Consider the following 72,089-nt stretch of genomic DNA (forward strand, 5'->3'; position numbering starts at 1 on the left):
GACAGAAAATACCATAATGCCAGTATATAAATCCATGATGCAACCACACCTTGAATACTGCATGCAGTTCTGGTCAACGCATCTCAGAAAAGATACATTAGAATTGGGAAAAATCTAGAGAAGGGCAACAAATATGATTAATGTTATGGAACAACTTTCATACGAGGAGAGATTAAAAACACTGGAATTGTTCATCTTAGAAAAGAGACGATTAAGGTGAGATTTGATAAAGGTCTATAAAATTTTGAATGGTTGGGAGAAAGTGAATAGGGAAGTGTTATTTGCCCCCTCACACAACAAAAGAACTAGGGGTCAGCTGATGAAATTAATAGGTAGCAGGTTTAAAAGAAACACAAGGAAGTACTTAATGACAGGTTTCAGAGTAGCAGCCATGTTAGTCTGTATTCGCAAAAAGAAAAGGAGTACTTGTGGCACCATAGAGAATATCAAATTTATTAAAGCATAAGCTTTCGTGAGTTACAGCTCACTTCATCGGATGCATTTGGTGGAAAATACCGAGGGGAGATTGATATACACACACAGAGAACATGAAACAATGGGTTTATCATACACACTGTAAGGAGAGTGATCACTTAAGATAAGCCATCACCAGCAGCAGGGGGGGGGGGGAAGGAGGAAAACCTTTCATGGTGACAAGCAAGGTAGGCTATTTCCAGCAGTTAACAAGAATATCTGAGGAACAGTGGGGGGTGGGGTGGGGGGGAGAAATAACATGGGGAAATAGTTTTACTTTGTGTAATGACTCATCCATTCCCAGTCTCTATTCAAGCCTAAGTTAATTGTATCCAGTTTGCAAATTAATTCCAATTCAGCAGTCTCTCCTTGGAGTCTGTTTTTGAAGCTTTTTTGTTGAAGGATAGCCACTCTTAGGTCTGTAATCGAGTGACCAGAGAGGTTGAAGTGTTCTCCAACTGGTTTTTGAATGTTATAATTCTTGACGTCTGATTTGTGTCCATTCATTCTTTTACGTAGAGACTGTCCAGTTTGACCAATGTACATGGCAGAGGGGCATTGTTGGCACATGATGGCATCTATCACATTGGTAGATGCGCAGGTGAACGAGCCTCTGATAGTGTGGCTGATGTGATTAGGCCCAATGATGGTGTCCCCTGGAGAACACTTCAATCTCTCTGGTCACTCGATTACAGACCTGAGAGTGGCTATCCTTCAACAAAAAAGCTTCAAAAACAGACTCCAAGGAGAGACTGCTGAATTGGAATTAATTTGCAAACTGGATACAATTAACTTAGGCTTGAATAGAGACTGGGAATGGATGAGTCATTACACAAAGTAAAACTATTTCCCCATGTTATTTCTCCCCCCCCCCACCCCACACTGTTCCTCAGATATTCTTGTTAACTGCTGGAAATAGCCTACCTTGCTTGTCATCATGAAAGGTTTTCCTCCTCCCCCCCCCCGCTGCTGGTGATGGCTTATCTTAAGTGATCACTCTCCTTACAGTGTGTATGATAAACCCAATCCTGATTTGTACCAGACGCACATTCATACAGAGTTGCTTCTGAAATCAGTTATAATCAACATAGCTTTAAAATGAAAATGTTGCCCAGAGGAGTGGGTACTGCAGTCAGTGTCAAGAGACCTGGGATTATTCCTAGCTCCCCTACTCAGCTACTAACAGAGAGCAAAACAGCAAGCCATATTTGCTAACAAATGGGGAAAGCATTATGTACCAAGCTGGAAATTTAAGTACCAAGGCAGACAGAACCATGGGTAGTTAAAAATGCTGCTGATACAAATAATTCCAATATTTATTCCAATACATGCCCTTAATTGATATTTCAGAGATCCTGGCCACTGAATTACTACATAAACTTCACATGCCTTCAAAAACCAGTATCATAGGAGATTAGGGTTGGAAGAGACCTCTGGAGGTCATCTAGTCCAACCCCCTGCTCAAAGCAGGACCAACCCCAACTAAATCATCCCAGCCAGGGTTTTGTCAAGTTGGGCCTTAAAAACGTCTAAGGATGGAGATTCCACCATCTCCCTAGGGAACCCATTTCAGTGCTTCACCACCCTTCTAGTGAAATAGTGTTTCCTAATATCCAACCTAGACCTCCCCCACTGCAACTTGAGACCATTGCTCCTTGTTCTGTCATTTGCCACCACTGAGAACATTCCTCTTTGGAATTCCCCTTCAGGTATTTGAAGGCTGCTATCAAATCCCCACTCATATCTTCTGCAGACTAAATAAGATCAGTTCCCTCAGCCTCTCCTCATAATTCATGTGCCCCAGCCTCCTAATAATTTCCGTTGCCCTCCACTGGACGCTCTCCAATTTGTGCATATCTTTTCTGTAGTGTGGGCTCAAAACTGGACGCAATACTCCAGATGTCGCCTCACCGGTGCCAAATACAAGGGAATAATTACTTCCCTCAATCTGCTGGCAATGCTCCTACTAATACATCCCAATATGCCATTAGCCTTCTTGGCAACTAGGACACACTGTTGACTCATATACAGCTTCTTGTCCACTGTAATCCCCAGGTCCTTTTCTAAAGAACTGATGCTTAGCCAGCTGGTCTCCAGCTTGTAGTGGTGCATGGGATTCTTCCATCCTAAGTGCAGGACTCTGCACTTGTCCTTGTTGGACCTCATCAGATATCTTTAGGCCCAATCCTCCAATTTGTCTAGGTCACTCTGGACCCTATCCCTACCCTCCAGCATATCTACCTCTCCCCATAGAGTAGTGTCATCTGCAAACATGCTGAGGGTGCAATCCAACCTATCCTTCAGATCATTAATAAAGATGTTGAACAAAACCAGCCCCAGAACTGATCCCTGGGGCACTCTACTGGATACCAGCTGCCAACTGGACATCGAGCTGTTCATCACTGCCCATTGAGCCTGACAATCTAGCCAGCTTTCTATCCACCTTATAGTCCATCTGTCCAAACCATACTTTTTTAACTTGCTGGCAAGAATACTGTTGGAGACTATATCAAAAGCTTTGCTAAAGTCAAGGCATATCAATTCCACCACTTTCCCCATATCCACAAAGCAAGTTATCTCATCATAGAAGGCAATTAGGTTGGTCAGGCATGACTTGCCCTTGGTGAATCCATGTTGACTGTTCCTGATCACCTTCCCTTCCTCAAAGTGCTTCAAATGGATTCCTTGAGGATCTGCTCCATGATTTTTCCGGGGACTGAGGTGAAGCTGACCTGTCTGTAGTCCCCCAGATTCTCCTTCTTCTTTTTTTTTAAAGATCAACACTATATTTGCCTTTTTCTAATAATCCAGGACTACCCAGATCACCATGAGTTTTCAAAGACAATGGCTAATGTCTCTTTAATCACATCAGCCAACTTCCTCAGCACCCTTGGATGCCTGTTCTTTCACTACTGAGGGCTGCTCACCTCTTCCCCATACTGTGCTGCCCAGTGCAGCAGTCTGGGAGCTGATGTTGTCCATGAAGATTGAGGCAAAAAAAGTATTGAGTATTACAGCTTTTTCCACATAATCTTTCACTATTCAGTTCCCTCCCACATTCAGTAAGGGTCCCACACCACTCTCACTCCCTAGTCTCTACCAGCCTTGCTTAACAGCTTGGCAAGATGATTCCGACACACTGCCACTCCTCAACTTACCCAACACTGTATGCTTTTCAGTGTCCAGCCATCTCCAAGAGTGGAGTGGGAACTAAAAGAGGGGGGATGTCTGAATCTTGATAGTGCCCCATGTTTTCCAGGCTTTAGAATGCTTGATAATGCTTCAGTCTGTCCTTGCTGCTCCCTGTTCTGCTATTCTTTCCAGGAACTGGGTTTGCTGCTTCATTAGCTGAAGCCTGTCCTTCTCACATGTCTGCCCTGTATCTCCACTGAATCTGTGCCAGATTAATTTCCTATTCTACGTTTTTTTTAAAACAAAATGTTGAGTGGTACCAAGCCAAGCACCTGTCAGATGTGTGTTACAAAATTTGTAATCTCATTAAAAAAAAAAGATATATCAAGTTAGTTTGACAGGATCTATTATCTGTAAACGCATGTTGATTTGTATCAGTTATATTACCCTCCTTTAATTCTTTATTAATCAAGTCCTGTATCAGTCTCTCCAGTATTCTGAGTTGTGTGCATGTCTCCTGTGTGCATGTGATATGAGTATTTATGCATTTGTTTACTTGTGGTTATCTAAAGTACATGCAATGGCTTCCTTAGAGTGTAGTGCTGTTATGCTACCTCAGGGAGATGAACATTATCTCAAAGCATAAAAGCACCATAGCTGTGTGTATCTGTGACTCATGCTGCCTTACCAGACTGCATGTTGGTATTATGCTGCCTCAGATGGATGCAGGACCTGTGTGTACATGTATCCTGGAAAGTATCTTTGTATGTGCTGAAATCATTATACCATGAAATCAACACCATGGAAGCATTTGTTGTTAGTGTTGCCTCATTTACTTTGCAATGGGTTTTGCATAGTGCTGACATTGGTGTGGTTAAAACATTTTGAAAGCATCTCTGAAAGGAGACTTTTTTTCTACACACAATTTGGCATCCCTTTTAAAGATCAGAGAAGGGAGCCTAGACATGTGACTACAATTAAATGGGCAGGTACAAGTGCTTTGAACGGTGTGCTGTCTTCACATTGTAAGTGGGTGAATGGTGGGTGAGGGTGGGATGGCTAAGATTATGAATCTGGGAAGGGGCGGCGTGGGGGCACAGGATAGCACGGGGGCTGGGGCCACAGTTCAGGCATGTTTCTCTTGCGCTACAGCCTCTGGGAACTGATGACCTCCCTCTTGGACCACATGACAGGCGGCCACATTGTAGCTGGTCTCTCAGTGCTTGGGAACAGGTGTCAGGGAATAGAATGGACATAGTCACAAAGAACAAAGAACTATACCTGTCACTGTGGGATTGCCACCTGCTGGGTAGAAAATGGTTAACATGCTGCTCCTGGGGCAGAGCCAGAGACATGAGGTGTGTGTGTCATGTAACTGTCTGGGGTTATATGAACGGTTCACCGAGGACTGCCTGAAATCGACCCGTATCAATGGAGGGTTCAGAAAGAGAATGGGAACCCCAACCACTGAACAATTGATACCCTTCCATTGACCTCTCTGCAGTATTTCCACATCTTTCCTGAAGTATGGATGCCAGAACTGGACACTGAATTCTAGTAGTGGTATTATCAAGGCTGTGAACCAAGGCAAAATCCTCTCTTCTGCTTGATATTCCTCTTTATATACATCAAAGGGTTGCATTTCTGTCTCCGCATTGGACTAAAAACTCACATTCAGGGGGATACCTATGGCAGTTCTACACCAGTTATGCCTGTTGAAAAAAACAAGCCTACAGTTCAGCCACAAACAGTGGCTGGTGATAGCAGCTGTGAGCCTCCTCGCCCTTTTCTACAAGTGCCTCTCAGGCTACAGAGCAAGGATGCAGCTACTCCAGAAATTACAGATGATGTCCCAGATCCTGCTGTGATGGCTATGAGATGCTGTCCGGATAGAAGTCACAAACCACCTTGCAGACTGAATTATCAGCCTGTTGTGTATTATTGATCATAGTTTAGATAGAAGTACATTTGTAATTTTTGTATGCCTGTCATGCTGAAGGTGCAGGAGGATGTACTGTATAGGAATTGCGTAATATCCTTTTAAATGGCCTACTAGTTGAGTTCCCTGTTTTTTATTGCTATAGCCACCAGAATCCTGCCAGGGCAACAGCGGATATAGGTAGTTAGGTGTGTACATCTGTACACAATTAATAAACATGGTTATAAGGAAATGAGCAGAGTCCCTGTGATTTCTGCATATGATTAATGTCGTGTAGACAGCAAAGACACAGCGCTAACTCATTTTAAAAGTCTAATCTAGACAAAGCTGCATGCCTTTAAAACATGTTAAACCCATCAAGATAAAGCCTGGCATGCCCCTAGGGTCCACCCCTGCCAGCTAATATGTGTTAAAATACAAATTGCCCTGTCTACACTGCGGTTTTAATGCAGGTTAGCTAACAGAAGTTTGAAAACATGCCTTTTTTCTTGGTGAAGTCATGAAGGGGTTTTGATGGTGGTGGTGAGTTTTAATTTAATTTTCAGTTGAAATATACAGATTTTGTACACCAGATTCAGTTAAAAATAACATGAAAATATAACCAGACCATATTGATTATATTTTCATTACAACAAGGAATATAAAAAAGGAAAAGTTTGTAAACCAAACGCATATTCTTCATATTTGCTGTAGAAATTATAAAACTATCACATTAAACATTACTCCTTTGATTACAATAGCACAGTACAGTAAAGGCAACAGAATCCCTCCTTTTCCCCTTCCCCACTTTTTGTCTTTCATAGAATCATAGAATATCAGGGTTGGAAGGGACCTCAGGAGGTCATCTAGTCCAAACCCCTTCTCAAAGCAGGACCAATCCCTAACTAAATCATCCCAGCCAGAGCTTTGTCAAGCCTGACCTTAAAAACCTCTAAGGAAGGAGATTCCACCACCTCCCTAGGTAACACATTCCAGTGTTTCACCACCCTCCTAATGAAAACATTTTTCCTAATATCCAACCTAAACCTCCCCCACTGCAACTTGAGACCATTACTTCTTTGTTCTGTCATCCGCTACCACTCAGAATAGTCTAGATCCATCCTCTTTGGAACCCCCTTTCAGGTAGTTGAGAGCAGCTATCAAGTCCCCCCCTCATTCTTCTCTTCCACAGATTAAACAAGCCCAGTTCCCTCAGCCTTTCCTCATAAATCAAGTGTTCCAGCCCCTTAATCATATTTGTTGCCCTCCGCTGGACTCTTTCCAATTTCTCCACATCCTTCTTGTAGTGTGGGGCCCAAAACTGGACATGGTACTCCAGATGAGGCCTCACCAATGTTGAATAGAGGGGAACGATCACGTCCCTCGATCTGCTGTCAATGCCCTTACTTATACATCCCAAAATGCCATTGGCCTTCTTGGCAACAACAGCACTCTGTTGACTCATGTACAGCTTCTCGTCCACTGTAACCCCTAGGTCTTTTTCTGCAGAACTGCTGCCTAGCCATTCAGTCCCTAGTCTGTAATGGTGCACGGGATTCTTCCATCCTAAGTGCAGGACTCTGCACTTGTCCTTGTTGAACCTCATCAGATTTCTTTTGGCCCAATCCTCTAATTTGTCTAGGTCCCTCTGCATCCTATCCCTATCCTCCAGCGTATCTACCTCTCCTCCCAATTTAGTGTCATCTGCAAACTTGCTGAGGGTGCAATCCACGCCATCTTCCAGATCATTAATGAAGATAAAAAATTGTTTTTGGAACACTTTGATAATATTTTCATGAAAATACTGTCCAAACCTATGAATGTATATTTCATATATTGCCTCTTCTTCATTAACCTGCAAACTATATATTTCCACAAAGTTCTTTTTGTCATTTGTTTCTATTTTGGATACTGTTTCACGGCTTCCTCATTTTCTCTAAGCTCCTCCTTGTGCTTTACATTACCATCCTCATTGCCTGAATTTGTATGTTTCCATGCACAAAAAACAACACAAACACCTCTAGGGTATTTTGGATTAAGGAAAACAACAGGAAGAGAGAACAAAAGTAATATCTCTGTGAGAACACAGTGTGTATGTGCACAGGTGCATGCGCACATCTCCTTCATTTTTAGCTGCCACGACCCTCTACAAAACAGCTACTCGACTCTGTATGTAAAGGTGTGTTCTTAAACATTTAAAAGTATAATGAAATTTTTTTCAAAAGGGTCAGATTTTTATTCAAATGGAAACTAGGCACCTAAATACTTTTTAAAATCTGATCCTAGGTGATTTAGTAGCCTAAAACAGACTTTTAGGTGCCTAAGAGTATCTCTACACTTGATTTAATGTGAGTTAAATGCATAAATACCTTTGATGATCAGTTCAAGTGCCTAAGTCACTTCTGAAACAGGAAATAGGATCCTAACTCACCTAGGTGCATTTGAAAATTTACCCCCTGTACACAGAGAACCAAAGGCTTTCCAGTTTCATAGCTGCATGCAGCCTAGCACTGACGTTTTCTTTCTTTTTGTTTCACGTGTAATAAATAGGGAAATTAAACACAAAATACAAGTTTAAAGGTTATAGGCAAATTTCCTAAAGGTAGATGCTCACTTTCCCTGTAAAATGTGCATTTGTGCATTAGCATTTGCACCTGCAATTATCACAGTTGCAAGTGTAAATTATCTATTTGCATGCACATACCTATTTAGGTTTCAAAGTCACCAAATGTGCATTGACTCACCCCAACAGCATGTGCAGCTGTGGTCCCTGCACCTTCTCTCCCTTTTTGGAAAATGTTGGTCCTATTTACTGGGTATGTAAATGGACAAAAGTCAGGAAGTGCAAAAGGTGAAGGTGGCCACACTGTTTCCGACTGGCCTGAGTCTGGTGTCTATTCATGCTGCATAGTACCTTACTCAAGGAGTAGTCTCACTGAAGTAATAGGACTGATGTTGGAATAAGGTGCTATTGCACATATCAGACTCTGGTCCTACAGAGTGAGGGCTTCATTTTACTACCCACTCACTCTGAGTATCAAACTGAATAAGGGTAGCAGCAGCAGAGTTAGTGTTACTGTAAGAACCTTCCCTCCTGCATTTCCTGAGTTCTGTGTATTTAAATTCCTTACCTTAACAGTAGCATTAGCATAGTGCCCTCCAGTTAACACCATCCTATTTAACTAGTGTGAGTTTAAAATCATTATCACTAATTGCTGCAGGTATCCTTTGAGTTCAAGCGGAAGGAAATATCTGAAGTGTCACCATTTCCAGACTCGATTTGAGGCAAGGTTCTTTCCAGCGTGTTAGAGTTTGGATCTGATTCCCCTGTCATAGTTCCTGACTCTGAAATCTGTGGAAGAAGAGTGTCATCTCCAGAGATCTGCCCTGGATTCAAGTTCTGAGTCTTTTTCTCTTTCTGACTCACTTTGCTCTGCTGGAGGGCTTTTGAGATCTTGGAGTTTGGTTTTTCTTTCCCCCTTTTTGCTGACAGATGCTCCTGCTCTGTTTTATTCCCCTTTCCAATTTTCTGGATGGAGAAGTACTTTGCAAAATTTTTGAGCTTAGATGACCCAGTGCTTTTTCCTTCCACATCCTGGTCTTCAGGAGCAGGGTGGTGTCCAGTGGCTGGGGCTGTTTTTCCTGTTGCAGGTGCCCCCGTGTTGTTTCCTGCCCCGTCCCCATTGTCAGAGGCAGGGGGCTGTGTTGTGCTTGTGGGAGCTCCCTGACTAACAGACCCAGTGACTGCTAATTTCTGGCAGAAATCCCAGTCGCTGAGGGGGCAGATGCTGAGGGGTTTCCCCTTGTCCCTCCCCACAGCGTGACCAGGGCTGAGGAATGGGAACAATCTCTCAGAATCTTCCACAGGAATCGCCAGAATAAGGGTCATTTCACTGACACTATAAAATGAAAGAGTCATCCCTTTTAGATCCAGATACACCCCTACCACTGTCGGCTTCCTATCCCACTTCTGGATCACAGTGTCGGCCTCCCTGGGGTGATACCTCCCCTCTGATCTCCCCAAAGCCCAGCACCTCCCCTCAGGGGTTCTCTCCAACCTTTTCTGTCTCACTCTGTTCCTCACAGTCTCACTCAGCACCCCCAGCTCCCAGTCCGGGCTGTCCCCCACCTCCACCTCCCAGTACCACCTGCAAACCCTATCCTCCCCACTATGATCCTTCCTCCTGGCCACAAACCCCTCCTTCCCCACAACAATCAGGGCCCTGGAGGGAGCAGCCAGCTCTAGAGAAGAAGGGTTGTGTTGGACTGTTCTGCCATCTGCAGACATGATGAGTTCAGGGTGTTCACAACTCGGATCCAGGGTGATGGGAACTGGAAAGAGAGACCAGAATAACCCAATTAGCCATGGGTCAGTCACAAAATTGCTTCTCTTACAGGAGAGGGATCAGAACAACCCCATTAACCACATGTCAGTCAGGGACTCCCCGATCCCACAAGAGGGGACCAGAATGACACGTTTAGCTATGGGTCAATCAGGGATCCCACGATCTCTTAGGAGAGGGACTAGAACAACCCCTTTATCCATGGGTCAATTAGTGACCACATGATCCTGCAGCAGTAGGACTAGAATAATCCCATTAGCCCAAGTGAATCAGATCTCAAAATCAAAGAAAGTCCCGAGAAGAAAAGGAATAGCTTCTAATGTTAAAGCAAATATTTTAAATAATAATTTCCCCTGTTTTACTTGTGGTAGGAAACTAGATTCCAGCCTTTACTTCCTAAATCAAAATAGTGGCATCCCCACATTAGGGATATACTTGAAACTTATTTTCTTTATTTTAGTTAATGAAAAGCACTGGGTCTGGGCTGTAGAAGCTGCACAATTATCAATAGACCCCACTCATTTGATTAAAAAGAACATAAATATACAACTCATACTTGATTGATGTACAAATACCAGCTTTTTGTCTACGAGTCAAATATATAAGACTCCCTCCAAATGTTAGTATCTACCATTAGCATACATCCTGCCTTCATATCAAAACTTTTTGTCCCTCAATCCTTCATATCATTGCCATCTCCTGCTGCCTCAGGGTCTGGAAAAATAGCCCTTATAATTAGAGAGTTAAACTCACCCATGTAGCTCCGAACCCTCCTGAAATCTGCAAAAGAAGAATCACCAAGTAAATGGAACTCAAGACAGTGAGAATTCATATTTGGCCAATTTCTCCAGTCATTACTCAGGAAAAGTCCCATTAACTCCAGTGAGAATATTTGCAATGGATAAGGCTTTCAGAACCAGCCTATGATTATAATACTACTTTAACTCTCATGTTATGTTTTTCATCTGTATATCTCAAAGTACTGTATAAAGAAAAGTGAAGAAGGTGCTGACAGTCTGCCATTGGGGTCTTGGAGGCAAGACAGCCATAGAGCTTGTTAAAATAACTGGGACGGGAGGAACAGGCTAAAACATTTGTGTGCAACAGTAGGAACACCTCTTCAGTAGTGCAAAACAGCCAATCACAAAGGAGGGGACTAACGTCCAAAAGCACTGACAAGCCATGTGGTCAGAGTGGAGCGCTAAGGGATCTCCTCAGCTGGAAACACAGAGGCTATGTGTTTAAGCACTTGCAGTGCTAGTGAGGAGGGCTTTAAACTGGGTTCACCAGGGGACGGTGACCTAAGCCCAGAGGTAAGTGGGGAAGTGGGATACCAGGAGGAAAAACAAGGAGGAGGGTACAAGATAAGAAGCCCCTGATTCATACTGAGAAAGTAGGGCAATCGGCTAGTTATCTTAGGTACATGTACACGAACACAAGAAGCCTGGGAAAAAAGCAGGAAGAATTGTAAGTCCTGGAACAATCAAGGATGTGATTGGAATAACAGAAACTTGGTGGGGGAGTTCATATGACTGGAGCACTGTCATGGATAGGTATAGATTGTTCAGAAAGAACAGGTATGGGAGGAAAGGTGGAGGAGTTGCATTGTATGTAAGAGAGCAGTATGATTGCTCAGAGCTCCAGTATGAAACTGGGGAAAAGCCTGTTGAAAGTCTTTGGGTTAAGTTTAGAGGGGAGAGCAACAAGGGTGATGTCGTGTTGAGCATGTGCTATAGACCACCAGATCAGAAGGATGAGATAGACGAGGCTTTCTTCGGACAACTAATTGAAGTTTCCAGATCACAGGCCCTGGTTCTAATGGGGGACTTCAATCACCCTGACAACTCCTGGGAGAGCAATACAGAAGTGCATAGACAATACAGGAAGTTTTTAGAGAGTGTTGGGGACAACTTCCTGGTACAAGTGCTGCAGGAACCAACTAGGGGCCATGCTCCTCTTGACCTGCTGCTTACAAACAGGGAAGAATTGGTAGGGGAAGTAGAAGTGGGTGGCAACCTGGGCAGCAGTGACCACGAGATGGATAAGTTCAGGATCTTGACAAAAGGAAGAGAGCAGCAAAATATGGACCCTAGACTTCAGAAAAGCAGACTTTGACTCCCTTAAGGAACTGATGGGGAGGATCCCCTAGGAGGATAATATGAGGGGGAAAGGAGTCCAGGAAAGCTATCTGTATTTTAAAGACGCCTTAATGAGGGCACAGGAACAAACCATCCCAATGTGCAGAAAGAATAGCAAATATGGCAGGTGGCCAGCTTGGCTTAACAGTGAAATCTTCGGTGAGATTAAACTCAGAAAGGAAGCTTACAAGAAGTGGAAACTTGGACAGATGACTAGGGAGGAGTATATAAATATTGCTCGAGCATGCAGGGATGTAATCAGGAAGGCCAACACACAGCTGGAGTTGCAGCTAGCAAGGGATGTAAAGGGTAACAAGAAGGGTTTCTGTAGGTATGTTAGCAACGAGAAGAAGGTCAGGGAAAGTGTGGGACCCTTATTGAATGGGGGAGGCAACCTAGTGACAGATGATGTGGAAAAAGCTGAAGTACTCAGTGCTTTTTTTTGCCTCGGTCTTCACAGACAAGGTCAGCTCCCAGACATCTGCACTGGGCAGCACAGTATGGGGAGGAGATGAGCAGTCCTCAGAGGTGAAAGAACAGGTTAAGGACTATTTAGAAAAGCTGAGCATGCGCAAGTCCATGGGTCCAGATCGAATGCATCCAAGGGTGCTGAGGGAGTTGGCGGATGTGATTGCAGAGCCATTGGCCATTATCTTTGAAAACTCATGGTGATCGGGGGAGGTGCCGTACAATTGGAAAAAGGCAAATATAGTGCCCATCTTTAAAAAAGGGAACAAGGAGAACGTGGGGAACTACAGACTGGTCAGCCTCACTTCAATCCCTGGCAAAATCATGAAGTAGGTCCTCAATGAATCCATTTTGAAGCACTTGGAGGAAAGGAAGGTGATCAGGAACAGTCAACATGGATTCACCAAGGGCAAGTCATGCCTGACGAACCTGATTGCCTTCTATGATGAGATAACTGGCTCTGTGGATATGGGGAAAGCGGTGGATGTGATATATCTTGATTTTAGCAAAGCTTTTGATACAGTCTCCCACAGTATTCTTGCCAGCAAATTAAAGAAGTATGGGCTGGATGAATGGACTGTAAGGTGGATAGAAAGCTGGCTAGATTGTCAGGCTCAACAGGTAGTGATCAATGGCTTGATGTCTAATTGGCAGCTGGTATCAAGTGGAGTGCCCCGGGGGTCAGTTCTGGGGCTGGTTTTGTTCAACATCTTTATTAATTATCTGGATGATGAGATGAATTTCATCCTCAGTAAATTCGCAGATGACACTAAGCTGGAGGGAGAGGTAGATACACTGGAGGGTAGGGATAGGGTCCAGAGTGACCTAGATAAATTGGAGGATTGGGCCAAAAGAAATCTGATGAGGCTCAACATGGAAAAGTGCAGAGTCCTGCACTTAGGACAGAAGAATCCCATGCACCGCTACAGGCTGTGGACTGACTGGCTAAGTGGCAGCTCTGCAAAAAAGGACCTGGGGATTACAATGGATATGAATCAACAGTTTGCCCTTGTTGCCAACAAGGCCAACAGCATATTGGACTGTATAAGTAGGAGCATTGCCAGCAGAAGAAAACAAAGAAAGAAGAAGTGGGACCGCTAAACACTGAAGATGGAGTGGAGGTTAAGGATAATCTAGGCATGGCCCAATATCTAAACAAATACTTTGCCTCAGTCTTTAATAAGGCTAAAGAGGATCTTAGGGATAATGGTAGCATGACAAATGGGAATGAGGATATGGAGGTAGATATTACCATATCTGAGGTAGAAGCGAAACTCAAACAGCTTAATGGGACTAAATTGGGGGGCCAGATAATCTTCATCCAAGAATATTAAAGGAATTGGCAGATGAAATTGCAAGCCCAATAGCAAGAATTTTTAATGAATCTGTAAGCTCAGGAGTTGTACCATATGATTGGAGAATTGCTAACGTAGTTCCTATTTTTAAGAAAGGGAAAAAACGTGATCCGGATAACTACAGGCCTGTTAGTTTGACATCTGTAGTATTCAAGGTCTTGAAAAAAAATTTGAAGGAGAAAGTAGTTAAGGACATTGAAGTCAATGGTAAATGGGACAAAATACAACATGGTTTTACAAAAGGTAGATCGTGCCAAACCAACCTGATCTCCTTCTTTGAGAAAGTAACAGATTTTTGTAGACAAAGGAAATGCAGTGGATATAATTTACCTAGATTTCAGTAAGGCGTTTGATACGGTGCCACATGGGGAATTATTAGTTAAATTGGAAAAGATGGGGATCAACATTGAAAGGTGGATAAGGAATTGGTTAAAGGGGAGACTACAACGGGTCCTACTGAAAGGTGAACTGTCAGGCTGGAGGGAGGTTACCAGTGGAGTTCCTTAAGGATCAGTTTTGGGACCAATCTTATTTAATCTTTTTAATACTGACCTTGGCACAAAAAGTGGGAGTGTGCTAATAAAGTTTGCAGATGATACAAAGCTGGGAGGTATTGCCAATTTAGAGAAGGACCGGGATATCATACAGGAGGATCTGGATTACCTTGTAAACTGGAGTAATAGTAATAGGATGAAATTTAACAGTGAGAAGTGTAAGATTATGCATTTAGGGATTAATAATAAGAATTTTAGTTATAAGCTGGGGATGCATCAATTAGAAGTAACGGAAGAGGAGAAGGACCTTGGAGTATTGGTTGATCATAGGATGACTATGAGCTGCCAATGTGATATGGCCGTGAAAAAAGCTAATGCGGTCTTGGGATGCATCAGGAGAGGTATTTCCAGTAGGGATAAGGAGGTTTTAGAACTGGATTTATTTAGTCTGCAGAAGAAAAAAGTGAGGGGGAATTTTATAGCAGCCTTCAGCTACCTGAAGGGGGTTCCAAAGAGGATGGAGCTCGGCTGTTCTCAGTGGTGGCCAATGACAGAAAAAGGAGCAATGGTCTCAAGTTGCAGTGGGGGAAGTCTCAGTTGGATATTAGGAAACACTATTTCACTAGGAGGGTGGTGAAGCACTGGAATGGGTTACTGAATGGGTTACCGAGGGTGGTGGTAGAATCTCCATCCTTAGAGGTTTTTAAGGTCTGGCTTGACAAAGCCCTGGCTGGGATGATTTAGTTGGGGATTGGTCCTGTTTTGAGCAGGGGGTTGGACTAGATGACCTCCTGAGGTCTCATCTAACCCTAATATTCTATGATTCTATGCAGTGAGTAAGCAGCAGCAGTTGTATGTGACCCAGATGAGGAAGCAGAGGTTTAGGGATAGCAGTGTCTGAAGTGGGATTTTGGCAAAGGCCAGTGTGCTCTATGTTCACATTGCTGTTCAGAAAAGAATAGGAGTACTTGTGGCACCTTAGAGACTAACAAATTTATTTGAGCATAAGCTTTCGTGAGCTACAGCTCATGGATGCATCCGATGAAGTGCCACAAGTACTCCTTGAAGTGCCACAAGTACTCTAAGGTGCCACAAGTACTCCTTTTCTTTTTTGTGAATACAGACAAACACGGCTGCTACTCTGAAACCTTGATTGCTGTTCAGAGAAACAGTAGGACTTGTTATATTTCTGTAATTAAATAGATTACAGCTGGCATTACCTAGACTCTGAGTCACTTCTCTCTTTTGTAAGTAGAACCACCCCACAAGGCCCTGAATTTCCACTGAGCCAATATCACATTCTACATTTCCCATTGGGGAATCTGAACCCCAGAAACCAGGAGTGGCTTCCCCAAAGTCCCCCAAGAAGCTAGGGGCAGACTCTTGACTCTCTAGAGCCCTGTTCACTGGGGCACTCTGTTGCTAGCATTGCAGGACTGAGAGAACAGCTAAGCCACCTAGAACTTGATTAGCCTGTAAGAGGCTTGGTTAAGGAACTAGGTCTTTTAGCTTTGGCATGAAACTCCAGTTTTAAACTAGGATGGCCAAGTGTGCAGTTTTCAGCCGAACACCGGATTGAAAAGGGACCCTCCCCAGCTCGGTGAAAATGGGTGAGAGTGAGTGAGGGTGAGGGAGAACAAGTGATGGATGGAGGGGGGATGGAGTGAGAAGGGTGGGGCCTCAGAGAAGGGCCAGGGAAAGGGTGTTAGATTTTGTTTGGTCAGAAAGTTGGCAACCCTACTTCAAACCCTGCTGCTGCTGACTGCCATGTTATATATAAAAAGACCTGAAGCAAAAAATTTCCTGACTTACCTAGTTCTGTGACTGTTCTTCCTGAAATGGAAAGATCTGGTATTATTTACTTTTATTAGAGTAAAGGGCTCAGTTTACTGGACGATTCCATAAGTGTAGGAAAATAAGATTTTATTAATTTAGTTTTCATACAACACATATGTAGATTTTCGAACTGAAGTTTAGATTGTCCCTGCCCATTGAAAATCTCATGGGAGTGAGCAAGAGACAAAGGCTGCTTTAAACACATGACAGGGGAAAACAAAAGGAAAATCTATGATAGCTTTATTATAAACAGTTAAAGTTTCAGTCCTTGCTGTAGCTCATCTCCATTGATTGCTCAGAGTCTTGGTATAGTAGTTGTAGTCCAAGGAGAGACAGTAAGAGCACAGGTGAGGGAACTAGAGATCCAGAATAAATGCATTTTTAAAATTGTTTCTACAGCTTTAGCCATTATACACAAATCATCCATTTGCCCCAAGTGACTGAAGCTCTGAAGAGTACCACTGCTTTTTGTTTTCCCATTTCCACCCCGTAGTTTGACAGTGTCCTCTAAATTCTGCTCCTCTCCAAGAAGAGGGGAAAAGTCATATTTTTTCCCTGAGTTTTCTGTGGCTGTGCTTGGAGTTGGGCTATTCCTCAGATTATTTTTATGTTAAGAGTGAGAGACCTTCCTCCAACAGGTGGACTGGGGAAAATCTACCAAATTTAGACAAATCCCTGGGGTAATAGTGGTAAAAGCAATGCCTTTGGCACAGAAAATGTAAAATTTACTCAATAGCTAATTTTGCCCTTGACAATATTTATTGTTATTTTCTTCAGAGACAGATTTATTGTGAATTGGTTTATCATAAATGGGCAGCTAAAAGGACAGAAGATATTTGTTTTAATTTACTTTAATGCACCCTGATGCTATGATAATGGATGCTATAATTATATGCAAGTTATACAAAATATTAGTACAAATATCAGTATCATTACTGCAATGGTGTGATTGATAAATCAGGCATTACTTGCAGGTAATGTGGAATTAAAGCTGAAGGCTAGTTTTGCTCTTCTTCTGGTGCTCTAGCTTTAAAATACGGACTCCCTTTACATGATTATAAATTGTTTATCAATTAATAACATGTATTTTAATACAAATGAGATTTCTCACATACAACAAATGACAGTACAGTGTGAAAAAGTAAGGCTGGACAACTGTAAGAGGGTGATGCAAGGCAGCTGTATTAGCCCCAGAATGAAAAAGGCCCTTTTTCCCTATAAGCTGAGAAGGGGTTACCTCAGGTCAACTAGGGACACCTGAGTCCAATTAAAGGCTACCTGAGACCTTTGAACCAGCAGCCTCGTGTGCCACTGGGGTCTGGAGGGCACCACTGGAAAAGTGGGGGGGCCCACATGGGCCACCACAAAAAAACGGGAGGGATCAGCGGGTGCTGCGCCGACACATGGGGCATCACATGTCCCAGTTTGCCCCTCCACGAGTCGCCCCTGCTTTGAACACTACTCTTCTGGTGAGTGAGGGAGAGGAAACCAGCTGTGCTGGCTAGGGACAGCAAGGAGAAATACTTCTCCAGGGTGGAAGGTTGTGCCCCTCTACCTGATTGCCTGTTTAGGGGAAGGATAGGCCACACTGTGGCCAATAACAAGGACCATCCTATCTTCTACCAGAAAGAGGGTAGGGAAAGGCATTCCCCTTTGTTTTATGTTGTGAATTTGTTTCTTTTGTTTGGTGCAAGAGCATACCTTGGGCTTTCCCTGAGCCTAACAGGAAAATAGTGAGAAATAAACCCCCAAACACCATCTGTCTGGAGTGAGGATCCCTCTCCCACCCTCCCACCACCAAATGGGAAAGTGCAGAGTCCAGTGATGTGAAGGAGACGCCTTGCCACAACAGTGAATACAATCTTTAAACATAGCTTGATGTTGAGGAGTTACTAAAGTAAATCTGAAGGAACTCAGTTCAGTAGTTTTAATGATATGATTAGTTATAGTCCTCAAGTTGAAACTTTTTCATTAGTTTTTAGATCGCACATTGAGAGTAAGGATGTAGGGAGGAGAAGATAGACTGTTTGCAAGTTTACTGCATAATTTATCTCTAAAGAAGCTTATGCCCAAATAAATTTGTTAGTCTCTAAGGTACCACGGGACTTCTTGTTGTTTTTGATAATATCCCTAGAATCCCCTTACATACCTGTGTTTCCAAATTACCCATAATTCAATCTATATTGTACAGTTATAGTTGCATATTAATTATGTACCGTAAAACAAACCCTACCAAGTGTTTGCCGTAGATCCTGACACTCTGTAAAAGGAAAAAGGAAAAGCTTTTATTACCAGTATGATATTTTAAAACAGAAATTTCAGCTCATCCTGAGAAATACATATACTGATTCTCTGAATAGAAAAAGGCAAAAATAATGATCCCAATAAAAGTGGTAAACAACCAATTGTTACATTTAAGGGAGGTCTACACTAGACAGTTAAGTTGACCCAGCTGTGTCACATACGTGAAAAATTCACACCCCTAAGAAACATAGTTAAGCTGAACTAAGCCCCAGTATATACAGTGCTAGTTTGACAGAAGAATTCTTCCATTGACCTAGCTGCTGTGTTTTAGAGAGATTGATTTACTACAGCTATGGAAGAACCCCTTCTGTTACTGTAGCATTTCTAGTGTAGACATAATATTATATAGGGCAGATCTAGAGTAATTCACTGGTTCAGCAATATCAGTGAGGGGAGTGATATTTTTACATTGTTATGCTGGCAAAAAAAAAAGTAGCTTACTGTGGTTCAGCAAGTAAAATAAGCTATACCAGCAAAAGCACTTTTTTTTTTTGCCAATGTAATGGCATCTACACTACCAGCAATCTCATACAATATCATACCTTTAGCCACTAGATTGCTATACTGGCAAAACTTTTTCTAATGTAGATAAGACCATGACCTATTTACATTTAAAAGTTTGAACATTGCCTAATTTTTAATTTAGGGATTTGTTTGCTTCTTTTTTCCCCCCCATTGAAGTGGAATATATGTGTGCCACTGATTTCCCAGATAAGCTAGTCTGTGATAGGAAAGGCTAAGTGGATTTAGCTGCAAAGAAAGATTTCCAATTAATTTCTGATACTGTGGAGGTGCTTTTAAGAGACTACAGTTAAAATACAGTAATACTAATAATAAGGAATAGAGCTAGATGCTTGTTCTCCCCTGTCAGGTGCTTTTCTTTGCTCTTGCAAATGGCAGGTGGTTTCTTACACTAAGGCTAAATCTAAACTACAGAATTCAAAGAGCCGTCGCGGGAGTCTGATTGCACATGAGCACTGGGAAAGAGCTCTCCCAGAGCTCCTGGTAATCCACCTCCATGAGGGTAATAGCTCAGAGCGCTGGAAGCCTGTCCACACTAGGACATTACAGTGCTCAAACTTGCTGCGCTCAGGGGATGATATTTCACATCCCTGAGCCAGCAAGTTGGAGTGCTATAAAATGTAAGTGTAGACAAGCCCTTATAATACTTATCTCAGGTGAAATCAACCCAGTGTAGAGGGCCCACATGATGCCTATACACTACTTATGTCAATTAAGTTTCGCTTAAGTCCTATTTTGAGTGGCATGTAGGTCTTGCACTGGCTCTTTGCATAGGAAGAAATTGCACCCATCTGGCTTTACAAATAAATCCTCACAACATTCCTTGCAAGCAGATGAATAATATTATCCCTATTTAGAGATGTGAAAGCTGTGGCAGGAAGGGGAAGTGGCTTGTGTGAGGTCACATAGGGAGTTAATGGCAGACCCAGAATTACAGCCATGGCTCTCCTGGTATCTACCCCAGAGTCTCCTAGACTCTGTTGCTCTTTCTGTGATACATGTCACAGTATTTATGTCTCATTGTTTCTATTTAATAATAGTGTGAAAACCCATATCTGAAATTTTCTGTCGTGAAAGTAATTTTTACTGTACCTGATTCCAAGGTCTTAATCTCTCCATCTGCACCATGAGAGAGAATGATATGTTACTATACAACTATGTAGTGATTTGTAATATACAGTAGATTCAAAACACCTCACAGAATGTTCTTGGAGATTATCTTTGACAGGAAAGTTATCAGTTACATCATTAATTTCTAACTCTATTTGTCTCTCTTTGAATGCTATCTTCCTATGGGTCAACAAACAACATGTGGTTTTGAAGGAGCTGTCTGGAGTCTTTGCATTTTCATACTGATCACAGGTCCCAGAAAAAATTCTCTCGCAGGGGCCAAACCCAGTTGGACCCACTAAGGAAACACTAATGGTAAGCAGGACTTGGTCTGTGAGTGGGAGAATAACGGGATTCCAGCCTGAGAGGAGTGAGGGCACCGGGCCTGTCAGTTGAAAAGATACAGCCATGAGAGCTTATAGAGGGGTCAAAGGTGCAGCTGCCCTGCAACTGTGGCATCTTAATCTTTCTGTATTTAAATCTATCTCAAGCTTCCTGCTTCTGAACCATAACTCTCATTTTGGCTCTTTGCTCCACATTTAGGACTAAACTGTGGGGTTATGGCAGGAAAAACTGAGCTTGGTGGCCTAGCCTGACTCTGTGGCTAGGGAGCATAGCTGGACCCTGAAAGCAATAAAAATAATACCTCGCTCTTATCTAGTGCTTTTCATCTTTAGATCCCAAAGTGCTTTACAATGGAGGGGAGTGTTATTATTCCCATTTTACAATTGGGGAAACTGAGGCACAGATCAGTGATATGCCCAAGGTCAGTCATCAAACTAATGGCACAGCCAAGAACAGAATCGAGGTCGCTCAAGTCTTACATCACACTGCACCACACAGCCTCCGGGGAGACAGCAATGATTATGTACTGTCTGTTGGTGACATCCTGTCTCATTAAGGTCAGTAGCAAAACTCCCATCAAACTCAATGGTGGTAAGATTAACCCATATATGTCCACTAAACTCTGTCCCTTTCCCAGGGTTGGGATACATTATCCTTCCCTTTTGTGCCTCTGGGAATACTGCTCAAGAACTCTGAGCAATCTCAGACCTCTCTGATTTCATAGTGGGAGTGTGGCATTGTGGTAAATAAAGTTTTGCAGGACCTGCCCATAAAACAGATCTAACAAAACAAGGGGTAAAAATAGATGGGGATACAGAAAGAGGACGAAAATCATAGACGGCGTGTGAGATAAGCATATGTTTACATATCTACCTTGAGATCAGTGCAATGACTGACACATTGTCTTCTGGCTTAATGACATTTATTTGATGCCATAAGACATTTAAGGGAAGCTGTCAGGATGTACAGGCCTTACACTATAACATGTAAGCAGCAATGGAGACAGATTTCCCAGGAAGAAATAGACTTTGATTAAATTTATGAGCAAAATAGATATTAAAAATGAATAGTCTTATTTACTAACTTTATTAGAAGCTTTAAACAATGGTAGGAGATCAAGTGTTATCTATATATCTATATCTATATATATCATGCAAGAAAGATTCATTCCCATTAAAACAGATATCAAAACTGAATATGAACATATTAAACATAACTTAAGAAAGAGAAATATATTACCCTTTTTTACTAAACTATCTTCTTCTTCTGTTTTTTTCTGAGAAAACTTCTGCTTTGCTATAAGATTAAGAATCAAAGACTTTGGTTAATTAAGTAAATTTTTGGGTGCCCAAAAAATCTAATAAATAGGTGTTCACCAAAGTTCTTGAGTTATTCAGTTAGGAAACATAAATACAGTGTACATTTGTCATACTATACATGGTTGGCAGAAGGAAGAATTTAAATACAGAAGCTGTATTTGGAGCTGGTTGAAAAATGTAAAAAAATATATCCGACATTTTGGCAAATATGAGAACATTTTCCCATTCTGCTGTTTTATAGGATTTTTTTTATTTTCCATATTTTTGATCAAAATACTTTATAAACAAAATTATTTTGTGGTCAGATGCAGAAGTATTTTAATATGAAATTTTACAATATTAAAAGAAATGTACCATGTGTCTCAGTAACCAATCAAAACTGGTATATAAATAATTACATTACATTTTAAAATGGCAAAAAATTGAAAAAACAAATAACAGGCTAGCTTTAATCATTTAAAGATCCATCTGAAAATTGGAAAATTCTGAAAATATATAAATGTTTTTGTAAAAATAATCCATTTTAAAAAGAACCATATTTTGATGAAAGTAATTAATTAAAAAAATTATGCCAAGCTGCATTCACGAGTGTAATGCTTAGTACTGTTAGTAATATCATTGAAGTTAATTGGACTATCCATGGTAGCAAGAACTATGCACGGTCATTTTTTTTTTTCCAGGATCAGGCCACAGGATTGTGCTGCTACTCCCTAATTTTTATTCAATATGAAATTCATAGCTTATAAAACCAGAAATGATCACTGTGATCATCTAATCCGACCTCCTGTATAACAAAGGCCTTAGATCTCCCCACGCCCCAAATTTCCTATTTAAACTGGAGCAGTTCTTTTAGGGGGGGAAAATACACCCAGTCTTGATTTACAAATGTCTAGTGATGGAGAATCCACCACAAACCTTGGTAAATTGTTCTAGTGGTTAATCACCTAGAATGTGCAATCAAGTTACCCCTTAACCTTCTCTTTGTTAAATTAAACAGATTGAGCTCCTGGAGTCTATCCGTATAAGGGATATTTTCTAATCCTCTATTCTTGTGGCTCTTCGCACATTGTCTCCAATTTACCAACATCCTTGAATTGAGGGCACCAGAACTGGACACAGGAGTCTAGCAGTGGTAACACCAGTGACAAATAAAGAGGTAAAATAACCTCCGTACTCCTTTTCAAAATACCAGAACTGACAATTTTTAAAATTTCTTCTTCTGGTGCTAGATGTTCATCAGAGATGAACAAACATAAAAAAAAAATTAAATAAAATAAAATCTTGAAGTCTTTCTGAGCACCAATAAACAGTCGTTTAATTTAGTAGTAGTTCAATTTAGTTTGATGTTTGGGTTTCAATTGATTATAATTTTGTGATTATTACTTCCCCCTTTGTGGATAGACTTTAAACATGCAGATAATGCACTTACCTTTATATCCGAAAACTGCACAGGCACCAATTGCAAGAAGGTTTAAAGTAAATAACACCCAGAATGCAGCAAGCCATGGTGGTTCATGAGGGAAAATATCACCTTTGAAAACAATATATAAAAAATGTCACCCTGGAAACATGCGTCTCTTCTCCATACTTAGGAACAATGAGTCAGGCTCCAGGGGTGTGTGAAGCTCAGGAGTGGACTGGTTTTGCAGTACAGAGTATCAGCTAGACCTGGAATATGTGTAAATTGCCATTGATTTACACTACCTGATAATCTAGCTCTTCAGCAAGAGCTGTCAGATTGGATATCCCAGAGTCATTCCTGCTCTTGTACAGCCTATTTTCTGTAGACCAGCTTCTCACACCTTTCTCACAGTAAATTGAATCTTACTTTTTCAAACCGATGGGACTAACTTTAGATTATTGTACTATTCAGTGTCAGTGAGAGCATTTTTCAGAGTAGCAGCCATGTTAGTCTGTATTCGCAAAAAGAAAAGAAGTACTTGTGGCACCTTAGAGACTAACAAATTTATTAGAGCATAAGCTTTCATGAGCTACAGCTCACTTCATCGGATGCATTTTTTTCCACCAAATGCATCCGATGAAGTGAGCTGTAGCTCACGAAAGCTTATGCTCTAATAAATTTGTTAGTCTCTAAGGTGCCACAAGTACTTCTTTTCTTTTAGTGAGAGCATTGTAATCTGGTCCTGGATCCTCAGCAATTTTGGGCAATGATAAAGACACTGGACCAGATTCCCAGCTGATGTTAATCAGTCCCTCTCCATTGGAAGTCAGATCCTCATTTAGTGTACTGAGCACAGCTTTACTGCAGTCTGTAGAACTACCACCATTTACACCATCTGAGGATTTGGCCCATTGATTCTAGATTTCACACGACAAGATCAAGAAAATCCGTTTCAGCCACTGCCTTGAGTGATCAATGAACATCCCTGCACATTCTTTAGAGGTGACATTAACCCCAAGGTAGGTTGTCAGCTCAAGATCTCTTGGACTTACATAGGACTAATGTGGTTCATAAGCCTTGTTTTGGCGTTCTGCGCTGGGGGAACTGTACCTCAATATATTGATTCCTGACATATTTGACTGGGTGTTATCTCACACCAGTTTGGACTCTGAAGCTGTCCAGTCTCCATTGCTGGTTAGCACACACACAAGTGAATGGGAGTCAGATTTAGAGAGAGATGCCTTGTGAGAATAAAAATTAGAAGTGGGTCTCCTATTCCTGCTAAACAACTGGTTAATTTATCCAAGTTCTAATAAGCCACCAGGACAGTGAGACAGGTGGTGAGCTGAGACAACTGATTATTAGTAATAATCATCTCTAGCTCTTACATAGTATGTTTTATCAGTGGATCTCAAAGGAGAGCAACGTCATTGTTTAAGGCACCGGGAGGGAAAGCAACTTGCTCAAGGTCACCCAGCAGGCCAGTGGCAGAGCTGGGAACAGAACCCACATCTCCAGTGCTTTTTCCACAAAGTCACAGTGCAGGCAAAATCTTTTCTTGTTGCCTTTTCCACCCAGCTCACACTTTTGAATGTTTCTTCCTGTTCTAATCCTATCCTGTGAGCTGTCTGAGGCAGTGACTGTCTAGTTTAGTTACTTGTACAGCACCTAACACAATGGGGCCCTTCTAACAGTATTAAAGCAGCATGCTTTTGAATTAGGTGAGAAGCTGTGTTCTGCCACATTCTTATATCCATAATACAGCACTAGAGCCTGATGGACAGAGAAGGGGCTCCAAGGTTAAAGCATAATGCAGAGGATTCACCTGAGAGGAGAATGACAGATTTCTTCTCTGTTTTCAGCAGGCTGTTTTGCATAACACAACTGATTTCTCCAGTTTCCTCTCCCGGGATTGTGACGCGGCTCAGAACACTGAACAGAAGTTCACGATCCTGCTCCATTTTGGTTACAGGCTGCAGATCCTGCCCACCCTTTGCAACCCAGAGGAGTTCAGGTTTGGGGAACCACCCTGTTGACCTGCAGGCTAGGTCAATCCCCTGGCCATGGGGACCCAGCACGTCAATGGACACGGAGGCAACAGCTAAAACAAGAAGAGACAGATTAGGAAGGGACTATCTTTAGGAAAACAGCGTTGTCCTGTTGTTATGGTTTTATTTTAAACTCAGGACACTCTCTCAATTTCTGTGTTTTTCCTACTGGAGTTCAAAGAAATGCTTCACTTACTTCTCCTGGGGATTGCAGATCATGGCGCATCTCTACCATAAATGGCAAATTCTATGGCTGCATGGGGCTCCCAAATGCCCCATGCCAATGCCAATACTCAGGCCAGGTCTATGCTCAAAAGTTAGGTCGACCCAGCTACATTGCTTGGGGGAGTGAAAAATCCACACCCTTGAGGGATGCTGTGAAGCCGACCTAACCCATTGGCACTAGGTTGATGCAACAATTCTTCTGTCAACCTCGCTATCACCTCTCGGTTAGATGGATTCACTACAATGATGGGAGAACCCCTCCTGTCGCTGTAGTGTGAGTCTACACTGAAGTGTAAAGAAGCCCTTAGACAGGGATCTCAGAGGGCTGGGCCTGTTTCTGCACTCCCTAATCCCTGCACTCGGGGCAAGGATGGAAGAGAGAAGCGGCTTTAAACCACCTTCACACTTTCTGTATTCTGGGGCAGGTAAGGCCTGCCCAGTCCCCTGGTGTAAGTTAGAGCAGCTGGTCCCCATGGGCCCTGGTAAGCAGTGTATATCCATGGTGCATTGTGCTCTGCCCAGCTGCCTGACACATCCCAATCTGCCCTTCTGTTGGAGGCTGGGTGCTGAGTGAGAGCAAAACCATTAAGTCAGCTGCCCAGGGCCTATTCTCAGGGGGCCCTTTCTGCTAACTTTAAGATCCCTTTACACTGCCAGTCCAGCAAAAGGAGTCCTTGGTGTGACTAAAAATCAGGCCCAATGTTTCATACGCTGTGCATTTAGGACTCAGTTGCTCCATACAGGCACAGTTTTTAGAGTAAAGGGCCGGTGGGGAGTTGTCCTACCCAGAGCTCCTAGGTGTGCACAGGCTGTTATATGCAGCTTGCAGCCCCTTGCAGAGCTTGTTGGCAGCTCCACTGGTTGTTTCATGTGGGGCAGAGCTATGAGCCTGCCTCCTTCTCAGCACCCTCAGGGCACCATGAGGGACAGTGACTAGAGTTCTGGCTGGCCTTTATACAGGTTGCAGAGAGGGACAAGGCTCGTTGTACCCATTCTGCACTGCACATCTGCATCATGGACAGGCAAAATCTGACCCGGCCCAATGAAATCACTAACCTGCAATTTTAAGCTCGGTTGCAGTATCAGCGCTCCACTCGTTAGACTTCACAATGCAGCTGTATGTTCCCCTATCAGCTGGTTGGATGTTCTTCAGCTTTAAAGACACATTCCCAGAGGAGAATCCATCCTTCAACAGCACAGTCCGGCCCTGGTATTTCTGCCCTGGCACATCCTGGCCTGTCTGAGCTCTGTATTCATAGACAGTCTCTATATGTGTCTGAATAATTTTCTTCCACTGCACTTCCATATTGTCTGGCTGTGTCCTGGTGGAGATCTGGCAGGGTAAGACCACATTCTGGCCGACGATCCCCGTGGCAGTTGGGGAGGAGATGACTTCAAAACTCTCTGAAAGAAGCAAACCTAAATGAGGGAGTGTCCACGCTGCAACTGGAGTTGTGATTGCAGCTCAGTAGACGTGTCAGTGCCAGCTTCAATCCAGCTAGTCTTGCTAAAAAGAGTAATGAATGCATGGTGGCATGGACTTCAGTTGTATAAGCCCTCCTGGAACTGGGTACATACTCAAATTCCTAACTCACACAGGGGTTCATGCTGCTCTGCCTTCTGTGGTATTTTTAACCAGGCTAGATAGAGTCAGACTACCACAGGTGTTCCTACCTTTGCTACAATCAGTCCTCCAGCTACATTGTAATCGGACCCTGAGGGTTTGTCCAGAATAAAATCGATGGTGTCTGTAATAGCTATGAATTCCAAGTGGTAAGACAGGAATCTATCTTCATAAATTAAAGAGTAATAAGGATCTAAGCTTCAGAGGGGTAGCCGTGTTAGTCTGGATCTGTAAAAGTGGCAAAGAGTCCTGTGGCACCTTATAGACTAACAGACGTATTGGAGCATGAGTTTTCATGGGTGAATACCACTTTGTCAGATGAAACTGATCTAAGATTATTCTTCTTATTAGAAACCTTAGCTTCACAGATGGTATTGATCTCATAGCATTGACCAAGGAGGATTTACAGAAAATTACTGACAAGGTAGACCAGGAAAGTAGAAACTTTGGACTAGACATCAGCACAGGGAAGACAAAAAATATGGCAAACTTTCCCTGATGTCTAAAGTTGGGGCAGATCCCCAGAACTGACAAATAGCACAGCTCCACCTCGTACTGACTGCAGGTCAGCACCTCACTGGAGAAACCAGGGCTAATAATGGCTCTGAAACTGCAAGGTGCTGAGAACCTGCTGTGAGATGCCGAGCTGAGGAGGAGCTGAGAGCACCCAGATACGTCTAGGACCAGATCCCCAAATGCCTCCTGACTCACCTGTTCGTATCTCAGTAACACAAACAAAATCATTCTCTCTGCTGAAACACAGATACCAGCAGGAGCTTTGTGCAGGTTTCAGCATCTCCCCCCAGGGATTCTGTACTGCAGAGATGCGTTTTATGGACAATGCTTTTACCTGAAAAGGTAATCGCTGCTAGGAGTATGACACAGAACAAGCCGCTGGAGAGCTGTCCCCGTAGCTCCATGCCTCTGGTAGCTCATGTGGGAAGAGTCACAGGGACTGATCTGAAATGAGAGCAGCAATCAAAATAGAAACAGATGCTCAGAAATACAAGACAACTGATTTCGCATTATTCCCTCTTGAAATACATCGGACTGTTCCTTCCCTTCCTTCTCTGGTGTCACTGTATGATGCAAGGAAAGCTGAACAGTATGGGAAGGTGTCAATGTGTCCCTCCAGCATGGGGGTGAGTATGTGTGTGGTGAGATCACCATAGAATCATAGAATATCAGGGTTGGAAGGGACCTCAGGACGTCAGCTAGTTCAACCCCCTGCTCAAAGTAGGACCAATCCCCAACTAATGTGAGAACCTTTGTTGTAGTGAAAGGACCATTCACTATCATAGTCCTAGTGCTCAGGAAGGGCACGGCCATGTGATTGCAACACCACTGCTGCTCAAGCGTGACACAACGCCCTCCCTTCTCCAGGGCTGCTGGAAGCACTGACTCTCCCTGAGGCACAATGGGCCAGAGATGCAGGGAATGTCCAGACTGCAGTCATTGCCTGTGAGCTCTTTAATCTCACTAGCTCCAGTCCTGCAGCAGCACAAGCTTCGGTCCAGGCTGTATGAACCAGCCCAGAACCCAGGATAATTACTCCCAGGGCTAGCCAGTGGTGCTGCAGCTTCACCGCTCTACTCCAGGAACTGAGCTGGTGAGATTAAAGCTAGCTCAGGCATGTTCCCTCGAGCTGTAGTCATACCCAGTGACTGCAGCATAGATATACGCTTAGCTGCATCCTGTTCCAGCTGGACAAACTTTGGTGATGTGGCAGTGGGGAGAACAAAGGAAATGGTTGCAACTCCCTAATTTGGAGACCAGTTCTATGCCAGCTCTGGGGCTTTTCCTAGCTATGGCCCCAAAGGGCCATTTGTAATGCTCAAGACATGCCAGTTCATGCCCCTATGCCATACACTGCAGGAGCTGGGGTGGCATGCAAGCCAGCAACACAAGCTCAAAGCTAGAGGATTTACTCCCCTACGGAGCGGAAATTCTCCACTAGGGTTATCCAGCACTTTTCCTGCCCATTTGTACTCATCAGTGTCTCTAGGATTTCTATTACCATGTCCTATGCCTTAGGGTATGTCTACACTGCAATAAAAACCTTGCACTATGGAAATGGCTAGGGTTGGGTTGCGGGCTCTAGATTTCAGTGTAGACATTTGGGATCAGGCTGGAGCCCAAGCTCTGAAACTCCATGAAGGGGATGGGTCTCAGACCCCAGGCTTCAACCTGAGCCTGAAAGTCTACACTGCAATTTTTAGCCCCGCAGTCATAGCTCAGCGATCCCAAGTTATTTGACTGGGACTCAGAGACTTGGTGCTGTAGGTTTTTTTATTGTAATGTAGACGTATCCTTAAAGACATAAGTCATTAAAAAAATCTACATAAGCTATCAGCAAAAAAGGGTTTGAATACATGTGGGTACTCAAAAAATTATTCTGAGTGGAAAAATGTGTGAATTTAAAATGGATTAAGCAAACTATTATTTTGAGTTAATTTTCCTCAGAATCCCCATGTAGACAAGCCCTACATTGTCAAATGTGTCTTTCTTTAAATTTAAATTACTGTTGTCATGTCTGTGTTACTTTCTGAGTCCAAATATCTTTCTAAAAACTATATAATTTGTGACACTGCACAAACCAATCTCCAGTTTGCTGAAAAATTAGATAAATATCTGAAGAAACAAACTGATGCTTAATATTTTTAAATCTGAGGTCCAAATTATATCAACCTTTTCCCTGTTTCAGCCACATAGGAAGCAGATGTAATTTGACTGTGAAAATCTAAAGACATGAGAGGGAAATGACTGGCATTGTAGTCAGAGGGGGTTGTGGGTTCTGCTGTCTGAGGATGATTGTACTGCTGAGCTCAGCCTTCTTTAAACATGGACACTGTGGGCTTGACTCATGCGGGTTGGTACTCTACACCATGAACAGTTCTAATGAATGTAATGGCCAAGTGTTTCTAAACTGACAGTTGATTTTGGGTGCCCAGCTTGAGAGACCTTAAGAAGACCTGACATTCCGAGTGGGGCTCCTCAGCAGTTTGTGAAATTCAGGCCTCTTCAAGGTCTCTTGAATTGGGCACCCAAGATGCCCAGTCCATTTTGAAGCTCTTGGCCAGGGCCACCACTGGTTGAGAGAGGTGTAACTCCACGGGAGTGAGGGCAGCAGAGTGAAGTGTAATTAGTGGGGTTCTGTTCCTGCAGATTGTCTCTGCAGATTCCTGGTGGTATTTTTCACCAAGAAAACTTTCACTCTAAACTCACCATTCATATACGTGCTATTTGGGTGGACGTTAAGGCTCTGAATATTGTTTAGGACTTTCTGTTTCTTCCCAAATGGAGTGCACATAACAGACCCACTGGACCAAATTCAACACAGATACTCAATGGTGTTACTCCAGGGAAGATTTTGACTCATTACATTGTTGGCCACCCCCATTCCCCTCCTGTCTGTCCTCTGTCTCAGTCGTTCATGGACTTTGATATCCACACCATGTTTATTGCTGCACTTCCAGCAATCTCCTCAGCACCAGTCTCAATGTGTCTTAGTTATTTTACTATCAGCTCTGACATGCCCATTTGTTTCATTAAGTACACAGTGCAGAAGATGTGGTACATATTGATACCATGTCACATTCCTCTGTCACCTGACACTGAGGTGTGTGAATGTTCTCCTAGAGCAGACAACCAAGAAACTCCTCAGGCTTATCTTGTGGTGCTAAAGATTGTGCTGTCAGAATTGCCAGGTGTAGCCAAAACCTACTTCTTTCTCTTGTATCTCATTGAAAATAATATGTAATTCTGTGTCACATATGAAAAAAGTCCATTGGAAAAGCACTAGACATTGACAATATTATTCACAATAAAATGTTTTGATACAGGGTCATTTGGCCCTTAGGGTAGGATTTGAAATATACATAGGGGAATTCTGAATGGAGAAAGCTGGGAGAGAAGTTAGCCCCTCATAGCAGAGATATCAGTGTACTCATTGCCCTTCCTCATACGCAGAATGATTTATCAGAGTCAAAACAGTGAGATACTGAAAAGGCGAGAGAGTATCTGTCATAAGCCCCTGTTCAGCAAACTACCCACATAAATCCCTTTTAAGTTCAGCATGTGTTTTACTGAAGAGTGATGGTTTGCTGAATTGGAGTCATTGTAAAGGCACACGTCCCTCCACACCATCAGCCTAGTAAGGGGAGAAAGGCAGAAAGCAAAACATAATGAGTTTCTTATGATGTATGTATAGAAAACTGCATTAACATTATGATCACTGACTTTACATTCTCAGGGGTTTTCCTGGTCCTGCTTGAAGGCAGGGGCTCGGTAAAGAAGCATGGGATCAGAGTCAGTGTGCAACCAGTCAGCCTTGGCTAAGGTTGGGTGAGTTGTACTTCTCTGTTTTTAGAGAGCAGCCTGCTTTGTCTTTCTCTGGTTTTGGTTTCATGTGTGTTGTCCTTCTGAAAGCTAAGTAATAAAGTTGTGTTATGTTGCAACCTCCCAGCAAAAGTTTTTATGTTTTTTATCTAACTCCTCTGTATATATGATGTGAACTGGACAATTCTGCAAGTCAAGAAGTTTCCATTTGAAATAATATGTGGAAGCTTTCAGTCCATTTCATTGCAAGGTTCTGCAGAGAAAGGCTTTTGAGGGGAATCAGAGTTCTTGGATGGGAATTTTATGTTCGACTGGCTGTGTAATTGTATTAGTTTAATTGTAATTTATGGCAGGGATGCCCAGATCCTTGGATAAGCACTTGTTTTGTTTTATTTTGGTCCCTTGAAATGTGTGTTAACTACTTATGATAAACAATCTGTTCCATCTTGTACTTAGCTGTGACACTGTCATTAGGTTTTCCAGAGCTGAAGAAGAGCTCTCTGTAAGTTTGAAAGCTTGTCTCTCTCACCAACAGAAGTTAGTCCAATAAAAGATGCTTCCTAACCCACAGTGGCTTTCTAATTTTGTTTATTTATTTGTAATTTATGGCAGGGAAACCCAGATCCTTGGATAGGCACATGTTTCATTTTATTTATTTTATTTCATGTTTTTTTAAAAGCTAAATTAAAAAAAAAACTAAACTAAACAAAAAGGTTGCCAAATTCAGGGCCCAGCAGGACAGTTTTGCATTTACAGGACAAATCAGTGATATTGTTTATTTATTAAATGCACACAACTGGAACAGGGGTAACAAACAAACATAAACCACTCCCTTCTTCAGAAATCTCTGGCCAGGCACTGCCAACCTGTCCTGACTGGCATCTGTCTTGGGCCTCTGTTTCTCTCTCGCCAGACACACTGCTTCATAGACTCCTGTGTCTGCCCCAATCCCTGAGTTTTTAGCTGTGGACATGGGCGTCTTGTATCATAGGGGTGGGAGGCTGTGTAGCCTGACCAGACAGCAAGTGTGAAAAATCGGGACAGAGGATGGGGGTAACAGGAGCCTATATAAGAAAAAGCCCTAAATATAGGAACTGTCCCTATAAAATCAGGAAAAAGGAAAGGAGTACTTGTGGCACCTTAGAGACTAACAAATTTATTTGAGCATAAGCTTTCATGAGCTACAGCTCACTTCATCGGATGTGGATATCTGGATACCTTAAGGCTGTGCCTCCCCAAACAGCGAGGTGTGGCCTCACCCACGCTGCACCCCCAGACCTTCTTCTGCTTCTCACTCTGCTGTGAATCAGCTCTTCCCATGTGCTGTGGCCCCAGCTCAGGCTGGGGCAGGCAGGCTTGTCCTGAGCAATGGCATTGCAACATTTTTAATAGTGGGGGTGCTGAAAGCCAGCCCCCTTCCCCTTTTCTACCACCCCCCCTCCATAGCTGAGGCTGACACTGGGACCGCGGGCATGCAGGGCTGGCAACTGGAACCCCAGGCATGCGGGGTTGTAGAAGAGCCTCGAGTGTGCGGGGCAGCAGCCGGAGCCCTGGGCGCATGAGGTCAGTAGCTGGAACCCCAGGCACTGGGCCAGCAACTGAGACCCCAGGTGTGGGGCTGGCAGCTGAGAGCCCAGGGATGCTGCAGCATCCCCCGCAACCCTAGTTCCCATGCCTATGATCCTGAGGCTGGGCTGCTTTCTCTCCTGGCACTCCAGGTCTGGGGGGAGGGGCGGCATGCTGCCTGCCCTCCTGCCATTCTGGGGTTGTGGGAGAGGGGCTGGGGTTGGGGCTGGGGCTGTGATGTCCACCCTCCTGGCACTCTGGGTCACTAGCCTGAGGCAGGGGCCGACGACTGCAGTGGGGGGCTCTGTGCTCTGGTGGGGGGCACTGAAGGGGCAGGACTTTGGGCAGAATGGGTGGGGTTGAGGGGTAGCATCTCCAAGCCAGCAGGTCATGCACTGCCCATGGCTGTGGGAAAGCCCTAGTCCAGGACTGCTCACCTGGGAAGGTGAGTCTGAGCATCTACCGTCTTTTGTGCTACTGTCCTGAGGCCATGTCTAGTCTACAGGAACTAAAGCGGCATAGCTATGGCGTTGTGGCTGTGCCAGCATAACCCCCAGATGCAGCCTACACTGACAGAAGGGGTATGTCTGTTGATGTAGGAGCTCTACATCTCTGAGTGATGGTACCCAGGTCAACAGAAGTAATCTTCCATTGACCTATCTGGGTGTACACCAGGTGGCTAGGTTGGGGCAGGGGCAATAGATTCTTCCTAAAAGTGAGGTCCTCACCCCTGACCCTCCTCTTCCCCCTAGGTGCCGCCCCCAAGCCAAAATCCAGAGGGGTTGCTGAGAGTGGCCACCGGCCCATGTCTCCACCCATGGACCTTACAGCCAGGGCAGGTGGAGGGTCTGCAGCTCCCCACAGTTGCCCACATGGCTCTTACCATGACCCAGCTCTGGCTCCCAGCCTGGCCTGGGGGCAGGTCCTTGGGGTCTGAAGAGCCACAGCTGCCAGGCCATAGTAAGAGCTGCCTGCACATCTACGGGGAGCTGCAGTCCCTCCACCTGCTCCGGTATTGGGGGGGACATAGGTCAGGAGATGCTATCAGTACTACCCCATAGCTTGGGCAGGTAGAGGGTCTGAGGCTCCCTGCAGCTGCGAGCTGGGCTCCAGCTTCCAGCCTGGCTGGAGGGCCTGGTCTCAAGGGGAAGATGAGAGGCTGGAGGCCGGGCCTGTGGTGAAAAAAGGACACAACACGCCCATCCACTTTCAAAAGTGGGCGGATCATTGCCCCTTGGCCTCCCTTTCTCTGGTGCCCTTGCTTAGGGGTGTGCATTTAGCTGTGACACTCTGAGTAAATTTCCTAGACCTGCAGAAGAGTTCTGTGTAATATCAAAAGCTTGTATCTCTCTCTCTGGATTTTTCCCATACCTGAGCACAGTTGATATGCCAACTTAAATTTTAAATGTAGACTAAGCCAGAGACACAAGGCCTTGTCTACATAGGGGCACTCGGGAAAAATAATCTGACTGCATTTTTAAAGTGGATTAATTCCTGATGTAGGTGCTCTTATTGAGAATTCAAATGGCTTTAATTTGACCTTATTTTGATTTAATTTAGTCTACTTTAATTCTGAATAAGAGCATCCACACGGGAGTTTAATACAGTTTAACTAATTGACCTTAAATACACCTCTTTAGTAAATTCAAAATAAGTTCTCTGAGTATCTGTGTATGTACAAGCCAAAGAAGACTGATTTGACCACACAGAACCCTTTTCTGTGGGGCATTTTGTATTGGGGGATTATCCATCAATGACTGTAATGTGCTAGCCATTTGCACCTTTCACCATAATATACACTTTCTTTCTTAAGCACATAAAACAAACAAACATCATTATTATTTTTTTAAGTATTTACCAAATAAATCAGATGAACCTGTTTTAGCCTATGACCTGTCTGTGACGACTTATTATTCATGGTGTATGATTGGTCAGCAGCTGGAATTGTTTCTGGTTTCTGGTTGTATGGCAGAAAGATTTTAAACAGAAGAATAACAAATGTATCTAACTTTTGAGATCTGTGAACACTCTCTGGAATATTTGGCATCTGCCATAACAAATAACATAATCCCATGAGTAACAACAAACTGAGCACAGTGCTATTATCCCCAGAAATATTTAGGAAGTTTTTAAAAATATATTTGACCTGTACATGTTATTGTAACACAACCTTATAGAGCCAATCAGACAGAGACCAGTCTATTATTAGTATTATTTATTATTAATAATAATATTACAACAAAATTTTGATTTATAGAACACCAACAGCTGAAGATTTCAAGAACTCTAAAATGGTGGATACATTGTATCATTCTTTTGGTGGCACTAAAGGCCGAAGCTGTTAACACGTGACTTGGCTGAAGTGAAAAGATGAATCATCAGAAGAGTTGGACTATAACCTTTGCACAGAGGTGGATTAAGATATATGGGGCCCTGAGCAAAAAGATCATTGCCTCCCGCATCCTTCGCCTGCCACGGGGCCTCACCCCCGCTCCTTCCCTTCCCCCCCCCAAGGCCTTGCCCCCTGACCCAGCCAGAACTAGAGGCCAGGCTGTGGTAAGAGTTTCCCAGGGAGCCCAGGCCACTGTGGGGAGCCCTGGACCCTCCACCTGCTCTGGGCAGGGACATGGGTCAGGAGCTTCTTTTGGGCCTCTAGCCCCCGCCCAGGGCAGGTGGAGGATCAGGGGCTCCCTACATACCTGGGCTCCCTGGGTGGCTCTTACCACAGCCTAGGGCAGTTCTCCCCAAACAGTGGGGCACACCCCCCTATGGGGAGACAAAGGAATGTTTGGGGGTGCAGCTGGGGCCAGCATGGGGCAGGGGAAATACAGGCCACCTCCAGACAGGAGGAAGGACTCAGGCCAGCTTGAGGGTGGCCAACTCTCCAGGATTGGCCTGGAGTCTCCAGGAATTAAAGATTAATGTTTCATTAAAGATTAGGTCATGTGATGAAATCTCCAGGAATACATCCAACCAAAATTGGAAACCCTAGTCAGCTCCACATCACATGGGGTTGGGGGCCAGCTCTGCACAGTGCCTGGAATCGGGGGGAGGGAAGAGCTTGAGCCAGCTCTGCGTTGTGTGGGAGTGGGAATGCCAGCTCTACGTGGGGCAGGTGGAATAGGCTCTCCCTACCACAGGCTCCATCTTCTGACTGAGCCGGGGACAGGCCCTCAGGGGGAGAGGAGGAACAGGACATAGAGATGGGGGGTGGGAGAGGAGGAACAGGGGGCAGGGCCAGAGTTCCAGCACTCCTGTGGGGCCTCAAAATTGTCCAGGGCCCCTGGGCGTTGTCCCCATGGGCCCATGTGATAATCCACCACTGCCTCTGCAGTCTGTTCTATCTGCTAGTTAACCCTCAGACCGATCAACCAAACAAATAAAAGAGGAAAATATCAAGAAGAGTTGACAAATTTGTTCAAAGGTTTCAGAGTAGCAGCCATGTTAGTCTGTATTCGCAAAAAGAAAAGGAGTACTTGTGGCACTTTAGAAACTAACAAATTTATTTGAGCATAAGCTTTCGTGAGCTACAACTCACTTCATCGGATGCATTCGGTGGAAAATATAGTGGGGAGATTTATATACACACAGAGAACATGAAACAATGGGTTTTATCATACACACTGTAAGGAGAGTGATCACTTAAGATGAGCCATCACCAGCAGGAGGGGGGGAAAGGAGGAAAATCTTTCATGGTGACAAGCAAGGCGGGCCATTTCCAGCAGTTAACCAGTGTAACACAGGCCATGGAATTTCACCCAGTTACCCCTGTATTGAGCTCAATAATTTGTGTTTGGCTAATGCTCTTCCTCCAGAAAGGCATCCAGTCTTGATTAAAAGATATCATAGAATTATAGAATACCAGGGTTGGAAGGGACCTGAGGAGGTCATCTAGTCCACACCACACGATCCATTGTCTATAGCCAAGCTCTACGATACAACTGCATTTGCTCCAACCCCTCAGACAGAGACAAACACCTACAAGATCTCTATCATGCATTCTTACAACTACAATACCCACCTGCTGAAGTGAAGAAACAGATTGACAGAGCCAGAAGAGTACCTAGAAGTCACCTACTACAGGACAGGCCCAACAAAGAAAATAATAGAACACCACGAGCCATCACCTTCAGCCCCCAACTAAAACCTCTCTAATGCATCATCAAGGATCTACAGCCTATCCTGAAGGATGACCCATCACTCTCACAGATCTTGGGAGACAGGCCAGTCCTTGCTTACAGACAGCCCCCCAACCTGAAGCAAATACTCACCAGCAACCACACACCACACAACAGAATCACTAACCCAGGAACCTATCCTTGCAACAAAGCACGTTGCTAACTCTGTCCACATATCTATTCAGGGGACACTATCATAGGGCCTAATCACAACAGCCACACTATCAGAGGCTCATTCACCTGCACATCTACCAATGTGATAGATGCCATCATGTGCCAGCAATGCCCCTCTGCCATGTACATTGGTCAAACTGGACAGTCTCTACATAAAAGAATAAATGAACATAAATCAGACATCAAGAATTATAACATTCAAAAACCACTCGGAGAACACTTCAATCTCTCCGGTCACTTGATTACAGACCTGAGAGTGGCTATCCTTCAACAAAAAACTTCAAAACCAGACTCTAGCGAGAGACTGCTGAATTGGAATTAATTTGCAAACTGGATACAATTAACTTAGGCTTGAATAGAGACTGGGAGTGGATGGGTCATTACACAAAGTAAAACTATTTCCCCATGTTATTTCTCCCCCCCACCCCACCCCCCTGAACAAGACATTCTTGTTAACTGCTGGAAATGGCCTGCCTTGCTTGTCACCATTAAAGGTTTTCCTCCTTTCCCCCCTCCTGCTGGTGATGGCTCATCTTACGTGATCACTCTCCTTACAGTGTGTATGATAAAACCCATTGTTTCATGTTCTCTGTGTGTCTATATAAATCTCCCCACTGTATTTTCCACCAAATGCATCCGATGAAGTGAGCTGTAGCTCACGAAAGCTTATGCTCAAATAAATTTGTTAGTCTCTAAGGTGCCACAAGTACTCCTTTTGTTTTTACATTTGTTCAAAGAATCACAATCATAGAATCATAGGACTGGAAGGAACCTTGAGAGGTCATAAAGTCCAGTTCTCTATCAAGCACTCTTCCTACTATAAACTCAGCTTTAGATTCCAGGCACCCTTTTCCTCAATGTGCCCCCCAAGCCAATGAGTGTAAATAGTTAGAACTCCCCTGAAGTGAACGCAGCCACACCCCTCAACACAAGCAGAGCAGTTGGAATTAAAGCAGAGGCTCTCACCTTTTTCAGAGAATTAAACTGGACCACAATCCGGAAGGTTCTCCATCCCTCAGTGCCAGATGCGGGGGCTCCAGTGGTAATAAAACCAAGGGATTAAAATGGGATTTGAGAATGTGCCTGTGAGGAACGGATCACACACTTTGAATATAAAAGGACTGAACTCTGACCAAGGAAAGTGAAAGCAAAAAGCGTATGTTAAATATTAACCCTGCTGTTGTTCTGGAGTTTATGTGTCTTTTCCAGGAAAGATTGCCCAGAACCCTAACGCTATTTCAGTGCTTAGATGGGAACACATTTTATGTCTGTAACAAACACACATTTAACAAATCATGTTAAAACAACCTCGATATCAGAGGTTACATACAGACATGGGAATGCCAGACTGGGCAATATTGAAGGGAATTGAAATTCACCCCATCTCTATCAAAAACATATTAATAAATTAGAGGGAGGTAATCTTCTGCTCCCCTCCCTAAATATCTCCACAGAGTTTGATGAGGTCTGGACACTCTGGATAGCCAGCAAAGGAGGTCCATATGAGTTCAAAAAGGATAATGGGGAAACATGGATTGGAATATGTAAAGCGATGGCAGAGGCAGAGGTTTTAAAAAGTAATAATAAGGGTAAAATATTGAAATTAATGGATATGGCAGTGAGTTGGCTTAGACAATATGCCTTGAATTTGGCAGGGCAAGTCATAGAAGACCCAAAACAATTAGAAGAAGTAACAGAGCACTGGAAAGCACAGGAACAGAATAGAAAATGAGGAACTGCTGTAGACAATCTGCATAAAAGAGAAGTGCCATCCCCCATTATAAAACTTGTTTGGCAACAGCAAACTTTAGGTAATTGTGCAGTGCCTGAAGAATGGGGACAGAAATGGAAAAAGGTGGCCTGAGCAAAATTAAACGATGAAACATGGAATGATTGGCATGGTTGCTGGAATAGGGACATTGGGAATGACCCAGACCAAGAGCCACCAAGCAATCCATGGGCAGGGGGCGCCATACTGCCACCATCACTACATGATGGGAGCCAGGTTCTGGTAAAACCTAAACCGATACCCAGATGGTGCCTCTCAGAATGGGAAAAGTAAGTGCACAGGAGGGAGAAGTAGCAAACAATCCTTTCACTAGATTGGTAAATCAGATGAAGGAGAAAATGGAGTAGTTAACAGAACATATTTGCAGGCAGAAGGTGTGACTTGATTGTGGGGGAGTGGATAAAAAAGAATTTCAATGTGAAACGCTAAGAGTGAGCCGGTTAACACCCAGAATTGATGCATTAACTCATGGAGTTGCTCAGAAATGCTTAACTGCAGCAGGGAAGGGCACTCCCGCAATCCCTTTGGCATGCAGACAAAAACAAAAGACATTGGGGGAACAAATTCAGGTTTTGCAAGAGCAGGTAACAACTTCCCCTCTCCTCTCAGAGCCAGGGTAAACACCAGGTGTGTGGGTTCCCAATCTCCTGTTTTAACCCACGAAGCACCACTCCTCACTCAGAGCTAATAATTAAATCTTTTTCAAATGTTTTTACATACAAGTTTTCCTTTATATCCTCTCTCAATTTGCTAACTGGTTGCTGCTGTCTATAACTTCAGATTACCTGACAGAGTTAATTAATCTCTTTTGTCACAGGTCTTCCTCCCTTTCTATAAAAAGAAAAGGAGTACTTGAGGCAACTTAGAGACTAACAAATTTATTACAGCATAAGCTTTCGTGAGCTACAGCTCACTTCATTGGATGCATACAGTGGAAAATATAGTGGGGAGATTTTACATACACAGAGAACATGAAACAATGGGTGTTACCATACAGACTGTAACAAGAGTGATCAGGAAAGGTGAGCTATTACCAGCAGGAGAGTGGGGGGGGAGGGGGACCTTTTGTAGTGATAATCAAGGTGGGTCATTTCCAGCAGTTTACAAGAACATTGTCTACAGCCAAGCTCTAAGATACAACTGCAATTGTTCCAACCCCTCAGACAGAGACAAACACCTACAAGATCTCTATCAAGCATTCTTACAACTACAATACCCACCTGCTGAAGTGAAGAAACAGATTGACAGAGCCAGAAGAGGACCCAGAAGTTACCTACTACAGGACAGGCCCAACAAAGAAAATAATAGAACGCCACTAGCCATCACCTTCAGCCCCCAACTAAAACCTCTGCAACGCATCATCAAGGATCTACAGCCTATCCTGAAGGACGACCCATCACTCTCACAGATCTTGGGAGACAGGCCAGTCCTTGCTTACAGACATCCCCCCAACCTGAAGCAAATACTCAACAGCAACCACACACAACAAAAACATTAATCCAGGAACCTATCCTTGCAACAAAGCTTGTTGCCAACTGTGTCCACATATCTGTTCACTGGACACTATCATAGGGCCTAATCACAACAGCCACACTATCAGAGGCTCATTCACCTGCACATCTACCAATGTGATAGATGCCATCATGTGCCAGCAATGCCCCTCTGCCATGTACATTGGTCAAACTGGACAGTCTCTACATAAAAGAATAAATGAACATAAATCAGACATCAAGAATTATAACATTCAAAAACCACTCGGAGAACACTTCAATCTCTCCGGTCACTTGATTACAGACCTGAGAGTGGCTATCCTTCAACAAAAAAACTTCAAAACCAGACTCTAGCGAGAGACTGCTGAATTGGAATTAATTTGCAAACTGGATACAATTAACTTAGGCTTGAATAGAGACTGGGAGTGGATGGGTCATTACACAAAGTAAAACTATTTCCCCATGTTATTTCTCCCCCCCACCCCACCCCCCTGAACAAGACATTCTTGTTAACTGCTGGAAATGGCCTGCCTTGCTTGTCACCATTAAAGGTTTTCCTCCTTTCCCCCCTCCTGCTGGTGATGGCTCATCTTACGTGATCACTCTCCTTACAGTGTGTATGATAAAACCCATTGTTTCATGTTCTCTGTGTGTCTATATAAATCTCCCCACTGTATTTTCCACCAAATGCATCCGATGAAGTGAGCTGTAGCTCACGAAAGCTTATGCTCAAATAAATTTGTTAGTCTCTAAGGTGCCACAAGTACTCCTTTTGTTTTTACATTTGTTCAAAGAATCACAATCATAGAATCATAGGACTGGAAGGAACCTTGAGAGGTCATAAAGTCCAGTTCTCTATCAAGCACTCTTCCTACTATAAACTCAGCTTTAGATTCCAGGCACCCTTTTCCTCAATGTGCCCCCCAAGCCAATGAGTGTAAATAGTTAGAACTCCCCTGAAGTGAACGCAGCCACACCCCTCAACACAAGCAGAGCATTTGGAATTAAAGCAGAGGCTCTCACCTTTTTCAGAGAATTAAACTGGACCACAATCCGGAAGGTTCTCCATCCCTCAGTGCCAGATGCGGGGGCTCCAGTGGTAATAAAACCAAGGGATTAAAATGGGATTTGATAATGTGCCTGTGAGGAACGGATCACACACTTTGAATATAAAAGGACTGAACTCTGACCAAGGAAAGTGAAAGCAAAAAGCGTATGTTAAATATTAACCCTGCTGTTGTTCTGGAGTTTATGTGTCTTTTCCAGGAAAGATTGCCCAGAACCCTAACGCTATTTCAGTGCTTAGATGGGAACACATTTTATGTCTGTAACAAACACACATTTAACAAATCATGTTAAAACAACCTCGATATCAGAGGTTACATACAGACATGGGAATGCCAGACTGGGCAATATTGAAGGGAATTGAAATTCACCCCATCTCTATCAAAAACATATTAATAAATTAGAGGGAGGTAATCTTCTGCTCCCCTCCCTAAATATCTCCACAGAGTTTGATGAGGTCTGGACACTCTGGATAGCCAGCAAAGGAGGTCCATATGAGTTCAAAAAGGATAATGGGGAAACATGGATTGGAATATGTAAAGCGATGGCAGAGGCAGAGGTTTTAAAAAGTAATAATAAGGGTAAAATATTGAAATTAATGGATATGGCAGTGAGTTGGCTTAGACAATATGCCTTGAAATTGGCAGGGCAAGTCATAGAAGACCCAAAACAATTAGAAGAAGTAACAGAGCACTGGAAAGCACAGGAACAGAATAGAAAATGAGGAACCGCTGTAGACAATCTGCATAAAAGAGAAGTGCCATCCCCCATTATAAAACTTGTTTGGCAACAGCAAACTTTAGGTAATTGTGCAGTGCCTGAAGAATGGGGACAGAAATGGAAAAAGGTGGCCTGAGCAAAATTAAACGATGAAACATGGAATGATTGGCATGGTTGCTGGAATAGGGACATTGGGAATGACCCAGACCAAGAGCCACCAAGCAATCCATGGGCAGGGGGCGCCATACTGCCACCATCACTACATGATGGGAGCCAGGTTCTGGTAAAACCTAAACCGATACCCAGATGGTGCCTCTCAGAATGGGAAAAGTAAGTGCACAGGAGGGAGAAGTAGCAAACAATCCTTTCACTAGATTGGTAAATCAGATGAAGGAGAAAATGGAGTAGTTAACAGAACATATTTGCAGGCAGAAGGTGTGACTTGATTGTGGGGGAGTGGATAAAAAAGAATTTCAATGTGAAACGCTAAGAGTGAGCCGGTTAACACCCAGAATTGATGCATTAACTCATGGAGTTGCTCAGAAATGCTTAACTGCAGCAGGGAAGGGCACTCCCGCAATCCCTTTGGCATGCAGACAAAAACAAAAGACATTGGGGGAACAAATTCAGGTTTTGCAAGAGCAGGTAACAACTTCCACTCTCCTCTCAGAGCCAGGGTAAACACCAGGTGTGTGGGTTCCCAATCTCCTGTTTTAACCCACGAAGCACCACTCCTCACTCAGAGCTAATAATTAAATCTTTTTCAAATGTTTTTACATACAAGTTTTCCTTTATATCCTCTCTCAATTTGCTAACTGGTTGCTGCTGTCTATAACTTCAGATTACCTGACAGAGTTAATTAATCTCTTTTGTCACAGGTCTTCCTCCCTTTCTATAAAAAGAAAAGGAGTACTTGAGGCAACTTAGAGACTAACAAATTTATTACAGCATAAGCTTTCGTGAGCTACAGCTCACTTCATCGGATGCATACAGTGGAAAATATAGTGGGGAGATTTTACATACACAGAGAACATGAAACAATGGGTGTTACCATACAGACTGTAACAAGAGTGATCAGGAAAGGTGAGCTATTACCAGCAGGAGAGTGGGGGGGGAGGGGGACCTTTTGTAGTGATAATCAAGGTGGGTCATTTCCAGCAGTTTACAAGAACATTGTCTACAGCCAAGCTCTAAGATACAACTGCAATTGTTCCAACCCCTCAGACAGAGACAAACACCTACAAGATCTCTATCAAGCATTCTTACAACTACAATACCCACCTGCTGAAGTGAAGAAACAGATTGACAGAGCCAGAAGAGGACCCAGAAGTTACCTACTACAGGACAGGCCCAACAAAGAAAATAATAGAACGCCACTAGCCATCACCTTCAGCCCCCAACTAAAACCTCTGCAACGCATCATCAAGGATCTACAGCCTATCCTGAAGGACGACCCATCACTCTCACAGATCTTGGGAGACAGGCCAGTCCTTGCTTACAGACATCCCCCCAACCTGAAGCAAATACTCAACAGCAACCACACACAACAAAACCATTAATCCAGGAACCTATCCTTGCAACAAAGCTTGTTGCCAACTGTGTCCACATATCTGTTCACTGGACACTATCATAGGACCTAATCACAACAGCCACACTATCAGAGGCTTATTCACCTGCACATCTACCAATGTGATATATGCCATCATGTGCCAGCAATGCCCCTCTGCCATGTACATTGGCCAAACTGGACAGTCTCTACATAAAAGAATAAATGGACACAAATCAGATGTCAAGAATTATAACATTCAAAAACCACTTGGAGTACACTTCAATCTCTTTGGTCACTTGATTACAGACCTAAAAGTGGCAATTCTTCAACCAAAAAACTTCAAAAACAGACTTCAATTAGATTCTTCTGAATTGGAATTAATTTACAAATTGATACAATTAATTGAGGCTTGAATAAAGCCTGGGAGAGGATGTGTCATTACACAAAGTAAAACTATTTCCCCTTGTTTATTTCCCCTCCTACTGTTCTTGTAAACTGCTGGAAATGACCCACCTTGATTATCACTACAAAAGGTCCCCCCACAGCTCTTCTGCTGCTAATAGCTCATCTTTTGTGATCACTCTTGTTACAGTCTGTATGGTAACACCCATTGTTTCATGTTCTTTGTGTATATAAAATCACCCCACTATATTTTCCACTGTATGCATCTGATGAAGTGACCTGTAGCTCATGAAAGCTTATGCTCTAATAAATTTGTTAGTATCTAAGGTGCCACAAGTACTCCTTTTCGTTTTACGGATACAGACTAACACGGCTGCTACTCTGAAACCTCCCTTTTTAGGTTGCTTTCTCCCCTAAACACACCTCTCTTCACTTCTGCCCTCTCTTTGTTTTAAAAGTTAAAAGTTATACTTATTACACAAATCTCCATCGCAGAAAAAGACAAAGCAACAACAAACAAGCAAAGTAAAAACTAGGTAAAAGCTTTAGTTTAAATAAGTCCAATAAATTAATTATGTTAACCACTCAGGCATGGAACAGCTAGAAATACTCCTAACTTTCTTAAAGACATAGTTGACAAGCAATAGAGATGTTAACTCTTCTTCTAATTCTAGCCATTAAATAATATATATGAAACATGGGTATTTTTTATTTTCATACAGTGACATTTTTTAAATAAAGTAATATAAAGTGACGGAAACTGCCTTAAGTTAACTAAATTAATACAACAAAGTGGGCAGATAACTTAATATGAATTTTTATCAATTCTTATTAAAAGTTTTTAATAAAAAGGTAATAACTCACTTATTTAAATGTTTAACCCTTTTGTTTACCCTGTCTGTTTTCTAACTTTAATAACTTAGCTCTTAATGCCTTATCTTGCCAAATGCCAAACCAACCTAATCTCCTTTTTTGAAAAAGTAACAGATTTTTTAGATAAAGGAAATGCAGTGGATCTAATTTACCTAGATTTCAGTAAGGCATTTGATACCGTGCCACATGGGGAATTATTAGTTAAATTGGAGAAGATGGGGGATCAATATGAACATCAGAAGGTGGATAAGGAATTGGTTAAAGGGGAGACTGCAACGGGTCCTACTGAAAGGCGAACTGTCAGGTTGGAGGGAGGTTACCAGTGGAGTTCCTCAGGGATCGGTTTTGGGACCAATCTTATTTAATCTTTTTGTTACTGACCTTGGCACAAAAAGTGGGAGTGTGCTAATAAAGTTTGCAGATGATACAAAGCTGGGAGGTATTGCCAATTCGGAGAAGGATCGGGATATTATACAGGAGGATCTGGATGACCTTGTAAACTGGAGTAATAGTAATAGGATGAAATTTAATAGTGAGAAGTGTAAGGTTATGCATTTAGGGATTAATAACAAGAATTTTAGTTATAAATTGGGGATGCATCAATTAGAAGTAACGGAAGAGGAGAAGGACCTTGGAGTATTGGTTGATCATAGGATGACTATGAGCTGCCAATGTGATATGGCTGTGAAAAAAGCTAATGCGGTTTTGGGATGCATCAGGAGAGGCATTTCCAGTAGGGATAAGGAGGTTTTAGTACCGTTATACAAGGCACTGGTGAGACCTCACCTAGAATACTGTGTGCAGTTCTGGTCTCCCATGTTTAAAAAGGATGAATTCAAACTGGAGCAGGTACAGAGAAGGGCTACTAGGATGATCCGAGGAATGGAAAACTTGTCTTATGAAAGGAGACTTAAGGTGCTTGGCTTGTTTAGCCTAACTAAAAGAAGGTTGAGGGGAGATATGATTGCTCTCTATAAATATATCAGAGGGATAAATATAGGAGAGGGAGAGGAATTATTTAAGCTCAGCACCAATGTGGACACAAGAACAAATGGGTATAAACTGGCCACCAGGAAGTTTAGACTTGAAATCAGACGAAGGTTTTTAACCATCAGAGGAGTGAAGTTTTGGAATAACCTTCCAAGGGAAGCAGTGGGGGGCAAAAGATCTATCTGGTTTTAAGATTCTACTCGATAAGTTTATGGAGGAGATGGTATGATGGGATAATGGGATTTTGGTAAGTAATTGATCTTTAAATATTCAGGGTAAATAGGCCAAATCCCCTGAGATGGGATATTAGATGGATGGGATCTGATTTACTATAGAAAATTCTTTCCTGGGTATCTGGCTGGTGAATCTTGCCCATGTGCTCAGAGTTTGGCTGATTGCCATGTTTGGGGTCGGGAGGGAGTTTTCCTCCAGGGCAGATTGGAGAGGCCCTGGAGGTTTTTTTTGCCTTCCTCTGTAGCATGGGGCATGGTTGACTGGAGGGAGGCTTCTCTGCTCCTTGAAGTTTTGAACCATGATTTGAGGACTTCAATAGCTCAGACATGGGTGAGGTTTTTCATAGGAGTGGTGGGTGACATTCTGTGGCCTGCGCTGTGCAGGAGGTCGGACTAGATGATCAGAGTGGTCCCTTCTGACCTTAGTATCTATGAATCTATCTATGAATCTTGTATAGTTATAAATACAATTCTGGTACCATTCATCTTTAATGTAAGTTTGTCCTGTATGTCATGTATGTTGTCTTGTGTCATATATTGTATGTGTCATGTGACTATCTTTTTCTTAAATTATGTTGCAACAAAAGTCAATTTTATCCTTTTTTAAAAATATAATTGGTAACACTATTTCAATGTTATGGTTGAGGTGTAATCATAATATTATTAATAACCAATTTTTTTTGCAAAGGCCTAAGTTATAAATATGTGTACATATATTTTGCCTCAACAAATAATGCAATTGCAAACAAAAATAATTCTCTTTTATTAATCAAAATTTTTTTATTCAAAGGAAAAAAATGTAAGGGGATCCTCAACATTAATGAAAAAGTAATATTAAGAAAATGTCAATTTCTTGTTTGGGTTTTTAGAAACTTGTTTTCCCCTTTATAAAATATTAAAATATAGTAATAAGTATGTTATAGCAAAAATGTTAAAAATATAACAATATGTACTATGACTATGTTGGAAAATGTTAATGCTAAACAATTTCAACCTTTGTTTCCCAAACACAACCAAGTGTCATGAAAGTTTAATACACTCAAAGAGTTTGCATAGACCTTATGTTAGGTTAAAGGGAATTAGTAGTTATTAAAGTTGGTACTTCCAAATAGTTAACAAATTAACTCTAAAAAGCTTGGGTAAACATTTTATTACTACCTCTTTTGTTAAAACAGAGTGTTCAGCAGGGGAAAGCAATACACCTTGTTGGAGAAGATTGTGGACATCTATTTTAGCAGTAAGTCACTATATTTAGTATAAAAAAATTAGTAATGCACATGTTAAGGGAGTAAAAATGAATGTCTATGAAAAAACTGCAAAAGCATCTAAAGTAGTTATATATGTGCTACAGAATTTGGAAAATCAGAACAAAAGCATAGCTTGTGTTATAGAAAACTTGGTCCCTATTACATTGTAAAAAAAATTAAGTTAACCTGTGTATTAAATTTCAGTTACTTGAAAACAAGAGAAATATTAAACAAACAAACAATTTTATTATGTTAACTAACTTCAGCTGCATAGGGGGTGCATCCCACAGACCAAAGACACCAACAGATATCAACACACAGTGAAGGAACCCCTGGGCATCAGGAAAAGAAAAATGAAGTTCTTTATATATAACAGACTGGTCATTTACACCTCAGTCTGCCATACATGGACAACTGAGTATTCAATCATCTACAGAGACATTATAGAAACCATTAGCTGGGCCAGGTCTAACTGTTACTTAAACTGTAAAATTATTGAGCAAAGTAAATTCATGTGATTTTACATCTTGTCACTGAAATATTAATGAATTTGGCTGCTGTGTAAAAGCAACTTTCCTATTTCTGTGCACATCTTTGTTATTTAATATACTAGCATTTTATCAGGAATGTGCACAAGACTCAAGGGATGGGCAAAGACTATTCTGTAGTCTGGTATCTCTCAAAATAGGAGACTCCAAACTCTAGATGCAATTTTTGGGTATATTGCAAGATTATCTGAATCTGGAGACCTATTTGGAACAGGGTAATATGGAAAATATATGTATATAAATGTAACAAAACCTTAAATATTTTGACCACCAGGTGGTGGAAACTGTCTCTGAACCTGTAATTCATGGTATTAGGGGTCTGGCTAAAGAACCAGTACACCATTTACAAAGTGTATGACATTGCAAAAGTGTTTAACCAAATACAAGTCAAAATTAACAAACTAATTGCAGCAGACAATATGAAGGCAAGGAAAAAAAACTGGTAAATAAATTAGTTGTACCACTTATGAGAGTTACATAATAACTACAATAACCAACTCATTAGATTTCAGAGTAGCAGCCGTGTTAGTCTGTATTCGCAAAAAGAAAAGGAGTACTTGTGGCACCTTAGAGACTAACAAATTTATTAGAGCATAAGCTTTCGTGAGCAGTGAGCTGTAGCTCACGAAAGCTTATGCTCTAATAAATTTGTTAGTCTCTAAGGTGCCACAAGTACTCCTTTTCTTTCAACTCATTAGAGAACATTTAAAAGAGCGAGAAAAAATTGCCTCACCTTATTATTAATAAATAGCTAACTGGTATTGCCCTCAGTGTATAACAAAAAACAGTGGTGAAATGGCAATATATGAAATTGTATAGATGAATTCCCTGTTAGTACTAGTCATAATTTTTGGGTCAGTAACACTGCACCCTAACTAAGGCACATGTTGTTCAAAACAGTCTTGTTCAGCGTCTGGTTACCAATATTGAATTTTGACGTAGAAATAGTTGATAAATTTGTTACTGTCCATTCAGTAGGTCACCTGGAAGACAGCATCTACAAAAAACTACTGGATCCGCATCAACTACTGGTATACTATGGAGCAATGCAAACCGAAAGAGTATCACACCATGGCTTGTTCTGCCAGAAATGTTGTTGACTCTGCAACTTATTGTGTGGCCACAATGATTCAGGCCAATCCAATGGAATAGCGAAGCTAGCCACTCCTGTCTCCTGCCCAGCGAAACTTACCAGATGGTAAAAATCAGCAGAAAGGGTAACTTATAACATGGATGAACAGTACTGTGTGGTAACTAATTACAAGAAATTTGTATATGAAGACCTCATTTGTGATGTCACTACTCCAAATTTCTGTTTTACTCCTCATATACACAGCACTGTGGGACACACTCATAATGCCTATCCCAGGATTTCAGAGCCAGTCTAAGACTACACCTCTCAACTAAAGTCCCAGACCTAACATTGCCAGGCCCAGTATATGGGACTAAAACTATTGACGGAAGGAAACTGGGCACAGGTTGTACGAGGGAATGTGCAGACCAAAGAACAGCTGGGGCATGAATGTGTGGATAACACAAGGTGGCCATATAACAGTGGTTAGCCCACTGGGTCATGTTCAGTCCATGCATGATGCTGTTCTGGGATAATGGGTAAATCTCCTCTCCATAAAAAAAGACAAAAAACAGGGGAATGTAATAGAGAGAGAATCTGGGGCCTGGTACAAGACCTGAGGCTTGAACCACAGTCAGCAATGCCAGGCCATGCTAGGAGCAAACACCAGGCCCTGTCATAGAGCAGACGCTTGCTTACAAGTTCACTGTCCGCTATATGAACTTGGCAAAGCTACTATTATCATTGCTAAAACACAGGCACTCGTAAGAAGTACTAGTCACTAGATATTAACATAAATATGTTTCAGGAGGCTAGCACAGATACACCGCAACCTTGCACAAGATAAGATGGTTTGACAGAATAACGAATATGGATGTTTTGTCCGAAACATCAGGAACAAAGTACAAGGGGAAGTAACAAACAGATGTCATGAGGCATGTAAGTTGTTTGTTTCACCCCAGAAATATTGAGGTACACGCCTCGATTCTTTGTACTGGCTTAGGGGATGACTTTACACTGAATGTGTTGGTGCATTCATGAGCATACATGTAGTATGCCCATGCAGTGTATGGAATGCTGATAACGTGCTTTTTAGATAGTAAACCTGGCTGAGCCTTTTTGCCACCGAACCAATCCTGCGGTCTTTCTGGGTAGTACTGTTGAGGTTTGCTGAACCAACTCTCTGTGCAGGACTAGGATAGCATATAGAGAAAACACACATGCACAGCAGCTGATAACACAATTCAAATTGTGAGGTGAGTGTAACAGATACAGTGATGCAAGTGATGTATGTGGACAGCCTGAAATGAGATTTGATGGGAGCAAACTATCCCTATTCACCTCAGTGCATTATTATCTCTGAAACCTAGTGACAGTCATTTAAATGTCATCATTGTTAACTATTTCACTGCTGGTCAAAGCAAACAAGAAAGAAATAGGCTCATCTTGATTGTAGTCTGTAAATACCTACACATGGAGAAGATATTTGTATGGGGGTCCTTTCACCTTGCAGATAAAGGCAGAACAAGATCCAATGACTAGAAATTGAAGTTAGAAAAATTCAACCTGGAATAAAGTGAAAATTTAAAAAAATGAGAGTAATTAACCATTGGAACAACTTCCCCGAGGATATGGTAAAGTCTCCCTCATCCAGAGTCTTTAAAGCAGGATTGGACTTCTTTCAGAAAGATTGGTTCTTGTTCAACTACAAGTTCTTGGGCTCAATGCAGGAATTAGTGGGTGAAATCCTAGGGCTTGTGTAAGGCAGGTGTTAAGACTAGATGATCATAATGGCTGTGCTTGCAAAGAAAACACTCAGTGAGACCTGAGTCTTATCGATGCACCAATATATGGTGCCATGCTGGGGAATCAGGCCCAGCACTATTTCTCACATGCTCCGGTAAGCCTGGGCTTGTGAGCCCAGCCCTAAGTAAGTTCTGGTCTACACCAAAAACGTAGATTGACCTAATTTCATTACTCAGTGGTGTGAAAAATTCAAACCCCTGTGCAATGTAGTTAAGCAACCATAAGCCCCAGTATAGACACTGCTAGGTTGATGGAAGAACTCTTTAATGGACCTAGCTGTCACCTCTCAGAGAGGTGGATTTGCTACGATGGAAGAACCCTTCCGTCATTGTAGCAAGCGTCTACACTATAGCTTTGCTGCTGTAGCTCTTGTAGTATAGACACACCATAAGTGATGAGCCAGAGTTACCCATGACCCCAGGCATGGGCAGCATGTGAGCGCTCCCCTTAGGGGAGACTACCCCATGTGGCCCTGCCCCCTACCACCTCATCCGCTGCAGCCCCAAGTGCCCACCCCACACACATATACGGCAAGAGAAGCCCTGGCCGAACCGCCCTGGGCCCCTGGCTGGCACCAGCACTGAGCTGCTGGGCCGCCCCAGCACTGGCCCCCAGCACCGGGTTGCCGGCCGGCCTCAGCATCGGCTCCAGTGCCAGCCCACCACCCGCCCCCTGTGCTGGCCCGCTGACCTCAGGCCAGCAGCAGAGCTGAGCTCCTGCTGGCTTAGACACCAGCATGGGGGAGAGTGCGGAGCATGGCTGGGGCCAGGGCTTGGTTTAGGGGAAATTTAGCCTCCCTCAGCCTATTATACCATGCCCCCAGGAAGCTCAGAGCCCCAGGCTGCTAGGTCCATCTCAGAAACCCCAGGGAAGCCAGACAACTCCACTGGCCCATTCTCACTGTGGGGTTTGAGCCAGGCCCATGCCAGCCACTCCCCATATCTTTGTATTGCACCTCACTTCCAGGGAGGGAGGGAAAGCAGGTTAGGGACACGGAGCTGGAATACAACCTGGTTCTGATTCAGCCCAATATTTCCTCCCTTCCACTGCACATCTGTGTAATGACTGGGCAGAATTTGGCTCTAGGCAATGAAATCATTGTGATGCTAAAACATGTCAATGACAGAGAGCAAGGGGCTCCCCAGTATCTAACAGGGCACCTCAGCTGGCCTGACCAGCTCAGCGAACCCCAACTCACTGTAGTCATAATCTGTGTCTAAAAGGTGTGATGGAAGGTGCCATATACAAACTGGTTACACGCTGGTCCCAAGAATCATTGCACGGTGTGTGTATGGGGTGCATACAAAAAACTATGAATATGGGCTAGAATTGCGTTCTTGAAATGTGTTTGGCAAGCAATGCCTGAACCCAGTCTGCCCTAGACAAAGGAATGGGTTTTTGTGCTTCTGACTAGCAGGGTTACCAGGCAGAGACTATCAAGATGCAAATAACGTGAATAAAGCTATCAAACTATCAAGTGGGAGAGTAGACAGAATGGCATCTACACCCCAGAAGGCGAGAGAAACTTTTTCTGGGCTACTTTTCAAAGACTACATTGTAAAGGTTTACTGGACTATAAAAAGAAGGGGAGAGAACCACATGGTTATCCTTCCCTGGAGGAGTCAAAGATACCAAGTGCAATTGGCTCTGTGTTGGACCCTGGCTAAGGCCAGCCATGCTGGAAGAAGGTCTGTGGTGAGAAATCTACTTTGAACAAAATATTCTTGTTTGTTCAGTTCGGTTTTAGTCTTAGAAGCATATTTATACTTTTGTTTGTTTTTTAATCATTTCTATCCCAACAAGAACTAATGGGTAGAAGCAGAAGCCAGACAAATTCTAATTAGAAATTAGGCAAAAAAATAATAATAACAAGTACAGTGATTATTGGAACAAACTCTCCAGGGAACTGGTGGATTGTCCATCTCTTGAAGATTTCAGATTCAGACTGGATGATTTCCTGGAAATTACTTAAGCCAAATAAATGCTGTTGGGCTCAATTTGCGGTAACTGGGTGAAATTCTATGGTGGGTGCTATAAAGGAGGTCAGACTAAGTGATCTAATGGTCCCTTCTCGCCTTCAACTCCATGGGTATGTCTACACTGCAGTTAAACACCAGCAGCTGTCCTGTGCCAGGTGACTCAGGCTCGCAGGACTTGGGCTTAGGGGCTATTAAATTATGGTGTACATGTTCCAGCTTGGGATGCAGACAGAGCTCTGGGACTCTCCCACCTTATAAGGTCCTAGAGCCGAGGCTCCAACCTGAGCCCAGAAGTCTACCCTGCAATTAAACAGCCCTACAGCCCAAGCCCCACAAGCCTGAATCAACTGGAACAGGCCAGTGTGGGTTTTTAATTGCAGTGGAGACATACCCTATAAAATCTTATGCCCCATCCCAATGTACTCTGTGCTTTGTCATTACAAATCACTGAAATGAACAAAGATAAATTAATTAATATGAACATTATTTATTTTATTATTAACTCTTGCAAGAAAAAGCAGGCACAACTTATTCTTTGCCAGCCGATTATGGTTTCACAATGATAGTGTGGAGTTACAATACATGACAGAGAGACAGATAATGTGACGTGGTAATTCAGATATGACATTTCTTATGCTATTAACTGTTATTATTTATCATTATTAAGTACTTAATAATCCCAAGCAGGTCAGCACCCCATTGTGCTGGGCACTCTGCAAATACACAGTAAGAGACTGTCTGTGCCCCAAACATCTTACAGTCTATACAATTTAGTGATTTCAGCTGAATTTTTTATAGTTTAGACATTGATTTTTTTTGTGCCATCAAGATTTTCAGAAGACAGTGCCCCTGTGTAACTAATACTCACTGGTTTATGCATGGACTACAGCCTATTGCCCATACTCTCAGAATGGCTGCTATCCTCTCCATTACAAGCATAGGGAGTCCTGGGAAAAAGGTGTGGAGACACCCCAGTTTTGCAGCTGTCTCCAGCAAGTCTCGAGGTGTGTACCCCAGAATAGAAGGTGTGACACCCCTTGCAGTGGCACAGCATGCACCTGGCTACTTCACCAATCTCCAGCCCTGACAGCTCTCCCAGAACTAGCCCTGCTCTGCTGGTTGGTGTGAAAGAGGGGCCGCATCCCTACTTTTGCCCCAGTAACAAATGTAGTGAGCGTGGGTGGAAAACAGTACATATTTCTTCCAAATAGTGCACCCCTTCCCTTGAAAGACATGAGTTCTTACTTAAAATAATGCCTTTGCCCACATTGACAGACAAGCTTCAATAGGGACATAGCCAACAATTCTGCCCTTTGATAACAACAGTGCTGAACACCAGAGGGGAGAATTATTGGCTATATCTGTAAAGCAAATTGACTCTCATAGTGAGCATGGACATATTTTAAGTAAACATTCATGTACTTCAAGGGAAGAGGAGCACTATATGTATAGAAAGTTAAACAATTTGACATTTCCAAGTTTCCATTTTGCAAGGCGCAAATGGACCATTTTGGGGGTTTTTATTATATTTCTTGTGATCTGTTTTATCAATTTTAACGCAAATTCTTACCGAAAAGGTTATTAAAACCCAGTTTTTGAAATGTAACATTTTGCTAACCTCTTTGACTAAAATTTTGAAAATCAGAGTGATCATGTCCACAGTCTTGTGAAAAAATTTGCTTTAGCAAAAGGCCATTTTTTCTCCCATGCACGCAAACATTGTTTGAAATATTTCACTCAGCTCTAATTAAGGACTTCAGAAGCCCAAAGCTGTGGAATTTCTCAGTACCAAACAAAGAGAAGAAAACGCATGCTCCAGTAGAAGTTCTCTGGCATAGAACAATGTGTCTTCGGATCTCTCTCATGGTCTGTTTGACTCTGATGGTGGGTTTCGGATCTCGTATTTCTCCCAATAGTTTTTTTCAATTTACATAAAGGTGTCACCTTATAAATGTGGTGTATTGTATAGGCTTGGAAGGATCAGATTTTTACCCAGTAACTGTCAGTAAACAATCTGTTTCACACCTGCACAGGCAATGACAATATAGATTTCATTGATCATAATCTCATATTGACAGATTGGCAAAGTAAGAAAAATGCTGCTGAAATCTATTAGAGTTTGATTTAAGGCTATTTATTTAGTAGATTTGACAAGTGATGTAACAATTTGTGTTGCAGTGTTTACAAAACTGTACCTTTTTGAATCTCACCATCTACTATCATAAATATTTTGCCTGCAACTGTGAAAATTTAAATCAATTTTAAAAAATGCTTAAAAAGAAACCACTATTTCTGTCAAAACTATAAAAAAATAAAATTTGAATTCTGACAAACCTATGTATTGAGGACTGTGTTGAATTGCAAGCTATGACTTTAAGAGCTGAGGATGAATGGGGGTGGATATTGGTCTGCATGGAAGCTATGGGGCTCTGTTGGCCAGTATGTAATCAGAGTCATTCTGGGAAAAGCCATCCGAAAGCAGTGGGGTGAATTGGGTCTCTCTGCCTTAGGGAGCAGCCTGCTTATCTATCTCTGTGTTGGTTACTGAATGTTAAGATTCTGGATTCTAAGAAATAAAGTGTTTATGTTGCAACCTTCCAGCAGGAGTTTGTATGTTTCTTATCTAACTTCTCTGTTTGTATGCCATGACACGTAATGAAAAAGTCCCACAAATCCAAATACCAGCAAAGCCTCTTGACCCCAACCCTTGGCAGGGCCAGGACAAAACAAGCAAGCATTGGACTCTGCCTCCCTCCAGCTGCTGTGGTTGTGATAGCCTGCAGAGCCACAGATATCCCTGGCAACCTGGACTTCCCCTGTGTGGAAAAGGGGGGAGAGATAGCTCAGTGGTTTGAGCATTAGCCTGCTAATTCAGGGTTGTGAGTTCAATCCTGAGGTGGGCCATTTAGGGATATGGGGCAAAATTGGGGGATTGGTCCTGCTTTGAGCAGGGGGTTTGGACTAGATGACCTCCTAAGGTCCTTTCCAACCCTGATAGTCTATGGACACTTTCCCTGTTCCCTCAGTTACTACTGGCTTTACCACCCTCTTCCTTCTCCTCCTGACACATCAATACCATGATTGCAGGGCTAGCTTGCTACAGATATCACAGCTTTTAATATTGGCTAACCTGCATGGGCCAAAGGAGCAAACAATACACTAAGCCTGATTCCCCTCTCACACACGTGTGTAAATGAGAATTAACTCCCTGACATACAATGGACCTAAACTGGTGTGAAGGATATTGGCTCTTTGGAAGCTTCTTTCTGATGGACAGCCACACCAAGACAAGAAAGACCATAGGAGGCCAGGATAGCTGGAAATTGGCAAAACTGTACAGTTACGATATTCCTAAAGTAAAACGGGACAGCAAGGGGGGCAGAAAAAGGTGGGGGCATTACATTGTATGTAAGAGAGCAGTATGACTGCTCAGAGCTCAAGTATGAAACTGCAGAAAAACCCTGAGAGTTTCGGGACTAAGTTTAAAAGTGTGAGCAACAAGGTGATGTCGGTGGGTGGAGTCTGCTATCAACCACCAGACCAGGGGGATGAGGTGACGAGGCTCTCTTCCCGCAACTACGGATTTTAATAGATCGCAGGCCCTGGTCTCATGGGGGACTCAATCACCCTGATATCTGCTGTGAGAGCAATTACAGCGGTGCACAGACAATCCAGGAAGTTTTTGGAAAATGTAGGGGACAATTTCCTGGTGCAAGTGATGGAGGAACCAACAAGGGGCAGAGCTCTTCTTGACCTGCTGCTCACAAACTGGGAAGAACTAGTAGGGGAGGCAAAAGTGGATGGGAATGTGGGAGGCAGTGACCATGAGATGGTTGAGTTCATGATCCTGATACAAGGAAGAAAGGAGAGCAGCAGACTATGGAACCAGGACTTCAGAAAGTGACTTGACTCCCTCAGGGAACTGATGGGCAGGATCCCCTGGGAGAATAACATGAGCAGGAAAGGAGTCCAGGAGAGTTGGCTGTATTTTAAAGAATCCTTATTGAGGTTACAAGAACAAACCATCCCGATGTGTAGAAAGAATAGTAAATATGGCAGGCGACCAGCTTGGCTTAACAGTGAAATTCTTGCTGATCTTAAACACAAAAAAGAAGCTTATAAGAAGTGGAAGACTGGACAAATGACCAGGGAGGAGTATAAAAATATTGCTCGGGCGTGCAGGAGTGAAATCAGGAAGGCCAAATCACACTTGGAGTTCCAGTTAGCAAGAGATGTTAAGAGTAACAAGAAGGGTTTCTTCAGGTATGTTAGCAACAAGAAGAAAGTCAAGAAAAGTGTGGGCCCCTCACTGAATGAGGGAGGCAACCTAGTGACAGAGGATGTGGGAAAAGCTAATGGACTCAATGCTTTTTTTGCCTCTATCTTCACGAACAAGGTCTGCTCCCAGACTGCTGCACTGGGCAGCACAGCATGGGGAGGAGGTGACCAGCCCTCTGTGGAGAAAGAAGTGGTTCGGGACTATTTAGAAAAGCTGGACAAGCACAAGTCTATGGGGCTGGATGCACTGTATCCGAGAATGCTAAAGGAGTTGGCGGATGTGATTTCAGAGCCATTGGCCATTATCTTTGAAAACTCATGATGATCAGGGGAGGTCCCAGATGACTGGAAAAAGGCTAATGTAGTGCCCATCTTTAAAAAAGGGAAGAAGGAGGATCCGAGGAACTACAGGCCAGTCAGCCTCACCTCAGTCCCTGGAAAAATCATGGAATGGGTCCTCAAGGAATCAATTCTGAAGCACTTAGAGGAGAGTAAAGTGATCAGGAATAGTCAGCATAGATTCACCAAGGGCAAGTCATGCTTGACTAATCCAATTGCCTTCTATGGCAAGATAACTGGCTCTGTGGATGAGGGGAAAGAAGTAGATGTGTTATTCCTTGAATTTAGCAAAGCTTTTGATACGGTCTCCCACAGTTCTCTTGCCAGCAAGTTAAAAAAGTATGGGCTGGATGAATGGACTATAAGGTGGATAGAGAGCTGGCTAGACTGTCGGGCTCAACGGGTAGTAATTAATGGCTCCATGTCTAGTTGGCAGCCAGTATCAAGCGGAGTGCCCCAAGGATCAGTGATGGGGCTGGTTTTGTTCAATATCTTCATTAATGATCTGGAGAATGGCGTGGACTGCAGCCACAGCAAGTTTGCAGATGACACTACCCAGGGTGGATGGTAGGTACGCTGTAGGGTAGGGATAGGATACAGAGGGACCTAGACAAATTAGAGTATTGGGCCAAAAGAAATCTGATGAGGTTCAACAAGGACAAGTGCGCACTTAGAACAGAAGAATCCCATGCACTGCTACAGACAAGGGACTGAATGGCTAGGCAGCAGTTCTGCAGAAAAGGACCTAGGGGTTACAGTGGATGAGAAGTTGGATATAAGTCAACAGTGTTCCCTTGTTGCCAAGAAGGCTAATGACATTTTGGGCTGTATAAGTAGGGGCATTGCCAGCAGATCGAGGGATGTGATTGTTCCCCTCTATTCGACATTGGTGAGGCCTCATCTGGAGTATTGTGTCCAGTTTTGGGCCCCACACTACAAGAAAGATGAGGAAAAATTGGAAAGAGTCCAGCAGAGGGCAACAAAAATTATTAGGGTACTGTAACACATGATTTATGAGGAGAGGCTGAAGGAAGTGGGATTGTTTAGTCTGCGGAAGAGAAGAATGAGGGGGGATTTGATAAGGGGTAATGGTCTCAAGTTGCAGTGGGGAGGTTTAGGTTGGATATTAGGAAAAACTTTTTCACTAGGATGGTGGTGAAGGACTGGAATGCGTTACCTAGGGCGGTGGTGGAATCTCCTTCCTTTGAGGTTTTTAAGGTCAGGCTTGACAAAACCCTGGCTGGGATGATTTATTTGGGATTGTTCCTGCTTTGAGCACGGGATTGGAGTAGATGATCTCCTGAGGTCCCTTCCAACCCTGATATTCTATGATTTCCCTGAGCAGCCTGCCCACCTTCAGGGCTCACTAGAGACATCACTGTCCAGGGCTGACCCCCCCAGCTCCTTGCCCCATGCTGCCCGCAGCTTGGACTGGGGCTAAGAGCCCGAGCCCCATGCTGGCCATGGCTGGGGCTGACCCCTCCCCCCACTCGAGCTCCACACCACCCAGGGCTGAATCTGACCCCTGCGCCCATGCCCTACATCCCAGCACCTCATGTTGCTGCCCTCCCGATGCTCCTCCGCAGCCTGCTAGGGAGCCACACCCACTTTTTTTGTAAATTGGGCATTTGGTCGTTTGCTCTTGCCAACTGATTAGTTGGCAAAAGCAAATGGGAAAAATGCCCGTTCATAAAAGAGTAGGGACAGCTGGGACAGGGCTTAAAAAGGGGACTGTCCCAGCCAAAATGGGAGGTATGGTCACCCTACAAAACTGTCCCATTAAGGTGACCTCAGAGCCATTTAGCAGTTGGTGACAATCTAGCCAACTCCAAGGAACTGACAACACCGCTTCAATGGAGGAGGCTACGCTGGGGCACATGTGGGCCAAATATCAGGCAGGCCAGTAAAAAGACTTTGATAAGGTTTTTTAGAGGTATTTTTAAAAAAGAAACAGGCAGAAGCATCACGGTAATGTATGTATTATTTATGTGAACATATTGGGGGAGGAGTTTTCAGAGGCAAGAGTCACATCTGGGGAAACAGATGTGAAAAAACAGAAATATCCACAAACAGCCGGCAGGCAGTGTCTAAGACTAGCAGGCAGTGTCTAAGGCTATGTTTATACTTAAAATGTTACAGCGGCACAGCTGCTGAGGTACTCCTATCACTGTGGTTAATCCATCTCCTTGAGAGGCAGTAGCTAGGCGAGCAGAAGAATTCTTCCATTGACCTAACGCTGTCTACACCAGGTCGGCTTAACTACGTCACTCAGGGGTGTGGATTTTTCACACCCCTGAAAGAGATAGCAATCCAAATGTAACTTTTCAGTGTAGACCATCCCTAAGAAATTTGATCGTGTCAGAAATGTTCCCTCTCTTCATCTAATCTGAGATGAGGGGCTTCACCTTGGCAAACAGGAAAGCTAGAAACAACAGGAATCAATAAGCTAAGGACAATGCAATCTCCCTATCCTCTCCATGCCATATTCAGGTATGAGAGCATTTCTATGAGGCAGGAAAACAGGAAGCATCTTAAAAATTCTCCTCTCTTTCAGGATTTTTCTTTCCTGAGACACTTGGAGAGTCGGATAAGCAGTGGAGTGCATTACCTGCAGACAAAGAAAAAAAGCAGCGTCTCTCTATTACAAATCCAAATGACTCATTATTATGAGTCCATCTAGCATCACTGCTCTTCCTTTTGTATGAACCTTAGAGAAGTAACTGCAAATGTATAATTACTGTAGGCCTTATCTCTCTGTCCTGAAGTTCTTCTTTAAAAAAAATGTCTGGCGCTGGGGCTCCGGTGGGAGACAAGCATCTGAACATCTAGTGTGAGGCAGTTATGCACATGCCTGTTGGCAGAAACGTCAGTGCTGAGAGAACTTTTGAAAATTCAGGAGCTGCATGAGTTTAGGCATCTACAGGATTAGGGGGGCAGCCAAGTGTGGGCTCTGTGGATCGCAGTTGACTCTAAAGCTGGGGCTATGAGACTAGATTTGGAGACATTTTTTATTTTTCATCACAAAATCATCATGAGTGAAAAATTCTGACCATCTCTAGTCAGAAGACCATCAGTGGAGGGTCTTCAGCCCCAGGGGTCTGCCAGAGCCTATGCTTGGCTGGCTTTAGGGTGCTATGGAAGAAGAATCCATTTATTTTTTCAAAATTCTTGGCCATCGATTTTTTCAATTCAGTGAATTCTGTCTTCCAGCTGTTGGGGACAGCTGGAAGCAGAATAAAGTTTAGCTCATTGTGGGTAATACTGGCACTTACATTGCAAGATGATGGGCATTGATTCATTTTAAAAACTGTATGAGAAGTTTGAATTTCTAAAACCAAGCCATTTGTGAGTTAAAAAAGCACCATTTCAAAAAATAGTGATACGTTAAATGTTCGCTACACTGTAAAAAATATTTTGATCAATATTTTGATACTTATATAAAAAAATCTCCTGAGAGAGGAATAGATGGCAGTAGAAATTAAATGATGAACAGAAGCACACAGTGGGACCCGCCCTCACCAAACAAACAAAGGAAAAACAAGCCAAAAAACAAGAATAGAAACAAAGAGCATTAAGAATAATACTTTCCCAAGAATACTCTTCCATGTAAGCAGTTGTAGAACCTACCCCAGGGCTGTTATGCAGTTCTTTATGGAGAGGGAAGCAAGGTTTGTGCGATCGTCAATGGGAGGGAGGTGGAGTCTGTGTGATCATGAATGAGAGGGGAATGTGTCCATCACACAATGTCTCTATTAAAAATGTTCTGCACTATGAAGAGCATCAACCTGTTTTAAATGCTGAGAAATGGAATATTTTGAATGGGCTTTGCTGAAATGTAAGGAAAGCATCATGGTCTCTGCATGATGCTATGAGAAAAGCAGAACATGTCAGTTTCTTAGCTTTTTACATATCTACTTGAAATAACAAACTGTTGAAATATAGTGTCATGATCTCTACCTTCCTCTCCGCTGTCGCGTCTCCCTTAAAATAAAACACAACATAGAGAAGGTGAGAATATTTAATGAGCACTGAAAATCCATATCAAATATTCATTGCAGCATTTCATATTGTCCCCCGAAATATCTTTTTGAAATTATATATGGAGCAGCATCTCAGCTGATGTGAACTGGGGTTGCTATAGTCACATTAGTAGTACTCCCTTGTTTTATACCTGCTGAGGACTGTGGCAGATAGGGTAATTTCCTGCAGAAACCACACTGAGGGCAGGTCTACACTTAAAACGCTGGAGCGCTTCAGTGAAGACGCTACCTATGCCGACAGGAGGACTTCTCCCATTGGCTTACGTACTCCACTGCCCCAAGAGGAGGTAACTATGTCGACATAGCACTGCCTACACAAGGGTTTAGGTCTGTTTAATGGAGTCACTCAGGTGTGGATTTTTCACACCGGTGAGCGACGTAGTTATACCAACCTAATTTCCAAGTGTCGACCTGCCTGAGTTCTACTAAACTTCAGTATTTTAGGAGTTCATTGTTTTAAAAATGCAAATGTGTATGCATTATTGGGGGATAGTCTGGAACTTGATAAAGAGAGCTTTAAACTGGGAATTAGGGGGAGATGGATGGGAGATGTCCAGGAAATCTCCATGCCAGATTTTAGCATTGAGAGGGAAGAAGACGAAGTAAGAAAGGATACAGCCGTGGGTAGGAGAATGTATATAAGGAGCGAGGGCGGTGTGGATACTAGTCTAATAGGTTATATTGGCTGTAGAATGACTGTGCCTAATAGGGTACAAAATGTGAGTGAGGCCAAACAGCAAAAATTAAGATGTTTATACACCAATGCGAGGAGCCTAGGTAACAAAATGGAGGAACTAGAGCTACTTGTGCAGGAAGTGAAACCAGATATTATAGGGATAACAGAAACATGGTGGAATAGTAGTCATGACTCGACTACAGGTATTGAAGGGTATGTGCTGTTTAGGAAAGACAGGAACAAAGGTAAAGGTGGTGGAGTAGCATTGTATATCAATGATGAGGTAGAATGTAAAGAAATAAGAAGCGATGCAATGGATAAGACAGAGTCCGTCTGGGCAAAAATTACATTGGGGAAGAAAACTAGTAAAGCCTCTCCTACGATAGTGCTGGGGTGTGCTATAGACCTCCGGGATCTAATTTGGATATGGATAGAGCCCTTTTTAATGTCTTTAATCAAGTAAATACTAATGGAAACTGCGTGATCATGGGAGACTTTAACTTCCCAGATATAGACTGGAGGACCAGTGCTAGTAATAATAATAGGGCTCAGATTTTCCTAGATGCGATACTGATGGATTCCTTCATCAAGTAGTTGCTGAACCGACTAGAGGGGATGCCATTTTAGATTTAATTTTGGTGAGTAGCGAGGACCTCATAGAAGAAATGGTTATAGGGGACAATCTTGGCTCAAGTGATCATGAGCTAATTCAGTTCAAACTAAATAGAAGGATTAACAAAAATAAATCTGCAACTAGGGTTTTTGATTTCAAAAGGGCTGACTTTCAAAAATTAAGGAAATTAGTTAGGGAAGTGGATTGGACTGAAGAACTTATGGATCTAAAGGTAGAGGAGGCCTGGGATTACTTTAAATCAAAGCTGCAGAAGCTATCGGAAGCCTGTATCCGAAGAAAGGGGAAAAAATTCATAGGAAGGAGTTGTAGACCAAGCTGGATGAGCAAGCATCTTAGAGAGGTGATTAAGAAGAAGCAGAAAGCATACAGGGAGTGGAAGATGGGAGGGATCAGCAAGGAAAGCTACCTAATTGAGGTCAGAACATGTAGGGATCAAGTGAGACAGGCTAAAAGTCGAGTAGAGTTGGACCATGCAAAGGGAATTAAAACCAATAGTAAAAGGTTCTATAGCCATATAAATAAGAAGAAAACTAAGAAAGAAGAAGTGGGGCCGCTTAACACTGAGGATGGAGTGGAAGTTAAAGATAATCTAGGCATGGCCCAATATCTAAACAAATACTTTGCCTCAGTCTTTAATAAGGCTAAAGAGGATCTTGGGGATAATGGTAGCATGACAAATGGGAATGAGGATATGGAGGTAGATATTACCATATCTGAGGTAGAAGCGAAACTGAAACAGCTTAATGGGACTAAATCGGGGGGCCCAGATAATCTTCATCCAAGAATATTAAAGGAATTGGCACCTGAAATTGCAAGCCCATTAGCAAGAATTTTTAATGAATCTGTAAACTCAGGAGTAGTACCAAATGACTGGAGAATTGCTAATACAGTTCCTATTTTTAAGAAAGGAAAAAAAAGTGATCCGGGTAACTACAGGCCAGTTAGTTTGACATCTGTAGTATGCAAGGTCCTGGAAAAAATTTTGAAGGAGAAATTAGTTAAGGACATTGAAGTCAATGGTAAATGGGACAAAATACAACATGGTTTTACAAAAGCTAGATCGTGCCAAACCAACCTAATCTCCTTTTTTGAAAAGGTAACAGTTTTTTTAGATAAAGGAAATGCAGTGGATCTAATTTACCTAGATTTCAGTAAGGCATTTGATACCGTGCCACATGGGGAATTATTAGTTAAATTGGAGAAGATGGGGATCAATATGAACATCAGAAGGTGGATAAGGAATTGGTTAAAGGGGAGACTGCAACTGGTCCTACTGAAAGGCGAACTGTCAGGTTGGAGGGAGGTTACCAGTGGAGTTCTTCAGGGATCGGTTTTGGGACCAATCTTATTTAATCTTTTTATCACTGACCTTGGCACAAAAAGTGGGAGTGTGCTAATGAAGTTTGCAGATGATACAAAGCTGGGAGGTATTGCCAATTCGGAGAAGGATCGGGATATTATACAGGAGTATCTGGATGACCTTGTAAACTGGAGTAATAATAATAGGATGAAATTTAATAGTGAGAAGTGTAAGGTTATGCATTTAGGGATTAATAACAAGAATTTTAGTTATAAGTTGGGGACACATCAATTAGAAGTAACGGAAGAGGAGAAGGACCTTGGAGTATTGGTTGATCATAGGATGATTATGAGCTGCCAATGTGATATGGCTGTGAAAAAAGCTAATGCGGTTTTGGGATGCATCAGGAGAGGCATTTCCAGTAGGGATAAGGAGGTTTTAGTACCGTTATACAAGGCACTGGTGAGACCTCACCTAGAATATTGTGTGCAGTTCTGGTCTCCCATGTTTAAAAAGGATGAATTCAAACTGGAACAGGTACAGAGAAGGGCTACTAGGATGATCCGAGGAATGGAAAACTTTTCTTATGAAAGGAGACTTAAGGAGTTTGGCTTGTTTAACCTAACTAAAAGAAGATTGAGGGACCATATGATTGCTCTCTATAAATATATCAGAGGGATAAATACAGGAGAGGGAGAGGAATTATTTAAGCTCAGCACCAATGTGGACCCAAGAACAAATGGGTATAAACTGGCCACCAGGAAGTTTAGACTTGAAATCAGACGAAGGATTTTAACCATCAGAGGAGTGAAGTTTTGGAATAGCCTTCCAAGGGAAGCAGTGGGGGCAAAAGATCTATCTGGTTTTAAGATTCTACTTGATAAGTTTATGGAGGAGATGGTATGATGGGATAACATGATTTTGGTAATAAATTGAGCTTTAAATATTCAGGGTAAATAGGCCAAATCCCCTGAGATGGGATATTAGATGGATGGGCTCTGAGTTACCCAGGAAAGAATTTTCGGTAGTATCTGGCTGGTGAATCTTGCCCATATGCTCAGGGTTTAGCTGATTGCCATATTTGGGGTCGGGAAGGAATTTTCCTGCAGGGCAGATTGGATTTCGCCTTCCTCTGTAGCATGGGGCATGGTTGACTTGAGGGAAGCTTCTCTGCTCCTTGAAGTCTTTAAACCATGATTTAAGGACTTCAATAGCTCAGACATGGGTGAGATTTTTCATAGGAGTGGGTAGGTGAGATTCTGTGGCCTGCGCTGTGCAGGAGGTCAGACTAGATGATCAGAATGGTCCCTTCTGACCTTAGTATCTATGAATCTATTTAACTTCTTTAAAGGGGAGACAGAACTCATGGAAGCCCTGGAGAGTGTTGTGAACTTCAAAGGACTCTTTTAAAACATTGGGCCAGACAAGACTGAACTTTGAGTTGAGTGGGTTTCCTAGCAGGAGGGGAATGCAAATTACCCACCTCCAGACCCATCTTTTTGAAGCTACTCCTTGAGAAGCCCATTGTCTGGCTGATTACCCATTCACGGGCTCCACAGATCAAAGACACAAGACTGGATAAAGGAGAGTCTCAGATTCATGGGGGCTTGTCCTGAGCTCACAGCTGTTATAAATGTGTGACCACAGAAAAACCCTCTGGATGGAGTTTGTAGGACTGCTCCCCTACCAGAAACCTTGTTGGAGTTGGGGTGATATCTGTTAAGATTATTAGCATGCATGTAGGTTCTTTTATTGTTTTAATGTTTTTTTTGTAATGCCCCATGAATGAATGTTCTTGCTTAGAAAGACCTGGGTGGTAATATAACTATGGCAATTACTCTATTTATAGTCTCTGGGCAGAAGGCAAAGCAGGTCTGCTGAGGCAGTCTGACTTCCTGGGGAATTCAGAATGTAGGCAGGAGCTGTGCAGCCTGGATATACTCCAGTCACGAGAGAGAGAGAGACATGGGTGTCTGCCCAAGAGGTGATGGCTGGGGAGCTGGGAGCCTAGAGCGGGTCCTTTCCTGGACCATGAGGGGGAATACAGGTGAAGTTTTCCTGAACTGCGATATTTACAGTAACAAACACTTGTTCTGTGTCAACAGTTTGCCTTTACCCTAAAAAATTCCCAAGATCAGGTCTAGCCCAAGTGCAGTGTTGGGTGAGGAGCAGGACAGGCACTCAGCAGAACCTAACCCTGAATTAGTGAGGGGGCTGCTACATGGTTCCCTGCGGCTCAGCACCCAGCATGCACCCAACACGTCCTGAGACCTTTTCACAATGTGCACCCGAGTTACTCCTGTCTAGGAGCTGTCATAAGGCCTAAGAGGGAAGCAAAGAGGTAGGTATCTTGGGTGTGAGGTGTAGCCTGCAGGGTGGGTGCAAAGTGGGTATGCCCAGCACCACACAGGAACTCTGTGGCAGAGGCAGGGATAGAGTACAATTATCCTAGGCAGTATTCAATAATCAGGAGACCATCCTTTCTCTTTCGGTCATCCCTTGTCTTGTTCACTCGTCTCCCTCCAACTTTTGCAGCAAATGAGGACTGGGACCTGCAGACAACAGCATTATTCACTACACAGCCCTGAATCACTGAGCACTCTGCAACAAATGAGGCAAGAGTCCCATGGAAAATAATAGGATCTTTTAAAGACTGTATCCTGATGCTTATGCACAAGAAGGCCAAATTATGTTTAACCAGGCAAATTTAAATCTCTCATTTCCTAACTTTGTGTGCTTGATTTTGCAAAATTATTGTTCTTTTAATGCAGGTTTTGTGTGTGTAATTTCCTATTATTTTTGGAAAAATCAAACAAAACCCAAACCAGAAATTCCATCATGTGGCATCACATACACACCCACTTGAGTCACGAGCAGGGTCGGAACCTCTAGTTCCACCCACAATTGCACTTCTCCACCCCAATCCACCTCATCAGATCTGGCTCCCTTGCCCCCACTGGTTCCCTGTCCCAATCTCCTTGCCCAGGTAGTCCCAGTTTTGCCCTCCCCAGCTCCTCATCCAGTCAATTTCTCCCACCTCTGGCTCTCTGACCCTGCTTGCCTTGACACAAGTTTACAGGTCAAACGCTGCAGTCCTAACTCGGGGGGAAATTCCCCTTGATGTCAGTCTCAATAAGGACTGCAGGGGTTTGTCTTTGTATTAGTAAATCTGCTGTATGAATATGGCTCAGTTTGGAAAAGTAGAAGTAAGGTTTTCATACCTGAGCAGCAACGATAATAAATGAGAAACGGAATGAGGATGAAGAGAGAAACAGTCGCAACGGCAAGGAGAATGCTGAACATTAGCACCTGTTTGGGCATGTCCAGGTGTTCTTTGGAAGAAGACAAAACAATATGCCTTGTAGTTAGTGAAAATCTCCATCACATTTGCCCTGCTTTAGAAATGTCTTTTCTTTTTAAACAGAGAAATGAATTCTACGTGGCTCTGGGTAATCTGTGTCGACTTTGACCAAAATTGCAATGATTTGACAACTGAAAGAAAGGAGGCAGGAATGGGTTGTTAAGAAAACAAAGAGCACAGCATATAACAACAGCTTTTTCGTATATATTATTTATTATTATTATTATTAATAATAATAATAGTAATAATAATAATAGTAATAACTATTATTGTTGTTGTTGTTGTATAGCATAAAGGCCTCCAGCTGTGATAAGGACTCGATCAGGTCAGGAGCTATAAGGTCACATAGCATGAAACAGTTCTGCCTCAAGTAGTCCATAATCTAAATAAAGCACAATATATGACACATAATGTTGCATGTTCATCCTATTTTTTAAATCAATTGGTGAATTATTAGTGGTGATCAGCTATAAAGTATCTCATACCCTACATGAACCAATGTTTGGGCATAATGGGGAAGGAGAGGTGGGACATGTTAAGACCCAGCTGGCTCCAAATCCCACAAAGAACAGGTCACCAACTGTCTACATGCAGAGTTACTCGGGTTTAACACAAGGTGTGATTTTAAATTGGTGCAAAAGACTGTGGCCTGGTCTACGTTAGAAAATTAAGTCGGCTTAATTAAAGTCGGGGTGTGAAAAACCCACATCACAGAGCAGCATAGTTAAGCCGACCCAAGTCCTCACATAGACAGCACTAGATTGATGACAGAATTCGGTTTACATGGAAGTGCTACAATGGCAGTATTTACAGCACAGATAAGCCCTAAATGGCTTATTTCAGTTTAAAATAGGCTTATTTCAGTTTGATTTATGTCAGTTAATGGGAGATTTATGAAAACCTTGTTGAGTGATAGACATTTTTGGGGAAGGGGCAGGGAGGTAGATGGAAGCGGTACCCCATAGTGGGTGCATATTTCAGCATAGAGACATTCTGTGCTAGAAGGGAAGAGTTAAAATCCCAAACTTAACTTACCCGGTGAAGTGTGTGGTGAATCTGCAAAGGAATAACAGACATTTCATTGGGTGCACTTTGCTTTCCAAACATGAGATTGGATCTGCACAAGTAGACCTTGAATCTGGGTGCCCTGTCGAATTTTGCATGGGCACAAGAGTCCATCCCCACAACCACATGCAGGACTGGGTCTTTGGGTTAACAAAGGCATTTTAAGAATACTGGGTGAATAGATGGAACATGCAAACACAGAGCTGGAAGGCGATCAAAGTCCAAGGATGAATGGCTGCCACTAACATGCTCTCAAGCATCAAGCAAAGTGTCAGGGGCATGAGAGTGGGATGGGGTTACTAATGGATTGGCATGCTGTCATAAATCTCATATTTTCTATCTCACACACCTGGCCTTAAGTGGGATCAACTGAAAATTACATGTAGAGATTGAAATATTGGTACACTTTCAGATTTTAAATTCTGGTTTAGAATAAGGTTACAAAGGACATTCTCCTTTTGGCAATCTTTGGATGGATTTATATCTCTAGAGAATGTGGAAGCAAATCAATAGACTATTTAAAATGTGTCCCAAAGAGGCCAATACTGACTGAGTTTAGCTATTCAATAGCTCAGCCAGTAAGAAATATTTTAAAAAGTGAGAGCAATTCATGAATGCAAAAGTTCCTTAAAATATAAACTCCACAAAGCAGGGATCATTAACCAGATGGTGCGCCCAGTGAGACCAATCTCTCTCTCTGTAATGAGCTGAACAAAATCACTGGATCCACCACCTATATACCTATGTGTGTGTGTGTGAGTGAGTGAGTGTGTGAGAGAGAGAGAGCAAAAATCTGGTTCCATACCTGAGCAACGGTAAGTGAGGAAGATGGTTCCGATGATGATGAGAGCGAAGAGGGAAATTAAAGCAGTGGTCAGGAGAATGATCTCAGCTAGCAGCAGTTTAGACTGCTCTATGTTTTCTGAGGAACAAGGCAAAAGAATCCCCTGTATTTACTCAAAATCTGTAACATATATTTGCATAGCTCTAGGAATACCATTCTGTGCTAAATATAGAAGAATAATTCTACATTGTTCCAGGTATTTCATGTTTATTTTAAGCTAAACCATGATTATAATTATTTGACAAATGCAAAAAATAAGGAACTCTTGGACTTTGCAGAGAGCAAGGAGCACAACACAACACCATTTTCTTTTTTTCTCTCATTTGGTCTTATTGTAATTATTATTAAATATGGAGGTACATTGTTACCAAAGAGTTAAGGTTGCCCACTAGTGCCTCATGCCCTTTCATAATGCAGAATGGTTAAACTTAACCTCTGAAAAACAGGAAATACAAAGCTAAGGTGCCCTATCTCTGCAATAAGAAAAGGAGTACTTGTGACACCTTAGAGACTAACAAATTTATTAGAGCATAAGCTTTCGTGAGCTACAGCTCACTTCATCGGATGCATCCGATGAAGTGAGCTGTAGCTCACGAAAGCTTATGCTCTAATAAATTTGTTAGTCTCTAAGGTGCCACAAGTACTCCTTTTCTTTTTGCGAATACAGACTAACACGGCTGCTACTCTGAAACCTATCTCTGCAATGCAACCTTAACTCTGCCCCTTGGAGCAGCCAATAGCCATGGGGAATGATAGAGTAAGGGGTTGGGGGTGCACTACTAAGTATATCTGAAGAAGTTCTACAAGACTGCACCGTTGTTTGTATTGTGCTCCACAGATTTGAGCTGCCTGCATTCACTCCAGCTGTGTTCGCTGTGTCGGGTGCAGCTGTTTGGTGGAGGGGGTAGTTGGGGCAGCTTGGCAGAGCTGCCATTGTGGTATGAGGAGGGAGGCATGTGTATCTTGAGAGACCCATTGTGCCTCATTTCAGCACTGCATTGTGTAGGCGGTAGCAGGGCGCAGGGGTCTTCTTGCTAGGGGGATTGTCAGCAGTCTGATGAAAACTTGGCAGTGATCTCCTGGGCTTAGTAAGGGCTAAGTGAAGAGGAATCCTCAAAGCAATGGGATCATAACATTTAAAAATGCTGGAGTGGTTTCTGTGGGCTCAGTCTGTGAGTGCAATCAGATGCAGGTGGTAAAAAGGGTCAGAAATTTTCCAAGGCAATATTTTTCGAATCAGAAAATGCCAACTTGTTAAAATAAAAATATGCTGCAGGAACATCTCAATTTGGAAAATATTTTGTGCCAGCTTACCTACCCCCCAGGTCTTGGGCAGTGCACCAGGCTTGCTGTCCTGGAGCCAGAGCCCCCGACTCTAGCTTCCAGTGCCCAGCCCCAGCCCAGAGCAGCTCGGATCATCATATATGGAAAGTTGTCAGCTCTGGGCTGGAGAGTGTTCACTTGCTCTGTGGGGATGGTGCATGCACAGCCTGGACTGCACTAGATGCTGTGATGGGATGGAGCATGCTCAGTAAGGATGGAATCTCTGCAGATTTTAGTGGCTACATTCCAAAAAATCTCTACTGAGCATGTGCAAAATGAAATTTTTCACAAGCTTATACTGTAGCCAAATTTGGGTGGATTTTCACAGCAATAGCAAAGGGCATGTCCCTGATACAAAGACCATCCCCCCTGCCAAATTTCAAGTTCCTGTTCCAAAGCATGAGGGCATTAGAGAGTCTCAAATAAAAAGTTGAGAGACTCTCTTTAACATTGCAAAACAATGTATTTCCCCTACCCTGGTTCTCAGAAATGGCTGAACCATTTTGGGCAAAAGATTTCAGCCCAAGGTAGACACCCAGCATGGGAAGTTTCAGCCCAAATGGTTAAGGTTTCGAAAATTTGGTAACTGCAAATAGGGTCTTATAATCCGAAATGTTGGGCCACCTTAATAATGGATGGTGCTACCAGACCCACCTACAATGTTGTAGCAGCACTTGGATTCTATGTATCTATGAATGTCTAAGTCCAAAAGGGATCAATGTGATCACCTTATCTGACCCCCTGTATAACACAGGCCAGGGAACTTCATCAGAATAAATCCTAGAGCACAGAGCAAACCAGAATAGCGGCTGCATTGTGATGGCCTCCCCACAGACACATAGTAAGAGACAATCCTTCCCCAAAGAGCTCCCAATCTAAACAAACCTCAGTGTGTGACATGCTTCCCCAACATTTGAAAACAGAACATGAGAATTATTAGCGGTGATCAGATATCAACTACAGACTCCAACACCCACATAAAGCAACTCTGTGGCCGAAGGAGGAAGAAGGGATAGGTAATGTTGCTTCACCAGGACCTTTGTGACCCCATGTCTCCTGATGAACAGCTTGTGAACTGGGTGACTATATCCTGTTCTCAAACACTTCTCTGAAACAGAATCCAAGGCTAGAGTCAGACAAGTCCTGATTCTTT

General features: G+C 42.9%; 1 protein-coding gene across 1 annotated transcript; it reads right to left on the bottom strand.

The window, feature by feature from the left end:
* Positions 1–7,204: 7,204 nt before the first annotated feature.
* On the bottom strand, positions 7,205–41,770 carry LOC119847302 (butyrophilin subfamily 3 member A1-like). Its single transcript, XM_043501286.1, has 12 exons — positions 41,616–41,770; positions 38,281–38,396; positions 27,908–28,019; positions 26,490–26,837; positions 24,986–25,261; positions 23,188–23,289; positions 21,679–21,735; positions 20,077–20,103; positions 18,392–18,418; positions 16,135–16,155; positions 10,621–10,647; positions 7,205–9,856 (listed from the first exon to the last, which is right to left on the bottom strand). Exons 3-12 carry the CDS (start codon positions 27,975–27,977, stop codon positions 8,733–8,735), a joined length of 2,079 nt encoding a protein of 692 aa, XP_043357221.1. The 5' UTR covers positions 27,978–28,019; positions 38,281–38,396; positions 41,616–41,770; the 3' UTR covers positions 7,205–8,732.
* Between the last annotated feature and the right edge of the window lie 30,319 nt (positions 41,771–72,089).

This window comes from Dermochelys coriacea, chromosome 23 (genome assembly GCF_009764565.3).
Source record: "Dermochelys coriacea isolate rDerCor1 chromosome 23, rDerCor1.pri.v4, whole genome shotgun sequence".
NCBI lineage: Eukaryota > Metazoa > Chordata > Testudines > Dermochelyidae > Dermochelys > Dermochelys coriacea.

Excerpts from the sequence above, each read along its gene's own strand:
- LOC119847302 (XM_043501286.1), bottom strand. The coding sequence starts at position 27,977 with ATGGAGCTACGGGGACAGCTCTCCAGCGGCTTGTTCTGTGTCATACTC. Across the intron at positions 21,736-23,187 it reads TGCAGTTTTCGGATATAAAG|CAAAGCAGAAGTTTTCTCAG; the intron begins GTAAGTGCATTA and ends TTAATCTTATAG. Across the intron at positions 16,156-18,391 it reads GGATCTACGGCAAACACTTG|GAAGAACAGTCACAGAACTA; the intron begins GTAGGGTTTGTT and ends TTTCCATTTCAG.